Source organism: Perognathus longimembris, chromosome 18 (assembly GCF_023159225.1).
Source record: "Perognathus longimembris pacificus isolate PPM17 chromosome 18, ASM2315922v1, whole genome shotgun sequence".
Lineage (NCBI taxonomy): Eukaryota > Metazoa > Chordata > Mammalia > Rodentia > Heteromyidae > Perognathus > Perognathus longimembris.
In genome coordinates, this window is record NC_063178.1 from 28791508 (window position 1) to 28863596 (window position 72089).

Genomic DNA, 72089 nt, shown 5'->3' on the forward strand with positions numbered 1-72089 from the left:
TATATTTAAAACTGGTACCAATTTCAAAGACAAAATTAGTCAAGACAAAACAGGACATAGAAATAGAGACTTTATGCCTTGGATGGCACGGCCAGCATCCACAAGCTGCCAGCCAGAGTGATGGAAAGTCCACAGGGCCCTGAAAATTCTCAGGGGGATCCTCCCTGGTGGAGATTTCCATGCCCTGGCAATCAGTCTGCCAAGGCCGCCTGCCAGAGGACTTTTTCCCCAATATAGCAGTTCACACAAAACACAACTAATCAGACAAGCTCAAAGACATAGGAAACATATGTATAAAACATGTAGGGCCAGTGCAAATTAAAAGTGCAATTTCAGTAAAAATTCTATTGAGAGGTAAAAGAAAAATCACTAGTCCTTCCCCAATTCCAAGCTGGTGGACAGAAAGGGGGAGTGGTGGCTCCCCTGCCTAGTGCCTGGTTGTAAGGAAAAGATGTTGGGGAAGCCTCGTTCATTGGAATGGAGCCACGAGTCGGCCCCTTATTGCAGCTGTCCTAAGTTAAGTGAATCAGGTCAATATCTTCATAATGAGGGAGCTGAGCTACACCTCCTATTGGAGGGGGTTGAATGATAGGAAAAGTTTGATAGCAAGAGAGAGAAACAGAACCATAGGAATTAGAATAATAAAAGTAAAAGCGGGCCCTGGGGAAGCAATCTTTTGGTTTTCACTTTCACCTTCCTGAAGGCCCCTGGCAGATCTCAAGAGCATCTGTAGTGCTCCCACTGTGCTGCTGAGCTGCATAAGTTAGCATCATTCTCTGAAGGAGCATATGTACAGACCGAAGGCTTATTTTAGGTTAATTTTTCTTTAACAAAACTGACAGGAGATTGTTCAGGTCTAGCCATCTCTTTTAGCTCCTGCCCAATTTGAGTTTCTGCCTACTCTGGCAGGTTATAGGCCTTCATGGCTTTCTCCACGTCAACCTCGAGCAGAGCAGCTGATATCAGGAGACATCATACTCACAGCTGCACACGTTAATGCCCAAACAGACCAAAATGTAACTGGAACCTTGTCACCACACCGATATTCCTATTCCACGTTATTCTTTACTCGTTCCCAGACTTCTAAGTCTAAAGTACCTCCCTCCGGGAACCAAGGATTATACTCCACTACCATGTGCATGCACTCATCTCTTTGTGAACGGGAGACCATAGCTCCATTCTGTTTCAGTACATGGTAGATAAGATTAGAAAAAGGAATAGATTTCACTCAGGTTAGCTCAGGGGTTCTTAACCCCATAATATTTTATTAGGAGCTCACCACACAGTTCCCTTATCTCCTGTGAATCAAAATATCTCTCACCTCCACTCGAGAGCTCAAACGCAGTTCTGCAATCTCCTATGAATCGATTATCAGGTCCCTGGATCCAAACGCCAGTTGTTGGACCCGGGTAACTGCAACCATAGTCAGGACATGGGAATGCAGAGGTGTGTGGACCAATGCATACTTTATTTCTGGAGGGCTAGGGTTTATATAGGGTTAGAAATCAATTCACAACTTCGAGTAAAAATTTATACAGCATGGTATCCATATCAATACAAAAGTTGCTCTTGTCCTTACTGCCAGGCTACTACAAAGGGTGGCTACTACAAAGGGCTTTGCTATTACAAAGATTGTTGATACTAAAACAAAGGATTAAACCGGTCAAAGCAGAGCTCTATCACTTAGCTACTATTTCTTGGAGACTAATTATCTTTGACCATGACTTCTCTATTTACTGTGAAGAGACTTCCCTATTTACTGTGAAAAGCTTTTGCTAAAGCAGCTGGGCAAGTAAGTCTCCCCAGGGAGGCTCTGTACAGGGGAAGAGTCTCATGACAAGGTGGCTTCCTTTGGCCATCAAACACAGGAGATTTCTTTAATGGAGATTTTTCTCCATAGGCCTATTAGTTTGCTAATAAGGCATCAGAACTTCTGTACCTAGGCTAAGTTTCTACTCAGAGATGTTATTCTCCCACAAGGTCCCTTAAACCTTATATTGAATATTGGAGTTATAGTGCTGCCTAAGATGTCAGGCCTTGTCTAGGATATTCCCTCATACATCCCTACTGAAGTATTTTGTTATGTCACACTCTCTAGGGGAGAAGTTTTGCAAACATCAGTATATCTTGTGATTATATTATTGATTCTAAACAGTGTTTTAAACTGTTGCTCCAAGCAATTCAAACAGCTGGGGTGGGGGTGGGAAAATTTTTCTGAACACATCATCATCTTCAGAATGTACAGTAGATACATACAGATGTAATAAACCAATGTTCTGTTAATACAGTAAACATTTTAATAACACAATTTCATTGATTTCTAGGTTTCATATACAAATATGCATAATGATAATATGATGTAACATTCTTCATACACACAGACACACACATACACACATATACTGGTCTCATGTAGAACCTTATGTAACACCAACATAACTTGCATGAGCCGTATTACATATTTTTATAAAGAACTGACTGCATGAGTTTTTATATCAAGCAGGAAAATATGATGGATTGTTAGGAATATGAGGACTATAACACTGAGAATTGAACTCTTACTATGGTATCAAAAACAAATACAAATTTTCCAACCTGCAGAAGAATACACACCTTTGCGATATGGCTACGCAATGTGGGGTCTGGACAACCACTACAAAGGAGTTATCTCTCTTTTGTTTTTAATAGTTGTTTGGGTTTTTTTTGTCCAGAACTGAGGACTGAATTTGGGGCCTTGTGCTCGCCAGGCAGGCGCTCTTCTGCTGAGCTAAATCCCCAGCCTCAGAAGGAGTTATCTCTAAGACATATAATTAAGATTGCATTGAAAGCAATCAGATTATTGCTTGACACCTGAAAAATTTTGCAAAGCCAATGCATATAAATTATCACTAGAAGAACCAGACAAGAATTATAGGATTCTGCTGATGCTACATATGCAAGCATACATACATATATTATAATCAGAAATAGAAACATAGCAACCTCAAACACTAGATCAGTTATCACATGTCTGATGTACTAGACCAAATTTAATTTACATATAAAGTTACCCAACTGATGGAACCATAGCAGAAATAGAGAATTTAGAGAAATGGACAAATATATGGCTATAAGCAGTTTTTTAAGTTTTTTAAACTAAATATGTTCTCATAGTGGAAAACATTTTTTTTTGTACTGGGCAAAGAGCATCCCCAAATTGATCTGTTCTTTAACACCTGGTCCTCCTTCAGGCATGAGTAAAAGAATTAATAAAATTAAGAATTTTTAAAAATGAACAAATTGAAGACGTTCAAGATATTGAGTAAATGTATGTTTTAATTTAGCAGTTTCATTATGCAGGTGCAGATGACAGGGAGCACCCTTAGCTGAAATCTCTCATAAGTCAAAAAGCATCACCACCACAATCCAGGCAATATTGCTTGCCAGAAGCTAAAAAACTCTCCTTTGCTAGCTAGCTGTTCATAGAATCTTCATTGAGACTCTGGGGGGAGGGTTTCCTCCTCTATTATAGTGAAACCAAGTTCAAATAACACAGTTTTAAATTGTTCAAAGTAATCAGAACTATGTTTGCAGTAAGCTATTGGCTCCTAAGACAACAACCCTAATTTGCACGTACATTTTTCTGGACTTTTTTTTTATTTTAAGTCTTCTATATCATGGTAACATGCATATTGCTCAGAGCTGCTTGTTTCATTTTTTTCAAAAACAGATTGAGTAGGTTGATTGTCTCAATGAGTCACACAACCTGTTATTTATTAAAAGTGCATGTACAGGGCTGGGAATGTGGCTTAGTGGTAGAGTGCTTGCCTAGTGTGCATGAAGCCCTGGGTTTGATTCTTCAGCACCACATAAACAGAAAAAGCCAGAAGTGGTGCTGTGGCTTAAGTTGTAGAATGCAAACCTTGAACAAAAAGAAGCCAGGGATAGTTCTTAAGCACTGAATCTAAGCCCCAGTACTGGAAAAAAAAAAAGTGCATGAAAAAAAAAAAGTGCATGTACAATAAGTCTTCAATGATTACCTGGTGACCTGTAAAAGTTAATGTACCTCCTTTCTGATGGAACTCTTTCTATCTTAGAAGATTGTATTCAATTAACAAAATTAAAATACAAAATATTCATATTTGACTAGGTACAGTAAGGCTCAAGAACATGTTAAGACAGAGTTGTCCAGTGACTCATAGCAAGAGTTAACTGCCTCTTTTATCATCTTTGTATCTTTCACAGTGGAGTATGTTATGTTGAACCAGGACCAAGCCTGGAGACTAGCTGTCAAAAATATTCAAATAAGTAGGGTAAGATTGAGTTTAAACACCACACACAAAATAAACTTAAGAATGCCTAGTGATGGTTGCTTAAAACTCTGGATTTAATTCAAGATTTTCAGATGAGTGTTAAGTTCATCAGCAGGACAAAAATCCTTCTTGAATAATCAAGGCTCAGTTTTTGAAGGTATCTGTGTTACTTTGCGACGGCTTCCATAACACATTACTTTGGATTGGGTAAAATTAGTAACAGAAAGTTATTTTCTCTGGAGGTTTAAATTCCAAGATCAAGGGGTAGACACAGCTGGCTTCTTGTAGACAGCTTTTGGGCTTGAAGATGCCCACCTTCTCTCTGTGTTGACATAGCTTTTCTTTTGTACCAACTGGTCCACAATTGCTTTTATTAGGGCACCTGGTTAATATTGTATTAGCGTGTTCCCTAATAACCTCAATTTTCCTTATGCTTCTAGCATACAAGTGGGTGATAGAGATATGCTCTATAAAGGGCACACACTAACCTCTCTTACCAGGCTGATTGATACCTTTCATGGTATACCTGGCTCATTTTCTGTCACCTGAAAGAACTCAGCAAACTTTCCAGGTGACAGAATATGACCTGAACTCCTATTAACACTCATACCTGCAAAAGTTATTGCAGTGCTGCCAGCATAATTTTCTTGAGATCCAAGTTTTCAGATGTTTGCTTATTTCCTGGTTCTGAAAGACTGAGGAATGACTCACCTAGGAGAGTGTTGAGTATATGGAGGAGGGTCTCTGCCAAACCAAACCACTATTTGTTGCTGCTTCACACACAAAGACAGACACTTGTAGAATAGAGAGACACCAACTAATTTTAAAGGGCCTAACCTTAAAGGCCTAATCTTAAGCAAGTACTAGCCAATTTTTCTTTACATGGACACAGTGTAAGATTAAGAAACTTGACTCCTCTTTTCAGTTATTCTGTCCCTTTCAACTTTTTCTGCTATAAACCACAGGCCATGCTATCTTAAAAAATATTATAAAGGTGATGTACAGAGTAGTTATAGTTACATCAGCCAGTTAATGAGGTTTCTTTTTTTAACCAAACTGGATGGTGTGCCACCGCGAGCCGACTCCTGCAGAGCAGATCCAGGCCAAAGAGGGAGGGCCGGAGGCAGGGAAAGGCGTCTGGGTCTGATGAGCATGACACCTGCTAGAAGGCCAGCCCCCCTGGAGGGTGAGCTTCGCCAAGGGCCACAAGCTGATGCCGCTGCCCTCCAGCCAATCCCAAGCTGCAGGCCCAGACAGCAGCCAGGGCCGCACCATGGCCAATGCTCTGAACCAGCAGATCCATGACCAGGTGACCAGCATGGTGAGCAGCTCCTACAGGAATGAATTCAGAGCCTGGACAGATACCAAGCCTGTGAAACCAAACAAAACCAAGCCCCAATACAAACCTCCAGATGACAAGATATCCCATGAGACCAGCTATAGCTCCCAATTCAAAGGGGAGGCCAATAAGCCCACTGCAGCTTACAATAAGATCATGGATCGCAGAAGAATATGTAGCCTTTATAGCGAACTTTCAAGGAATCCCCAGAGGTGGAGAAACCCAGTGTTCAGAGTTCGAAACCACAAAAGACCTCAGTGAGCCATAAGCCCCAAGGAAAGCCAAAGACAAGCAGGTGGCTTCATCGGGCCAGGCCACCAAGAAAAAGCACAGCGGGAGCCTCTGCCGCCAAACCCAGAAGAAGGAGCAAAGTGAAGGGATGAGCAATAAACTGGCTGAGGCTAAAGAGTAAATGTCACCATACTTTCCTTTTATTCCCCTCTCTCTCCCTCTCCCTCTTTCCCACCCTGCCTCCCTCTCTCCTCAACAACAAAAAAAAGGCCACAAAATTAATTAGAGAATTGCCAGCTGCCTCCTGCCTGCGAGTCCTGGGGTAGTCCTGGGGCATTTGGGCTGGCTTCTAATGGGGAGGGTCACTGATTCTCCTGTGGGTGGCCCTGCGACCAGCACCAGGGCCCAGGCCACTGCAGCCTCTCTCCCTGGTGGAGCCCTGCCTGCTGAGCTGCAGAGGAAAGGGCTTCCTGCTAGAGCTCCGATGTGCTGCTCCCCCCTGGCCTCTCACCAATTCCACAGTCTGTGTCACTGCTGGATTCTGGACTTCAGATAAATGTTTGGGATTTTTATTCCCTGAGTTCCAAAGATGATCTGGAAAGATGGAAGCTCAGCTTAAGCTTCAGCAGTTGATAATATTTATGGAAATTCTAAAGACAAACAACAATAACCTTGGCCTTAATATCAGTGAAATGGACCTGTTTCTGTTAACTTTAAGTCATCTTCTAGAATTTTCAGTTAGGAGTTTGTGCCTGTGCTTCATTTCCTGTCGGTAGGCTTTGAACTATATACTGAGTAATAGCTAGGCCACTGGTGGCTGAGGCCAGGCCAGGAAGGGACTGAAAGAAGGTGCTGTTCATGCCTTAGGAAGGTCCCAGTGTGGGAGTCTGCTTTCTTGCAGCTGTACCTGCTCACAGTCAGCGTGGCTGAGCAACTGGCTATGGTAACCAGGGAGGAAGGCCAGGTGCAGTGGACTTATTGCGACTTTTTGCTCCTGAGACACCTAGGTAAAAAGTGTGACAGTTCTCCTTCCCTATGTCACTCTTGCTCTGCTCCATGAGAGCCAGCATGCTCAGCATTTCTGTGATGGAAATGTGGGATCTGTGTGTGCCCTGTGAAGGAATTAGCTAGCATCTTTGACTTCTTTGAGAATAAAAGCAATCCTTGATGTGCTCTGTATTGTGTGTGTGTGTGTGTGTGTGTGTGTGTGTGTGACCAAAGTCCCCAGAACAGGCAAGTACCACCTAGGCTGTGCTAGAGTTATAAGAATTATTTAGGGAGTTGTGTAATGTCACCTGTGCACCTCTCCCCCCGTGCTTGTGAGGGAACCCAAAATGTCTAGCAGAAATATTCTGTGAGCATGTGAATCACTCAACACACTGTATTTCCCTTTTCCTTGAAGCACTTCTCTTGTGCAGCATTCTGAGCTGTGGAGCTCATGAGTTATGGATGGTCCCATACCTCAAACATCCCTTCAGGGCCTTTTGGCTTGTAGAAGGCAGAGCTCCTCCTCCAAGTATCCAGCCAGTCAATTACTGTTTACGCTATTTTCTTCATTGTCACCCTGGGGCTGACTGAAAAATCTTTACAAATTATTAACTATGTGCATGGCAAGCCCTCACTTAATGATAGAGAAACTAGAAATGAAGTGTGTATGTGAAGGAGCAAAAGGAAATCTTGGTGAAAAATGATGCTTGGCTGGAGGTGAATAGAGTTGGTCTGCTTGGGACTGACTACCTGCTAGCCCATCATAGCACTGACCAGAGATGTCTGTCCAGAGAGTCTGCCTGTGTATTGTTTCTCTTCAAGCTGTGGTGTTAGTCACATGCGCTCACGTGAACCATACAGTGCCCAGGGTACTCTTTCCACATTCTCATTCTGAATGTATTGTGCCAGGCACAGTGCTAGAGTTGACTAATAGCATAAAGAACTCTGTCTGGGCAACACAGACAGACAGGCACACATGACGTCACCATGTAACAGTGTGTGTGACTGAACTGATAATGCATATTCTTAGTGGGGTGAGGTAGAATCTCAGTGTTGTTTTGATTTGCATTTCTTTTATGGCCAGTGATGCAGAGCACTTCTTCATGTGTCTCTTGGCCATTCTCATTTCCTCTTCAGAGAAGTCTCTTTTTAGGTCATTAGCCCATTTTTTGAGAGAGCTGTTGGTTCTTTGAAGATTTTTTTGGAGGAATTTAATTTTTTGAGTTCTGTGTATATTTTAGATATGAGGCCTTTGTTGTATGGCCGGTAAAGATCTTCTTCCAATCTGTGGGATAGACATTGCCAGAAGAGCACAACAGCTCAATAGCTATGCCCATATGAACATATAAGATAATGTTAAGTGAAATGAACTCCATTTTAATAAAATAAGTGGTATATCATTGCTATAGTTAATTTCAACACACCATGTGAAACTGTACCTTTTGTTCTCTTCTATTCCCTTCCTGTGGTTTTACTCCTGCTATTAGTGTAACTGATCTTAGTACCCCAGATACTGTATAGATATGTATTGGAACTAGAGAAGGGAAAGGGAATACCAAAAATGAAAGACAAAGGATAAAATGATAAACCATTGCAATAGGGATAGTTACAAAACCAATTGGTGTAAACCAATTGTACAACTCTTGGGGTGGGGAAACGGAACTGGGGAGGGTGGAGATGGGGGGAAATTAGGGAGGAGGTAACAAGTTGGATATGTAATGTACTTGCCTTACATATGAAACTGTAAACCCTTTGTACTTCACTATGATAATAAAGAAAAAACACTGAAAAAAGAAAGTAAAATGAACAAAATTTACTTTGTGAGAGTCAGCCTCTGTTGATAATCATCGTTGACAAAAAAGAAGGTGTAGTTAACAGAAATAAGGTAAATAAAGCAAATAATGTGTTGACTTTTTTTTTTTTTTTTTTGGTCTATCATGAGGCTTGAATTCTGGGCCTGGGTGATGTCCTGGACTTGAGCAACAGCACCATAGCCTTTTCTGATGATTAATTAGAGATAAGAGTCTCAAGGACTTTCCTTCCCAGGTTGACTTTGAAGTTGGTCTTCAGATCTTAGCCTCTTGAGTAGCTAGGATTACAGTTAGGAGCCACCAGAGCCCAGCATGTTGACTCTTTTATGAGGGTTTTTGTTGTTGTTGTTGTTGTTAGCCTTTTTTTTCCTTATTATTTTTTCCTTATTTCTTTTCCTTCTTTCATTCCATACTTCTTCCTTTCTTCTCTCTGTTTATATTCCTTCTTTGATTCTTCATTCTAAAGATCTTCTGGTTTTACTCCATGCCTCATAATTTTAAGTTATACAGAATCGATTGTTTAGTATTTACTGAAAAACTATTTCATGTACTAAGGAGACAGTGGAAAAAACTATACAATTCTGTTCTCATCAAGATGATTTTGTTATAGTTTCCCAATCTATAGGGCTTCACCCTGTGTTTTTCAGTACCAAAGTAAACCCATTTACATGAGCTAAATAATTCCAAAGAACCAATGTCCAGAATACCTTCCCATCCAAGTATGGGAAACCTTGACCTTAAGACCAGACATCAGATGAAATACCTCAAATTATTTCTAAATTTATTATTTCAATGAAAGGCATATGAAAGCTGTATATATATATATATAAAATACGTACACCTAGTATATTCTATATCTATTTATCTATCTATGTACTATTAAGGCAGTACTGGGATTTGAATTTGCGGTTTTGTATTTTGTAGATAGATACTCTGTCACTTGAACCTTTGTGTGCTGTGATATTTTATATGAAATCTTTTTGGCCTGGGCCAATCTGGACTGCAATACCCTTATTTTTGTTTTGTGCCATCACTGAGGTGACAAGGGTAAGCTAATTGACTGAGATGGGGTCTTGTGAAGTTTTGTCTCACACTGACCTTGAACTGTGATCTTCCTGATCTCAGCCTACTGAGTAGCTAGAATTATAGATGTTAGTCACCATTTCTTCTTTACTTTAAAAATTGCCTAGATGGATTGTACTGATTTACTATGTTTCTTGGAATCTTTATAGACAAAATTAAATTCAGTTATATTCATTTAAGTCCTGAACATTTGCATCCCATTTTCTCTAACAGTAGATGACAGCATGTCTTGCATTATGATCACACATAGTCTGTTTTGTTTTGTTTTTTCTTATGTGTGTTATACGTTTAAGTTCCTAAGCATGAACTGCCCATCTCAGCCCATATGCTGATAAATTAGGGAGCAGAACTCAAAATGCAAGGAAACAGAGTATTGTGAGTGAAATCCATTCACTAAATTCTAGCATTTGTGAATGGGGAACTGCCAGTCAAGTTTAAATCAATTCATTTGCAGTGATTCTTTGTGCCAGTGTATTTGTAATCTTTGGATATTATCATTCTGAAATATAGTTTGAGGAATTGTCTGATTTCACATTCATTTCAAAAAGTTTTTCCCTTCCTTCAAATCCTTGTTAGTAATAATACCTACCTTGAAGTTTTTGTTTAATCATCTCAACCACATAATGTCCCTGTGTCTTTTCAGTCTCTTGGTTTGAGAGACCTTAAGAACTTTTATCCTCTAGTCCTGAGCTATTTTACATTTCTCTTGACCAAGTCTGTCAAGAAGAAAAATAGACAAAAGTTGCAGAAATTGTCTTATATTCTATCACAGTAAAGCAGGAATGCTTCTCAGTGCTGTCTATGAGAAATTTTTATTTCACATTTATATATACTGCACATTGTTGCCATCACAAGACCATAGCCACACCAAGAACAGATTTACCTCACAGAAAGGAAAATGAAAACCAAAGAAACAGGATTTTACCTGAATGTTAGGTGATTTCCCTTTTGGTCAGATTTGTAAAGGTCTTGTTAGTTTATATTTTGAAAACCTTTTTGTTTTCCTGACTTTTGTATAATTCTTTCAGTGTCTAGTTAATTTATTTTTGCTCTAAAGCTTATTTCTACCAGTTGGTGATTTAGGTTCATGTATTTCTAAGAACTGGGCATATATAATTAGAGATTCTATTATGTTGTTGCAGGCCTTATAAATCTAAAATTTTCATTTAAGACTGGATTTATTGTGTCCCAAAGTTTCTGATATGTTGCGTTTCCCCTTTCCTTAGATTCTAGGAACTTTTGCATTTTCTCTTTTATTTCTTTGACAATCCATATTCATATTCAACAAAGTGTTTTTCATGCTTCATGAATCTGAATATTTTCTGTGTTTTTTTTCAACTAAGTTCTAATTTTATTACATTAGGTCTGAAAGTATAGTGAGTTTCTATATCTTTCTTTGTTTTTGCTGATACTTTCTTTATAACCTAGAATATGGTCTACTAAGGAGAATCTTCCCTTGCTGCTAGGAAGAATGAATATTAGGCAGCTACTGAATGAAAAATTTTGTACATATCTGTGAGATCCAAATGGTCTTTCAAGTCAGCCATATGGATATCCAGTTCTAACAATACAATTTGACAAAGAGAATTATTTTCCTCACATATCTCTTTTATCAGATATCAGATGGCCTTAGGCATGTGAATTTATTAACAGGTCTTCTAATCTATTCCATTTGACTTTACCTATTTTTTCTGCCAGCACCAAAGGAAAGTTTCAGTTCTGGAATTTAATACCTCTGGCTAACTTTTACTACCTCAGTAATAATAGTGTCAGTTCTGAAATCTGATACTGCTGGGTAAAGTTTACTACCTCAGTAATAAAATGTCAGTTCTGGAATCTGATACCGCTGGGTAAAGTTTACTACCTCAGTAATAGTGTAAGTTCTGGAATCGGATACCTCTGGGCATTGCCTAATATATCCAGATTTACTTCAGCTATTCTGTATCTCTTATGGTTTCATATAACTTTTTACATTGCTTTTTTTCTACCTCAGTGAGGAATGATAATGGGGTTTTGATGGATGTTGGATTGAATTTGTAGATTTTGTTTGGCAATATGTCCATTTTTTGCAATAGTCTGCAAATCCAGAAATGCAAAATTGTTCCTTCATTTCATCAGTGTTTTAGTTGTAGTGGTCTTTCACTTCCTTTTGTTTGTTTGTTTCATGTTTTGTCAAATGTTGAGACTTTTGTAAACAAAATCGATTTCTTCATTTTCTTTGTCTACTGATTGTTTGGTATACAGAAACACTATCCTTGGATTTTTGTTTGTTCATTTGTTTTGCAGGTCCTGGGGCTTGAACTCTCTAATATTGATCATATTTATCAAATTTAAAAGTTTGGAGGTGGAGTGTGTAGAGTCCTTTAGATTAGATATAAGACTATATTATCTGCACATTAGAATAGCTTCTTTACTTTCTTTCTTTCATATTTGGATCCCATTTATGTCATTCTTTTGCCTTATTGCTATCTAGGAATTTTAGTACTATATTGAAAAGTAATGATGAAAGTGGATGGCTATGTCTTGTTCTTAATTTCAGAGGAAATACCTTTTGATTTTCACCATTTAATACAAGGTTGCCTCTAGGTTTGTCATAGAAAGCCTTTTTAAACTCCAGTATGTTCCTTCTATTCTAGTTTCTTCAGAACTTTTGTCATAAAAGAATGTTGTACTTTGTCAGAGGCTTTTTCTTCATCTATTGATACTGTTGTGGGTTTCTTGTTCTTGGTTCTGTTTATTAATTTATGTCCATTAAACCAGCCTTTCCATCTTGCTGATGAAATTAATTTGTTCGTATTGAAAGAAGGTTTTGATTGCTTGTTGAATTTTGTTTACAGATAATTATTAAGAGAATTTATGTCTAAGATCATAAAAGAGATTTGTCTCTAGTAGTTTGTTTGTTTGGGCTCCCTGTAGTTTTGAGATAAGTATAATGCTGTCCTCATAGAATGAGTTTGGTAATGCTCCTTCTCTTTCTAATTTATAGAATTTTTTTACAGGTCTTATACAATCAGTTGTGAAGCCCTCAAGACCTGTTCTCTGTGGTTGGAAAACTTTCTAGTCCTTCTTCAATCTCACTCATTTTTATTGGTCTGTTTATGTGGTTCATATCAGCTTGCATGCCTTGTGAAATTCATCCATTTCTTCTAGAATTTCAACCTACCGGAGTGTAGGTGTTTTAAATAATCCTTCATAACCTTTAATATATTTCTTATAATGTTTCCTTTTTCAACTTTTGTTTTGTTTATTTGGGTTTTTTCCTCTACTTTTTGTCAAATTGAATACAGTTGGGTCAATCAATCTTTCTTTTTCAAAGAACCAGCATTTTGTTTCATTGATTCCTTGTGTTTCTTTTTTAATGAATGTCTTCCTGCTGTTATTTGGTGTGTGTGTGTGTGTGTGTGTGTGTGTGTGTGTGTGTGTGTGTGTGTTTGTGTGTACCACTGTAATTATTTCTCCATGAAGCATTCCATTTATTGTATTGACAGATCTCTTCTTACTGAATTGGCCTGTAAGCAATTTTTATCTTAGTGAAATGTGTCACTTGGAAACAGCAAATAGTATGGAGAAAAGAATGCATATGCCTGTGTCAGGGATGCCTATACCTTTAAGTCCTGGGATTGCTTGACTGTTAGCCACCCTTACCTTCTCCCGGGTCTGGAACCTCCCCCAGCCTCCTTCTATAAGCACATGTTTTGTAATGGCACCGGCCTGAGCCCAGAGGACCGGTCCTGGGGGGACTGTAATCTCTGCCTCTGCGGGAAGTTCTGTGACATCACCGTGATGGACAGTTCATTAGCCAATCATTAATACCCAGGTAGTCCCTCCTCTTCCTGCCGCCATTACTGTTATATAAACCCCTCCCCTGAATAAAACTTTGGGAAGCTACTGAAGCTGACTCCGAGATGTCCATGCGTACCTGGCCTCCTTGGCGAGTATGGGGGTGGGGAGGGCATTCTCGCGGCCACACCCAGTCTGGAGCTTATCCGTGGCCCTCGCTCCCACATTACTTCCTACTGGCCAGAGGATATGCATAAGAGTAAAAGGGGAACACACGGAGGGGGCAAATAGGCCCAGGATCTCCCTGGAAGGGGGTTTAAAGCTAGCCCAGCATGCATGCACATGAGTTTGAGTCATGCAATAAAGATGTTTCCCCAAAATGTGTCTGATGTGGGTGATGGAACAGCTGCCTACAGCCCCTTATTAATGTTGCTAAAAGGTGGTTATTCACCTTCTCCCTTGATTTCTCAGCATTTTCCACAGTAGGATACAGAGCAAAGACCCTTGAGTTTGTGCTCTCAGAATAGGAAGGCTAAGTGTGTTTTTCAGCCTGAGTTGGATCCTGCAGATGCTGGCCAGTCTTCCATGAGCCACTTAACCTTAAGGGAAAGTGTCCTGATCACAGGACACTGTGTACATTTTCCTGAGCTCCCACAGAAATGTTTCCAAGATGGAGATTCTCAGCCTCTTCAAAAGGGAGTCAAGAAGGCAGAGGACAACTTGTTTCCTTCCCAATGTCTTATCTGAATCTTCCAGGATACTAGACCTTCCTCCCCCATTCCAGGCTATGTAATAAGCTAATGCATCATTTTCTTTTTCCTTTTTTCCTTGTGCTGGTCCCAAGGCTTGAACTCAGTATCTTGTAGTATCTATGAGCTTTTTGTGCAAGATTAGCCTTCTACTGCCTGAGCTACTTCTGACTTTTGCTAGTTAATTGGAGATAAGAATCTCAGCACCTTTCCTGACCAGGCTGGCTTTGATTTATGATCCTCAGGTTTTAGCTTTCTTAGTAGCTGGGATGACAGGCATGAGCCACCAGTGCTCAGATATATGGGATAGTTTGTGTATGTGTTTTCCTGATACTGATTCGGAGGACCATTGGGTGGGATAAACTGATTTTACCTGCTTGCATTTCAGTCACCCTTCTTGGATGGGAGAGCCTTTCATACCAGATGCTACTTTCATCATGATTCCTGAGGTTTCTTCCTTCTTGATTGCTTTTATGAGGCTTCTTGGATTTGATCTTAATCCTTGTAGGTTTCAATATCTCCCCTTCTTCACCTAATCAATCTGGTGCTGAGTTATGGGCCAATGAGTTCTTTTTATTCATGGAGAAAATAATACTGGCTATTTTTAATTTGTCACCATGCTGCACCTTTCAACCCATTAATATTGACTGTTAGAACTAAGATATGTGCACATTGAATATATTTATTTGTCCTTTAGTTATGAATGAAATCTTGGCTGGGTATCATATTCGTAGCTTGAAATACATCAGTCCAACCCTACTTGCTATTTTGATTTCTGTTGAGAAATCTGCCTTTGTACTAACTAGATTTCCCATGTAAATGATACACCTTTCCTCATATATAGCTTTTAATTCTTTATTTTTCTGATCCTGAAGATTTAACAGTAATGTGGAGTGAAGAGGTTATTTTATAATCTGGCTTTCTGGATGTTTCAGAAGTTTCTTACTCCAAATAGACTTTAGTTTTGAAGGTTTGAAAATGTTTTTTGAGTCTGTTCCCTTAATGTATTTTCTGTCTTTACCTATCTGCTCTTCTCCTATCTCACCTGATGTAAATTTGGTCTTTGAATTGAATCCTGAAGCTCTTGCAACCTCTTTCCATAACTCTTGGATTATTGTGTGCATACTACTTTCTCTTCTCTATTGTATCTGTTCTGTCTTCTGTGAGGAGCAGAGGTTATATCAGGCCATAGATGTAAGTATGAAGGAGGAGAGTTCTAAGACAAAGGTACAGTGAGATGAAGTAGGCTACCAAACAGGTCTGGGGAGACACAAAAAAGGACAAAGAAAAAAGGAATAGAAAAAAAAAAAGGATAAGAATAAATATCTAGTGATTGACTCATATAAAAACAAAATTAAAAAAATAACCCTTATCTCTCCCCCATTATCAATAACTCAAAGTACATCAAACCAAAGCACTGCTATATTTGGGCACGCATGCATGCACGTGCACACACACACACACACACACACACACACACACACACCCCAAAGAGAAGGGAGAATGTAACAGTGAATATAAAATGTTCCCCTTGTGTTCATAGACTAATAGAATCTGGTGGTGCTATTGTTCCCAGAAATTCTGTCCCCTTAATTCTATGCCAGTTTACTGATAATGAGATCAGGGTGTTGGAGAAATATAAATTAAAGTTTTTAAATTGTTCCAGAAAAATGGAGACTGCATGGGCTGTTTCCTCAGAAACTTTCATGGGTTCTAGGGGTAGGGTTAAAGAGATTTTTTAAGTGGAAAAGTCTAGCAGCATGAGTTTCTTTGTATACATGTTATACCGTGAGTCTTCATGGCTACATGGTAAAATTGGGCCTGTTTGTCTCTCTCTTTCCCTTCCTTCCTTCCTTCCTTCCTTCCTTCCTTCCTTCCTTCCTTCCTTCCTTCCATATCTATGACTTGAAATATTTTAGTAAAAAATAATTACACACATTTAGCAGAGATGTTTCAAAATATCTCCACTTTAACGAAACTTTTATTACTTTATCTATTTTAATCTCCAAATGGGTATAAAATGTATTTAAACTTTGAATTGTCCACTATCTATCAGTGAACCTAGACCATAATCCCCTTTATTTTAAAATGTGTAGTCATTTTTCTCCATTTTTGATATTGGAAGGAATTATAAGAAGCCCCACAAAAAGTTAGCATAACTGTCATATACAAAGCAGCATACCAAGTGTTTAATTCAGATACGATCACATATAAGAGCAAGGTAGATATACTATAACCTGAAGTATAAAGGTAGAGGGCATAACATTCACCTAGACCAAGGGCACTCAGGAAGGGAGTAGATGACACAAGAGAAATTCTAAGATGTCAACAACTAGAAAGTTACAATTAAAAAGATCCATGGGCTAAAATCACATCTTAGGAAATTTTAAGTAAACATACATTTCACAGAAATGATAACAGATGGGAAATTGTAAAGTAAGCTGGCATGAGATAAAAAGGCAATAGAGAGATATGAAGGATGGAAAGCTTCAATGATGAAATTTAAGTTGACTTGAATAAAATTATCAGAACTCCTAGAGATAATATAATAAATATATTCAATATATAATAGGTTGTATAGTAAATTGAATACATAGTTAAATATAACATAAGTTGAATACAGTTACCAGAACACAAACACACCCTATGGGATGTGCATGGAATTGTCACTTAATTTATAATCTATAGCCACAGAATGTGTGGAAATACTTAGTTTATTAAAATTTGAATTACTTAGTACCTGCATAACTTTTCCACTGAAAGTGCTTCAGGCATGTTTCTTGGTTTCTAAGAAAAATTAAAAGAAAGCTCATACTTCTATTGAAATACACCAATTTCAGTTAATAAGCATAATAACCAAAAAGTTGATGTGTTACTTTACAACATGTTTGTCAAAACAGGACAAAACAATTATCTGCCTACAGAATATTTTGGCACTGGATGGAAATTCCCATTTGACAATAGGACACGAGGAAGAATTATAACAATGAAACCTAATAATTTCAGTCCAAATAACTAGAATAAGAAATGAAAATCATTGCTACTGAAATCCAGTGCTATGGTTTTTTTTTTCTTCAAGTTTATCTCTTTATTCACTTATTTAGTTTTATGCAAGTACCTGGCTGCTATTCCTAGCATTTTCCTTGATGCTAGTGCTCTGCCACTTGAACCACACCTCCATTTCTGGCATTTGGGTTTCATGGAGATAAGGGTCTGACACAGATGTTTCTTCCTGGCCTGGGTTTGAACCTGACTCCTCAGATTCTCCTGAGTAGCTAGGATATGCTAATGGTACTGGGAAACTGAGGTCATAGTAATTGATAACACTCTTACTGCCCATTTTCCCAAGCACTTGGTATAGTTTCTTTCCTATTTCAATAATTCTAAGCTGTAAATTGAAATTGTCCTGCTCTCAAGCAGTAGAAATATAGCAAATGTTAATAAATTTATTTTGTACATGTCATTTATAAAGCTCCCCTTCCACTTCACTACTTAATTTTTTTTTTCTAAGTCGAGTCCCAGGAAAAGAATAGGCCTAGACTCAGTGAAGGATTTATGAAGAGGATGGCCACTTGGATTTTAAGTCACCAGAGAAAGAAAGATGAGAAAGGCTTAAATTTTAAATGGAGATATGTGAATTCAAAAAGCAAAGGGCTTGGGCTGGGAATATGGCCTAGTGGCAAGAGTGCTTGCCTCGTATACATGAGGCCCTGGGTTTGATTCCTCAGCACCACATATACAGAAAATGGCCAGAAGTGGCGCTGTGGCTCAAGTGGCAGACTGTTAGCCTTGAGCAAGAAAGAAGCCAGGGACAGTGCTCAGGCCCTGAGTTCACGGCCCAGGACTGGCCAAAAAAAAAAAAAAAAGCAAAGGGCTTAATTGGGTGGTAAAACCTGGAGTAAGCTATTCTAGGATCATGTGCTGTTCAATTTCTGAAAAAGCTAAGTCTAAATGTAAGAGTTCAATCAACTAACATTAATCATTTGGGATTTAGTACCTCAAACAAGCACATTCAGTTCCGTGTGGTCTGAAATGGATCTTTTGAAGTTGCAAATCTGGCATGCTCTGGTGCTTTGAGAACTGAGGATGGATGGGGAGGTATAAGCACTGGTTGAAGCTTTTAAGATCTTATAATGATCAAGAAATACATTTCTAAATCTATCTTTCAGAATTTGTCTATCTCTCCATCCATCCATCCATCCCTCCATCTATATCTATCTACTCATCTATATCTATCTATCCATCCATCCATCTACCTACCTGTCATCTCTAGATTATCATGGTGATGCCTAAATGTCATTCTATTATTTATCATATATTCAAACCTGTGAGTTATTTTATGTTTTTTTCTGTTTCAAAGTTATAAATTAACCTGATATAATAAATTAGCCTGATATAATTTTAATTGCTTCTATTTTTATTGTTTTGCTCTAATGTATGAAACACAAAGGTTAAGGGGTATTTATATGTTTAGTCATTTTTTTCCCTATCAGTCCTGATGTTTGAAATCAGGGCCTGGGCACTGTCCCTGAGCATTTTTGTTCAAGATTAGCACTCTATGCCTTGAGCCACAATGCCATTTCCTGATTTTTCTGTTTATGTGGTACTGAAGAATTGAATCCAGGGCTTCATGAATGCTAGCAAGCATTTTATCATTAAGCCACATTCCCAGTCCCTACTTTTAGTCATTTTTGTACATATTTTCAGTAGACCTTGTAGAAAATGTTGATAATTTATACACTCTCAAATATATACTTACTTGTTTATAGCTTGACTAAAAGCTTGGTTTTATAGATTTAAATATATTTGTGAAATTGGAATTACTTAAAAGTTAGTGTAGGGGAGGACACAGAAATGGAGGGACAAATGGTGAATAAGTGCAGCAATGGTACTCACTAGACACAATGTTGAATATGAACATATGCAACTTGTGGGTGGGCATGGGAGGGAAAAACTGGAAGAAAGTGAGGGAAGGGGTGACATTGTGTAAAAAGAAATGCACTCATTAACTGTCTTGTGTAAGTGTAACATCTCTGTACATCATGTTTATAATAATAAAAAGTAATAATTCTTCATTTATTTTATGGATGTTTGAACCATTTTTAAATAATTGTCATTATTTTTTAAACTTTTTCCATTTGGATGACTTTGTTCTTTTCTGCTTTTCTTTCCCTTCCTTTCCCTCCCTCCCTCCCTCCCTCTGTCCCTTCCTTCTCTTCCTTCTCATTTTCTTCTTTTCTTTGTGTATGTATTAATACTGGGGTGTGAACTCAGGACTTGTTGTGCTGTCACTTAGAATTTTTTTTTTCCTCAAGCCAAGAACTCTATCGTTTGAGCCACAGCTACATTTCTTTTGTGATTGCTTGGAAATGAGTTTCCTGACAGGCTGTCTTCAAATCAATGGGTTTTGAAAACTTTTTTGAATACAGGGTATTTAAAAAAAAAAAAACAACAGAAAAAAAACCTTAAGTCATTCATATTTGTTAGTCTTCATTTGCAACAAATGGAGAATAATTCATAAATAACCATGACCAAAGCACCTGTTTTCAAGCTTGCAAAATCATCTCTTTACAACTAATCAAACTGAATTGGAAGACCGACATCAGCTGCTTTATTTCTTCCAGGAAGGTCAGCAAGACAATTGCATCCAAGGGGCATCTCTGTGTAGAATTTGCCAAGTTCTGAGTTCAGAATTTTCAGAATATAAAAGCACCTATATCAGGGAAATGCTCCTCCTGTGTGATAAGGTTCCTCGCATGGTCCAGCAGGCCGGCTAGGCCTTGCAGCGGCCGCCCCGGGACCGGAGCCCACTGGGCCCCAGGGCATGTCACTCCGCCATCTTTGCTCCTTCTCAGCTCCTGAATACAGGGTATTAACTGTCAAATGTTTTCACATTAATTTTTATACCTATCTCAAATATGATATAAACCTTTTGTTAGTGATAACTCCCAACATAATACTGTGTGCCAGATTAACCAATCTTTTATTTCCTTGTTTCTGAGCTTTGTGTTATGCTTTTAAGCTTCTCACTGCCTCACTTCCCTAGTTAGAAAACTTGATATCCATTTTCTCCAGATATTTTCAAATCATTTAAATCACATTCGAATTTACTTAGATGTAGATTTATGAAATACTGATTTAACTATGTTACCTTCATAATTTTCTCAGTGAGAAATTGGTTGTTTTGTTTGATATTTTGTCCTTGAACTCAAAAGCTCAGTTTCAAGTATTTTTTTTTCATTGAAGGCTGGAGCTCTATCATTTAAGCTTCACCTTTATTTCTGGATGTTGCTAGTTAATGGGATATCAGTCATAGATTTTTCTTCCCAGGTTGTCTTTAAACTGCAGCAGTTTAAAGGATTTTAAGATTAAAGATGTGAGCCAGTAGCCCTGGGTAGCAGCTAGGTATTGGCATAGTCATCATTTTCTATTGAAATCTCATGTTTGTCAAACAGTAGATGTGTGATTCTGGTCTTGGTATTATTTCATTTTTGGCAATGATATTGTGCTGAATATTTTTCTATCCTTACTCAGTATGGCTAAAGCAAAGTGTTCTGAGTGTTCTGGGAGTGGGAGATACAGGTATGGGGGGGGGGGGTGGCTGGGGTGGGGGTGTCCCTGAGGCCACATCTACAATCTGCTATGAATTTGTGAAGTTTTTGTTGGCCAAGCTAAAGTTTTGAGCTTTTCCACAAACACATGGAGCCTCTTTGCTCATGTCTATTTAGGACTTTATATAACCATTCAAGTATCTGCTTATTAAGAGTTAATTCTGGAATGGGTAAGGGATAGTGAAAAAATCTGCAAATAGGAGTATTAATTCTGAGATTAGAACAACAGTGTGTATAGAAGGGGCTAACCTGACAGGTGCCTGAAGCATAGAATTAATGCCAAATTGTGATTGTGTGGCTGGGTGCATGTGTAAAGGTGTAAGAAAAATCAGAAAATTGGATGAACGTCAATGAGAAGAGACACAATAAGCATTCAAGTTTGGGAACACTAATTCCTGCAAATCTTAAAAGTATGAGCATTAATGTAGTTCCTTGAGAAAATAAAAAATGCTATTGATAGTATATAAAAGGATTTTACATGTATTATCTTATTTAACTTTCACCACAGTCATCAAAAGTTGCTTTCACCATCATTTGGTAAGGGAGAGAACAAGCATAGAGTTGGGGAGTATACTCCCCTGGCAGGAGTATTTTTCTTGGTTATATTGTAGAGAATTTCATATGTTAAGGTATATATCATAATGTTCAAATGTGCATTTTGTGCTTATTTACATATACCTGGGTATGACATTTAATATAATTATTAAACACAGGCACAGATGATATCAAATCTTACTTTACAAGGTGGTGCTTACTTTCCAGGGAAATTTTTAGGTTCAATTAGTGTATCACTACCACAGTAGTTTTCCTTTTTGTTATTCTGACCACATTCTAAGCATCCTTCTAATTGTATAAGCCAAGTTACCCAATCATCCCACTCACCTGTGGCATTAAAATGTTACTATTGATTCTTGGATTATAAGTCTTTCTTTTTTTTTTTTTGGCCAGTCCTGGGCCTTGGACTCAGGGCCTGAGCACTGTCCCTGGCTTCTTCCCGCTCAAGGCTAGCACTGTGCCTCTTGAGCCACAGAGCCGCTTCTGGTCGTTTTTTCTGTATATGTGGTATGGGGAATCGAACCTAGGGCCTCGTGTATCCGAGGCAGGCACTCTTGCCACTAGGCTATATCCCCAGCCCGATTATAAGTCTTTCTTAATCAAACCTTGTCTGCAGTTCTTTGTTCAATAAAAATCTTTTAGTTTGCCTTTGCCTGCAGATGTCAGGGTTAATTTACTGATTTCCACCATTAAAAGTGGAAATGGAGTGATGATCACATGAAAATAGACTTTAAATTTCCCATTTCTGCTCTTTTGGAACTCTGGCCTAACAGTGATAAGCGAGGGTAAAGCTAATTTCTGGCCTTACCTGGTCTTCCAAAGAGCTACTGTATTCAAGTATCTCATGATAATTTTCTGGAGTGAATTAAACAGCAAAGGTGTTTCTCTGGTTAATAATTAAAGTGTCTCCTGTTTAAAGGGGAGATAGTTACTGATCACCACTGTTGGATGACTTGAACATGAGTGACTCTGTGTGTGTGTGTGTGTGTGTGTGTGTGTGTGTGTGTGTGTGTGTGTGTGCTAGAACAGGGGCTTGAATTCAGAGCTTCAAGATCTCGCTTAGCTTTTTCCATTTTCAGATCCAGCCTTTTGCTGGTTAATTGGAGATAAAAGACTTATTCTTTGTCCTTGAGGCTTTGAACCTCAATCCATCCTCAAATCTCTGCCTCTGAAGTAGCTAGGATTGTGTTAACCATCTGTACCTGTCTTTTCAGACACACACATTAGTATTTTCTAAATATTCCTACATGATTACCAGGTTAATTTCTGGATTGTTAGCATCCAAAGGGTTATTTGTTTCAGCCTGATAGTGTGTCATTTCTTAAAAAAAAAAAGTAAGGGTTGGAAAAGGTCAAGCTCTTTGTCAGTGTTAGTGTCAGAACTAACTTTCTACAAGAATACATTCAGCTAAACTAGATCTGGGTCCTAGGATTTTTACTAAACAGGCCCCCTAATCTCTATTTAAATGCTGTCTTTTTCTAGGGACTCTGGAAGTTTCTAGATAATTATAACTTGATGGTGATGGACCTCAATATAGCATTGGCACCAAATTCTGCTTTTGTCACAACTGTTAGAAAGGAAGAAATCTGTTTTACACATATTTCATCTCCTACCTAAATTCCCTGCCTTCTCCGTATTGTTAGATGTTAGCTTTAGCAGCTGTTTGCTTTTAGTTAGAGATATGATAGTTAATTGTTCTAAATTGATGCTTCTGTCACACTCAAGGAGGGCGTGGGGAGGTCATATTGTGTTTGCTCACCATGAGAAGTTGCCAAGTATCAGGGATTGCAGCTGCCGGATGGGAACTACTGGAATATTAATGCAGCTGAGATTTGATGAGTCTGACTGGAGTAGACTAATGTGTTTGGATAGCTCTGAGACAAGACTATTAAGTGTTTAGATGTTGAAGTAAGCATTGTGTTACCAAGCTTGTAGATGATGAATAGTACTTCCTGCTGATTTATCTGTAATAATAAATTCCACATTAGACTTGAGGTGGGATTATTTTGTTAAATGCTATACTATGGGAAAAACTTAAAATGTTTGCATTTTGTCCTTAACATTAATTGACATAAAAATAAGCAGTTAAAAGAGACAATTGAACTAGTTGGAGGTCAAATAAATGCTTCTCAACTACAAAGAAAATAACCTTTCAAAAAACCACTAGAGGGCCAGTGACTGGTTTGAAGCCAACTGTGGGAGAAGACGTAAGCAGGGAAAAGCTAGAACTGGAAGTGTGGCTTAAATTAACCTTGAATGAAAAAATAAGAGCACAAGGGCCTGAGCACAAGCCCTGCACTGGCAAAAAAAAAAAAAAAAAAAAAAGAAAAAGAAAAAGTAAAAGAAAAGAAATAGAGGGGAGGACAAGGGATTTCTAAGAACGTAATGAACAGCTGTACTTATTGCAATATTTTTTGTTTAAATTTTTTATTCCCTCTACACATATCATTTCTTTAAAATAGTTTATTTTGTGCCATTTCTTATTGTAATATTAGTAATGCCACTATTTTTTGTGAGCATCCTTTCTTCTACTAGAACAAAAAATTTGCATTATTTAGTAAAATTAGAAATAGCCTTTTTGATTTTAAGTTATATGAAATAACTGAACAAGTTGTAGAAAAACTGTAAACTGTCAGCACCGGCTCCTTTTCTTCTTTTGCTCTCAGTAGCACTTTTTTTTTTAACTCTTGTGTTCCTTCAACCAAAATCTGAGTTAGGTGAAGACTATATCATGACTTTGCCCAAATTGCTTGTGTAATCTGGTGATTTTACTCATTCAAAAGCCTCTTTTCTAGTCAAAAACATGCCAGTTAGCCTTGGGGAGTGATTTTACTCTCACTCAGTAGTCTATAAATCATAGCCTTCTTCATTTGTGTGCATGTAATACTATGCTAGCCAGTCTAGTCAACAAACTGACCAACATCCATTGACCCATGTTGGTGAAGCCAGTAGTGGTAACATACAAAGAAAACTGGTTATTCTGAGGTGTACTGCCAATGCTAGGCTGTATTTTAATTCCATAGTTATATACATAGAGATTTGGGGACCATATCATTGCTGAGATAACTTTTGCAAACTTATGCAGATTAAAACTGTTAAAAAGATAGTCATGAGAAAAATAAGCAAGGTTATAAGGGAAGAAGAGAGGAATGGAGGGATGAAGAGGTTAAAAACAGTTCTTCATTTTTTAGTGATCATATCTTTGAATTTTCCTTTTTTTCTCTTTCTATTTAAATGAAGCACTCCAAGAATTCAAAACCAGATCTCACAGACTGACATTGTTCTCTGATGCCTAAGCATTGCACTGAAGAATGTTATCTCAGCTATTAGAAAACACAGGAAAATCACAGCAACACATTAGGAGCACATGTGTACTCTTTTGGTTGTTGTTGGGAGTCCTGTGATTTAAACTAGAGCTGGGCACCGTGCCTGAGCTTTTTTATTTTTATTTTTTATTTTTTATTTTTATTATTATTTTTGTTGAGGGATAGTGCTCAACCTTTGGTGTTTTTGGTGGTTAATTGGAGATTACAGTCTCATAGACTTTCCTGCCCAAACTGGTTTTGAACTGCCACCCTCAGGTCCTAGCCTCCTGAGTAGCTAATCTTACAGGCATGAGCCACTGGTTACATCTGTGCTCTTAAGTACTTTTATTCTGCTTGTCACAAGCTAAATAACATAAGGTAGAATTTCAGATAGTATTACCTTTCAGAAGGCCAAATTTAATTGAGATGTAATGTGCACAAATGTCCAAATATCCAAGAGGACAACTTAAGAAAGGAAAAGTTTATTTTCAGAGTCTTAGTCTCAGAGGGCTCAGTCCATGGTTTTGGCCTCAAGTGCTTGAACTGAACATCTTGGCAGTAAGATCATGTAGCACAGAATCTTCTGTACTTCATAGCCAACAGGAATAAGATAGAGGGGGAGCAGAGGCAAGGAATCACGGAAATATATAACTCTTAATGCTATATCTCCAATTCCTACTTCCTTCAATTAGGCCCTGTCTATCAATAATCTTAAGCACCTTTCAATACAACTACTATACTACCAATCCATTGACTAATTCATTTATTTCATGATCTAATTATCTCTAGAAATATCTTCACAGACACCCCTAGTGGTGCATTATACTAATCTCCTTGGCATTTTTTCAGTCCAATCAAAATGATAGTTCAGGTGATGTGAGTTTCAAATTCAAACAAGCAACAGATTTAGCTGTATCATCACTTTATTTCACTCTTGAATATCATGTTCTAATGGATCTATCTTTAACCACTTAATGTTGATGTCATTTATGTTACTTTCATGAAGTTCTCTTTATGGTAAAAATTCTGGCTAAAGCATTATTTTCCAGTGTCCTATACTCTTAGCAAATGGAAATTTCTCATCCCCAATCACTGATTTCATTTATCAATAAATAACACTACTAAAATAAGTTAGTTAAAAGAATGATTTTATCATGTGAAGGTTTGTCAGTGAATATTATATGGAAGCACATTAAAATCAGTTCTCAGGAAAGCCTTTTATCATTAATGGCAAGATTAGAGGAGCAAATGCTATGGTTTGAATGAATGTCTTCCAAACATTCCTATGTTAAAGTTTGGTCCATAGAGTGGTGGTACTGGGAGGTGTTGTGCACCTTTAAAAGGTGGGACATACTAAAACATCCTTAGGTCTCTCAGAATGTAGCAGGCTCTCTCTGGGTTCTGTGGGACCCTGATCCTATTTTCTTTATTATTTGTCTCAATATGTGACTAATTTCTTTTATATGCTTTTGTCACTGTCATTCATTCATCTTCACCACAGGTCCAAAACAATGTAACCATCAATTTTAAATCTACAAAGCTATGAGCTAACTATATCTAATGTTGTTAATTAACTTGTCTTCATGGTGAGTAGTACAGCAAATATTCCCATTATTGGATGTTTCCTACTAAGGATGCTGTAGTATCTTACATATTTGTGCATTTTAGGAAAGGAAATGTTACTTTAAAGTTCTTCTACCTATGAGATTATACAAAGTGAGTGGTTATATTGGCACTATTAATAATAGTTCTATACTTTATTATTAATAAGCATTTTGTCAGCATCTACTATATGTTATACAAAATGATAGGCATTTTACATGCAAGTTTCATTCTCATTATTTGTAAATATTACCCTTCCCTTTGTGGTTTAGAGACTTATCATACTTTTATTTTTTGAATGTGTATTGTTTTAGTCCATAGAGAAGATAACAGCCTCATTCTTAAAATAGAAAGTAGTGAAATAATCCTTAGAGTTGTGCAAATATAGAAAGGTAGCACAAATTCAGTGAACACACCATGATGACAACTTTTTCAGAAAAGTTCTAGAATGTTTTTTTCTTGAGTTAAATTTCTCATGTGGTATACACATTGGAATGGTTATTGTAGAACTGTAAGAAGAAAAGAAACATTTAATCATCCTCTCTTTTTTCACTGGAATTATGACTAATATGTTGCTTTCTTGAACATCATTTATTTCAGTATTTTGCACGAGGGTGTGGAGTTTAGCTGTACGTGTATTATAACAAATCATTCTTTTTTTCTTGAAATTATTTTACTTCAGATTGGAAATTGAACAGTGTCCACACTGTTCATTGCAAGGTACACAGTATTCATGAATACAATGCTGGACATCCAGGAAACGTATACACACCTCAAGCTCTTCATGCTTTTTCTTTTAGAAAGATACTGTTTACCAAAAAGAAGCTTCCTCAGTACAGGAAAAACTATTTTCCCAATAAATTCACAAAATCCTAAGATTCCCAATGGAATCCAGATGACCTTTTCACTACCACCACCTCAATATGCTTATTGGAACACTAATATTTGTACCCTGAGGACATTTACTTTCAACAATGAGGATGAGTCTTTAAAAACAAACTTCAATGTGGTAAATGTAACATGGGTCTTTGTGAGTATTAAGTGCCTGAAATAGGCAGTTAAAACTGGATTTACTATTTAATTGTTTGCTTAACAGTAAACCTAAATCTACACATTCACAATTGTCCTATAAAATAAGTACTGTGATTACACACAATATTTTATGACAAACTAGTTTCAAAATGCCAAAAGCTTTAAATAAAAATTTTGATCAGAATAAAATGTGACTCTAAAACATTATCAAAATGAAATTACATATAAAATATCCTATAGTTTACACAATTACTATGAGTTTCCAGTTGTGGAATACATTTTTCTCATTGTGAATTAAAATATGAACTTATTGGAAATGGTTAATTTCAGTGATGATACTGTTTTTGGCCTTTTAGCATTATTCTTATTATAAAAGGTTGCACTGAGGGCTGGGAATATGGCCTAGTGGTAGAGTACTTGCCTCGTATACATGAATCCCTGGGTTTGATTCCTCAGCACCACATTTATAGAAAAAGCCAGAAGTGGAAGTGGAGCTATGGCTCAAGTGGTAGAGTGCTAGCCTTGAGCAAAAAGAAGGCAGGGACAGTGCTCAGGTCCTGAGTTCAAACCACAGGACTGGCAAAAAAAAGGAAAGGTTGCCCTGAGTATCTGTTAATAGTCTAATTGGTGTTCAGTATTTCATAAATAACAAATCATTCTTTTACAATTACTGTATTAATTCACTTCAGTCAATTACTCATCATAATTTGTTATCCCATACATCTATGATAATGTTAATACAATTAGTATAGTATCACCATGTTTATTTTTTGTTGTTTGGTTTGGTTTTTTTTGGCCAGTCCTGGGGCTTGGATTCAGGGCCTGAGCACTATCCCTGGCTTCTTTGTGCTCAAGGCTAGTACTCTGCCACTTGAGCCACAGCGCCACTTCTGGCCATTTTCTGTATATGTGGTGCTGGGGAATTGAACCCAGGGCCTCATGTATGCAAGGCAAGCACTCTTGCCACTAGGCCATATCCCCAGCCCACTATCACTATGTTTTACCCTCAGCATTCTGGTAAGATGCTTATGGCTTGACATGAAAGTAGTATTTGTTTTATAAATGCTTGTGTAATACTTTTTGGCCACTCATTAAAATGGCTGAGGGGTAACATACTGGGATTCTAAATGTTATATGGTCTTCATCAGCTGGTGTTTTGCTAGTAGCTTTCTACAGAACCATATCATTATAGCTATTTGCCAGCAGTCATTAGTACATTTATCTTCTGTTGGGTTTTAATATAGTTGCAACTTGGGGAATCTGGAGTCAATAAAGCTTTAGAGAAGATGTACCAATTGTAGGATGAAGTAATTTAGAAGCACAGATATTCATAACATTTGCTAAATCATTCTTATTTGAGTAATGTGAGAATTCAAAACTCTGCTTCTCACACATGTAAACAAGAATTGGGGCCCTCAAATGGCAAATAGTTTATTGGGAATACCAGTAGAAATACCTCTTTTTTCAATCCATAGATTAATATTCATGGGATTCTATTTGAGAATCAGATGTGTGTCCTGAAATTTGAAGGAAAATGTTCATCCTTCTCTCCACACATGTATCTTGAAATGCTCGTGGTAAAAGAGACTTAGTGGCCAACTGGCCTCACCACCTAAATTTGTTGATAATGAAATTAAGTGACTGACTGAAAAGATGAATTACTTAATCACCCTACCATGAACAATGTCTACCATTCAAAATTCTTTCTTCCATCTTAAAATTCCATCAGAACCTCAGAATCTGTTAGAGTAATGTAAAAGACCCCAAAGACATGGCCATAGGTAGCATAATAATAAAGCAATATAATGAGACTTTTTTCTCATCTTGTCACGATCTCAATATCTTGGAACAGTGATTTTTAACATCCCCCAGCTTCAACATTCTCAAAAGTGTAAGATAATATTAATATTTCAAGGGTTTAAAACAGCTTACATTTACAAAGGATTTAAGACATTATTGTGGTCCTAAGTCTATCTTTTCCAATTGTCAACAATTATATCTAAGTTATCTAATTAGGGCTGTTACTGTATTGGGAGTCAGTAAGTACTAGTTAATATCTCTTTTTTAATGGGATGCTTCACCAATTTGCATGTCTTTCTTGCATGGGGGCCATGCTACTTTTCTCTGTATCGTTCCTTTTTTGTGTGTGTATATGTGGTGCTGAAACAAGCACTTATTACCTTTTTTATATCATTATTTTGACATTTCTACATTTACCTAAACCATCAGTTGGGATTTTGAAAATAAAAATCTAGAGGAAACTTAAGCTAACACATAATTTCATTATCACATATTTCTCCCTTAAGTAACTTCAAGAGAAGCCCAAAAAACATTTAAGACTACATTTATTCAGTCCCTCAGTCTGAAAGATTTCAACTGTTTCTTCATGATTACACTTTCAGGTTAGAATAAGAGTAAAAAGTTGTTATTATTACTGTTGTTATTGTTTCCAACTGGGTGTGTAGGGACTGAGGAGTTAACAAAGGAATTTACATGATAATCTCTTAAAATACCTTTAAAGACGATGAAAAACAAGTTTTTGGATTAACAGGGATGTGTCAGTTTAAATGCAAAAAAAAGTATTAAAATCATGTGATTAGCTGTATTTTTAAAAATTACACATTTGAAGTCCTGATTATAACCTAGGGATTTATTTGCTTATGAAAAGTCAAACTATGAATTACAACATTGCAGAATAATTTCTACTTTATCAGGATAGTTTTACTGCTCTTTCCACAAATGACTTGTAAAACTTTACAATACCTAAAAATCTTTGTTTACCACATTACAAAAAGTTACTTAAATTTAGATGAGAAAGACAGATGCTTTTCTTTTGATATTGAAACTTAAGATGGAATTGTTTTATTTAAAACAAATCCCTGTCCTCCCTCCCGATATAATAAGTAAATAGCAATGTGAAGAAAAGTGTCCTTTAAATCTGATATTCAGTTCAAATGCATGGTAGGGAAAAGTCTATTCTGCATATAAAATATAACAACAAAGAGAGAATTATGAATAGAAAATTAAAACATGTAGAGGAGACAAATATTCTGCATACATAGCTTTAAAATCCCAACAGGGAATCCTTATCTGAAGGAGAGGTTACACATTCAATCATTAACTTAAATGCAAATTCCCGAAGACAAAAATTCCAACATGCTAATTTGCAACCTAACTAAAACAGTTTACCAGTCTAATAGTATGTAATAACAATTTATTTTTACCATCTAGCAGTTTAACTGAAATTGAATGAAGATTTTAACATAAATATATTAGTAACATAGACTTCCCTAGATTGCAATAAGTAATGAAACACCTTGTCAATATCAACTTTTCACCCAGTAACAGGGTCTTACGTGGGAAAGGGTTTTCATTTCCTACTTAAATCGTAGGAAGAGAATTGGCTAATGAAAACAGCTTTGTAAAAAGCCAGTTAAAATTTGAATCTGCAGCTGGGTAAGTTCCCTCTCTTTGTTCCTGTAATACAGTAAAAATATAGCAGAGATGTTTAATGTTCAGAAATCTGGTCTCTTCACTTTGTATAGGCTCAAGGTAGAAGAAGGAAAAGAAAGGTATTTTTTTGGCTGTAGCTTTGATAAACAACAAATGAAGAAAAATGTTGTTTTCGAGACATCTGATAACTGAGAATCTAGACCTTATCTTATAGATATTTTCTACATTCCTCCAAAAAGCTTGGCAAATGAATAACTGAGGCCTATTTTGGTGGAAGGAGAGAAGGATATACTAGTTCCAGCATAAGAACAAAATTGTGAAAACCGCAAAGTAACACAAAACAGTTATTTTCTCCTGAATAATAATGATGTCATGTTTGCATATAGAACAGCATTTGTATTATTGCTCTATGGTATAATATATTAAACAATATATTAAGGAACTCATAATGGACTGCACATTACAAACTTAAGGTTCTTTGGTGAGGCATAAAAGAAAACATAATTTCAGCTTTAAAGAAAACTATCTTAGCCATTTTTTTTTTCTTTTATCCATTGATCTGCTGGGGTCCGCTCACAAAGTAGAAAGAGGTATTGTGTGAGTTTCACCATGGCAACAATTGCAATGCCCCCATCCATCATACATGTTGGCCAGAAAAGTGAATGGAACAGCACACTGGAACTGTAGAGTTTGGCTAGAATGACGATTTTCTGGTTTCCTTCTGGATCAGAGTAGCAGGCGAAGTGTTGATACTTCCTGAAGTTTTCCATGAAAATATTCACCGGAGACATGGATTCTTCAAAGTTTTTCCACACTTAGGTATATAGGAGCATTGTGGAGAATGAAACAAACTGTTATCAGAAGATGTGATTCTTAAGTGTGAATGTGTGTGTGTGTGTGACACTAGGAAGGAATAGTGTATGGTGGTCACCTCAGTTTTATCTGTGAAATAACCATGATAGTTCTTCTTTTTTGTATTCAAGCCAATTCTTCCAGAAACCCTAAGAAATTATATAGTAATTAAAATAATTTTGGGGATTATGTGACCAAGACCTGTATATCATTTGTTAATTTAAGTCAAGTTACGTATGAGTTAATCAACTTGAATTAATAGTTGTGTATTGCATACACAAAAAGTAAATTGTTGGGGCTTCTGAGGACCCCTTCCACCCTATCTCCCAGGGAAATGCCTGAACCTCAAATCTATGGAAGAAGCTCCACCCTACCCCTCATACCGGCAGAAGGAGTAAGGCCTGTTCTTACCGGACTGCTCTAAGCTGAAGTGGGATGCCGAAATCCCTTCCTCGGCCCCCCCATAATGTGTCAGGAGCTGCAGAACAAAGATGTCGGGGAGACGGTTGGATGTTTGAATGGGTCTCAAAGGATCTAATTGGGAGGGGGTTTATATAGCGGTAATGGCGGGAAAGGAGGGGGACTGGCCAAAGGGCCACTCATAGGCTCAAGATCGTGTCCATCAGATGATGTCATGAAACTTCCTTTGTGGCTGGACAACCCTCATCATGGTGGCATGCATGTGTCTGCCTCCCTCAGGGGCGGGGTATTCTCTTCTGGTTGAGGCTGGAAGGTGGGAGTGGCTAGCCCCAACACTGTCCCAGCGCTGGGGGAAGGGCAGCATCTCGGAAGCTCTTGTCGCCCTTCCCCCACCAAGGCCAAAACTGAGTCCCCAACAGTAAATGACTTCCAATATATTCTTCTTGCAATGACTATGTGAGGTGGGTTTTAATTATTCCTTATTGAATATATTTATGGCATAAGAATGTAAATATTTAGAATTTTTCCACATAATATTAAATGCTCCCATATCATAACAAAGTCAAAAGTAGCTTATTTATATTTTTGGTATGGCTTTATTGTCTTCTCCTTGGTTATTTTGTTACTGTCATCAAGGAAGCATCTATCTTCTAGTGAATTTATCGAAAGAAATCTTAAGAGCAAGAATAATTAGCCATATGGCAGTGCTCACAGCTTTAATCCTAGCTATTCAGGAGACCTAGATCTGAGGACTGTGGTTCAAAGCCAGCCCAGACAGGGAAGTCCATGGAACTCTTATCTCCAATTAATAAGCAAAAGGCCAAAAGTGGAGGTATACAGCTCAAGTGTTATAGTTGCCAGCCTTGAGTGAAAAAGTCAAAGGACAGTGCCCAGGCCCTGATTTCAAGCTCAGGTCCTGGCACCCCCAACCTCTTATAAAGGCCTGTGATGGTTGCAGAATACTCACCTAGCATGCCATAGGAGTTTTTTCAATGTGTCAAGGAAAAGTAAAGCATTGGAGGATGAAGATAGTGATATTGTGATAAATCATGCTTCAGGAGATATTATGTAGCAAGGCACAATTGAGTTAAGGTTATACGATGGCACAGTAATATGTGTCCAATGCATTAAAGACTATACCATCAGAGAGTAATTATAATTACTCAAATATTCACCATTACTCAGAACTTCCCAGTCCACAATATCCAGGTGTCAAACAAGTAAACTTACTCATGTGAAACCTACATGTTCTTGGTCCCAAGAGCAGACTGAACATTTTCAAGCATCCCAAAGAGTGACTATAGCTACATAGTTATTAAGCATATTCAAAAGGCCAGACTTTGTGTTTTGTGTTAGAAAATAAAATGTAATATCCATGCTCAAAGAATGTACAGATCAACGGTGGGTTAATGTGAATACATGTATACTCTGAATTTATGATATTCTTTAGTGATGGGTAATAATTGGAAAAGTAAATTGGGACTTTTTTTACCACTTTAAAATGGTAAATACTGTAAAATTTAATTAAGCTTTGTTTTGTTTCCATTATTATTTACTTAATTTGTGTAAGCAAAGTCTTAAAGAAGTGTTTGATTGAGAAAAGGAAAGCAAGTTATAATCTATGTATGAACATTACTTTCAGTATTGTGATGAAGTTCTTTTAAGGGAGAGGTTGCTGTTTCTATATTTGTTCAAAACTCTTATATCTCTTGTGCCATATCTTCCTGAAAAGAAGCTAAAATGACCTGGGGGGGGGGGCTCCACTAACAAGACAGAAACTATGTAGAACTCTTGGTGTTAGTCTAAACCTTGCATTCATTTGATAACATTTTAAAATCTTTTTGTTTTGCCTTTTGCCAGTCCTGGGGTGTGAGCACTGTCCCTGGCTTCTTTTTTTGCTCAAGTGTAGCACTCTACCACTTAAGCCACAACATCACTTCTGGCTTTTACTGTTTATGTGGTGCTGAGGAATCAAACCCAGGGCTGTATCCATACTAGGCAAGCACTCTACCACTAAGGCACATTCCAAGCCCTCTTTCTGTTTTTTTCTAAGATGGCTTCAATGTGTAGTTTCAGTTGGCCTTGAATTCACAATCCTCCCGCCAAAATGTGGTTTCATTAAAATTTGAAATTTGTTTCACTGAACAATATTGTTCCAAGAGAGTAAAATATAAACACATAATTCAAAGAAATATTTGCCTTATATGTAATGGCAGGGGAAAGGAAACTCCCACACTATTCAAGGGAAGAGGGTTTATTGGGCAAGGGAGAGAGCAAACCTCCAGCTGGACAAGATGCTGTCAGGTGGATCAAGAGTGATGATATAGGGGAGGGGAAGTGGAGACCTCAGAGGATGAGGAAATCAAAGCCTGAGGGACTTCCCACTGTCCCCAAGTATGCCAGTTGCCTGGGATACAGGTAATCTCCACTGGGTGGGATTTCTAGGGTGCTTGAGGAGAGAGCCAAGGGAAAGGGCCATTTGTCCTGAGCAGGCCTAACAATATGTAACCAACTGGTTTAATTACAAATGTATCCACATGCTGGAGAAGATTCATGGCAATAAGTACTCACAGGGTTGGTAGGGAAGTAACTGGTATAGCAACTTTGGAAAAATATTTGGAAGTATTTTTAAAGGTTAATATTGGCATGCCTTATGATTCAGATAGTTCATTTTCAGGTTTATGCCTGACAGAACTGTGTATACTTAAGGTACCAAGAGAAATACACAAGAATATCTGTGGCAAAATTATTTGTAGTAGCTCCAAAGTAGAGATGATGCAAAATACTTACAATAGGGCCAGACAATAGAATGGGCATAAGTAATGGGCACAAGTCAACTACAACCAAATGGATGAGGTTTGATCAAATGTTGCCAGATAAGGAAAAGTATCCTGTATTTCCATTTATATCTTTTTATAATGAGGCAAAACTAAAATGTATTGTTTAAAGTTGTATGTTTAAGAGGTTGGGCGCTGGTGACTAGAGATTGTAATCCTAGCTACTCAGGAAGCTGCGATTTTAGGACTGATGTTCAAAGCCAGCCTTGTGCAAGAACGTCTATGAGACTCTTATCTCAAGCACCCAAAATTTGGAAGTATATCTGTGGCTCAAGTGTTAGAACACAAACCTTAAGTGAAAAAGCTAAATAATAGTACTTAGGCCCCAAGCTAAAGTCCTAATACTGGGGAAAAAAAAAAAAGCAAAGGGCTGGGGATATGGCCTAGTGGCAAGAGTGCTTGCCTCATATACATGAGGCCCTGGGTTCAATTCCCCAGCACCACATATACAGAAAACGGCCAGAAGTGGCGCTGTGGCTCAAGTGGCAGAGTGCTAACCTTGAGCACAAAGAAGCCAGGAACAGTGCTCAGGCCCTGAGTCCAAGCCCCAGGACTGGCAAAAAAAAAAAAACAAAGATATGTGTATAAGTGATAAAAGGAAAATGAGAAAATATTGCCATAGTAATCAGGAGAGTAAAGATCTTTGGTAAGGAGCATAGCCTATATTTTCTAGAAGTGGGCATGATGGCCCTTTTACTTGTATAAAATGTTTTCTTTTGTCGTGGCTACATGGGAAATTGTCTTTATAATACATGCTTGAGCTGAACGTTTTCATTGTGTGTATATTCCTATACATGTTATAGGTTACATTTGCAATGGGTCAAAATCATATAGTAACCTAGGACAAGACACTTGTCCTAAACATTTAACTTGGTATATATAATGATAGTTTTTAACTATATGTTTATAGCTTAAATAATACCTTCACAGGGCTATGGTGATTAAATATCAAAAAAGGAAATGGAAATATTTCTTTTGAAGGCATACTCAACTGTAGTAACTTTTCAGTTCCTTGGATATTTGATAGTTTATAAGGCATTCATCCTTACAAGAAAGGTTTGACTTAAAATTCTTGAAGGAGCCTTGATTTATAAGTATGCATCACAGAGTTAGGACAGTGTTTGTGCCTATAGAATTAGAAAAAAATTGAACAAGTTTTTTCAAAAAACACTTTCTAAAATATTCTCTAAGGCAAGTTGGCAGAGATGTATGTAAGAATTCTTTCAAGTTATTGCAATGAATGTGAAAGATGGGTTTCTTTCCTTGGTATCAGTATAACAGAAACAAATCTTTTTTTTTCTTATTGATTGTCAAAGTGATGTACAGAGAGGTTATAGTTTCATACGTTAGGCCTTGGGTACATTTCTTGTACTGTTTGTTACTTCCTCCCTCATTCAGCCCTCCTCCCTCCCCTTTTCCCTCTCCTCTTGAGTTGTTCAGTTGGTTTACACCGAATGGTTTTGCAAGTATTGATTTTGGAGTCATTTGTTCTTTTATCATTTGTTGCTCGATTTTGATATTCCCTTTCACTTCCCTAGTTCTAATAACAGTATATACAGTATCCAGTGTACTCAGATGAGATACAGAGATACTATGGCTACAACCACAGGAAGGGGATACAAGAGGGTCATCAACAATAGAAGCTATGGTTTCACATGGCAGGTTGAAAGTGATTACAACATTGATATAACAGTTGCTTCCATAACATGGAGTTCATTTCACTTAGCATCATCTTATGTGTTCATAGGGGCATAGCTATTAGGCTCTTGTGATCCTCTGCTGTGACTTGCCTAAACCTGTGCTAATTATTCCCTATGAGGGAAACCATAGATTCCATGTATCTTTGGGTCTGGCTCACTTCACTCAGTATAATTTTTTCCAAGTCATTCCATTTTTTTATGAATGGGGCAATGTCATTCTTTCTGATAGAGGCATAAAATTCCATTGTGTATATGTACCACATTTTCCTGATCTACTCATTTACTGATGGGCATCTGGGTTGTTTCCATATTTTAGCTATGACAAATTGTTCTGGATGAACATTGTTGTGCTGGTGGCTTTAGTGTGTTCTTGTTTGTGGTCTTTTGGGTAGGTGTCCAAAAGTGGGGCTGCTGGGTCCTAGGGGCGCTCTATGTTTAGTCTTCTGAGGAATCTCCATACCACTTTCCAGAGTGGCTGAACCAGTTTATATTCCCACCAACAATGAAAGTAGGGTTCCCTTTTGGCTACATCCCCTCCAAAATTTATTATTGTTAGTTTTTCCCCAGAGGAAGTTAGGTTCACATACATTTGGAGACAGGGGTACTGAGACAGTTCCCAACAGTCTGGACCACAGTTGAAGGAGCAATTAAAGGTTTCTGTAATGGACACATTTAGCAAGGTGCATTGAGACTCTTCAGTTCACACACTATAGAGAAAAGAGGAGAGTAAGCAGAAATCTAAGGGCTATGTGCAAGGAAGGAGTGGTTGGGAGGAAAGGTGGCGGGGGGATCATTGTTCATTTCCAGGACCAGAGAAATCCTTCCCAAGGCTATGGTACACCTGTGGACTTATAGAGTTTAGATCTTAGAGAAGAGCAGGTTTAGGTAAACTACAACATACCAAAGACAAACATGGGCTTCTGAGAATTTTCTCAGTGACATCATTAGATTGTGATATTATCTAGTGCTTGATTAATTTTTTTACTTATAGAATTCACTGAAAAGCATAAGGCAAGTTTTAAAATAACAACTTGTCCTTAAACTGTATTTATGCAACACATAAATTCTTACCATGGCCTAGTCCTTTTCTCTGTTAGGTTTTACTTTGCAATTTCTTTTACAAATCCTGACTAAGTCCAATTTGTATGCAGAGAGTATAAGAGACAAGAGGTAAGATGACAATAGGGTGAAGCTTGACAAATAGAGTAACACTGATGTAGTATCTTAAGTTCCTTCTAATAAGGGAAATAATATCTCAACACTTTGATTATATCAATAGCAGTAATTATGTCTGTTTTCCCTCTCATTGGTGTTTTACCTAAGTTGCCTTTAGTCTTTGTGACAACTGCATAAGTTGGATGTTCATTCTTTACAAAGATAAGTGAATTGAGAATGAGAGATATCAGGTAAAATACAAAAACATATTTATGGTCATATTGTGATTTCTGTAAGGCCTTGAGGCATTCTACTATGCAGTGCTGACTCCTCAGGAATGCAAGTGAAAAGAAAGTCTCTTGGTAGACAAATGAGTCACTATTCTCCTAGGGCCTCTCTACTGGAAGATCCCTGCTGCTCACTGTTGAAGGAACATTGTAAAATGCCTTCATTTTATGATGAAGGTGAACATTTTAAATTAACAAGTTTCACAGGTATCAATTTTTTGTTTCTGGATATAAGCTAATTACCAGTGTGTCGGGGTCTCAGCTCTCATCGCTCTCCCGGCCTGCGGGAGAGATGGGGAAGCTCACCCCAACTGAGGTGGGCCAAGAAAGGATGAGGTTCGATGGACAGCCCACACCCAGCCCTCCCTCGCTGGAGGACAATCAGACGGAGTCCAAGAGAGATGTCAGCACATGCCTTGGTTTATTGAATGAGCTCCTCTCTTAAATAGGTCAGAAAGCGGCAGGAAAGGGAGGGATGTATGTGCACCTATCTAGGGACTGTGAAGGGAGGCCTGAGCTGTCCCTTAAAGGTGGAGGGCCGAGGGTCCAATCCTAAGAGGCGGCCTAATTCTCACAGGACTGCCTCCGGGTTCATCACCAGGCACCATCTTAGCCACACATGGTCCCAAGGCTGGGAGACGGTGCCAGCTACACCTGCCTTTCCCGGTTCTGGTGTAATAGCCACAGGTGGCCCCAGGGCCGGAAGAGAGGTGGGGCCAACTAGGACCACCTTTCCTGGTTGTGGAGCTGGCTGGGACCTCCTCTTCTGACACTAGGCATCCGGGAATGCCCCACAACAGAGAATTGAAAACAAGAGGATTTTGTGCAGATTAATATCCTCTCTTTTTGCTGAACATGTATCAATGGCTGTTATATGTGTGAGGTTCCACGCCAGAGGTAGGCCATCCTGGACTCAACTCACTTTGTTGTGGCAAATTGTATTTTTCTGTAACATATACGGTCATATTTTGCTAATATTATGAGGAGAATGTGTTATTTGTTTCTAAGCAGACATGGGAATCTGAAAGAGGTTTTGGAGTCAGCTAAACTGGAGGGTCTAAGGCTTCAGTACTCATTAGAAACAGTACAGCCCAAGGCCACTGGAGAATCAGCAGAGCAGCCAGGAATGTGAAAAGATGAGGTATTCATTTTAGCAAATATATTTCACCTAGATTTTGCTTCTAAAAAGGAAAGTATTAATTTGATAGTGAAATGAATGCCCTGTAAACTGGTTTTCTTTTGGATTGAAACTTCAGCTTTTTGTATGAAAGGATCTTGTTTCCTTAAGGTGAGAAACTGTCAGACTTAATTTCAGAAATGGCAGGCTCATTTGTGCTCCAAGGATTTCATTTATGAACATTAGAGAGCTAGAGATGCTGCTTAGCACTTATGTACTTAATTCGGAAGGAAGCATACTTGTCTCCCTAATTATTTACCTCCCTATATATTCAGCAAATATAGGGCAAATACTCAAATAAAAAGGGTTCCAGAATTTGTTACTTTAAAAGTTTGATGCCTAACAGTGCTTTCCCCTTGAGAGTATATTAGAATCGTTTGGAGAACTCTACAAGCTACTTCTGACTCATCTGACCATCTTGAGTAACAGTGTAGACTTAGGTGTTAGCATTTTCAAAGTTTCTGAAGACATTAGAATGATAAGTTTAGAAGTTTTGATGTAAAGGGTGATGAAGGGGAGAGTTGAGGTGAATGAGGGTAGAAAACAGACAAAGATATGACATGCCACAAATAATAACTGTACTCTTGTGGAATATGGGTTTGAATCTTAGGTATGTCTGCCACTTGAAAGAGCTGTGTGACATCAAGCAACTTATCTCTCCTTTTGAGCCTTTTGTCACAAATATATTAATACTTAAAAACTTTAGGGAGTACCTGTGAGAATAAAACAAATAATCGATGAAAAATCTCTGGCACATTGTAGGCAATTTAAACATAAGGCATCCTTAGCAGTATTATTAGACAACATCAAGTAAATATACAACAGAAACTTTTGGAAAGAAGGAAAGAGGTGAGAAAGATGACCTTGGCATTGATGGAACAAAGGAAGAGGAGAGAGGAGAGAGGCATCCCTCTCTCAGTCATCCAGCGACCTTACCTCTGCATGTATGAGCATAGGAGTGTGATTTCCAGAAGAATGTACATCATGATGGAACAAACCAGCATGGCTAGTCCCAAGAGAATGGCCCGGTCTTCTCCAGCTTTACGTGCTGTGACTGTTTTCCTTTTGTCCAGGAGTTCATGGTCCCTGATTTTTTTGGTAGATATTTCTGAAGTTGAAAACAATAGAGACTTATATGAAGTTTTGTTAATCAGTGTGGGGACTGCTTTCTCTGCTTCGGCTCAAATTCTTATTTTCTCTCTTATTATCCTCGCATCGCCTTCTCCCCCAACCCTCGGCCTGCAGGTTTGTCGGGGTGAGACGTGGGGATGTCTCCGTCCTGGCGGGCGCACGACCCGCGTGGCAATGTGACCGCTATCCTACTCCCGGACATAGACCACGGAGTCAGCTTCTGAGAGCGAACTAACTTTATTGAGAGAGGGGCAAGGGTAGATGATCGGGGGGAAGGGGGTTGGCCAGGATTCCCATAGGCCACGAGCTGTCAGGTGACCTCCAAGGGGCTGGTCACTTGACCTCCAAGGGGCTACGTCACTCTGAGCGCGCCAAACCAGGGCGGGCTGGTAGGCGCCAGGCTGGCTGCCAGCTAAGTCGGGGGTCTCTTATCGGACCGGTTTCTCCAGATTCCAATGTAGAGAGGATGGAAGGGCTGCATTCCCCAGCTGGGGGAGGTGCCTCAGGCCCCTTCCATCTAGGGGGGAAGATGGACCCCAACATCTGCCTCTTTTATATTTTTTTTTCGAACAGCAGGAGGCGCCCTACTCGAGAGCGCGCCATGTCTTAGGTTTCCCCCCCCCCCAAGGGGAGTCTTACCCGTCTTGGACTAACGCCCTAGCTCTTCAGGCTGACCTTCCTGCCGGGCTGGCGGGCCCGATGAGAGGCCTTGGGGAGAGTGGGATTGGCACTCGAAAGAGAGCCTGATAATTTTTTCCGGTGCCGGCGGACCTTACTGAGCAGCCGGTCCTAGGGTTTGAGTGACGAGCCTCTTGGGGTGCTTATATGGCTAAAAGGCCAAAGGCCACTTGGTATCTAGACAGCTCTGGCCCATCGCTTAGAACAAGAGACTCAATGTAAACATAAGGTAAATGGGAGCATAAAGCAGACATGAGCATAAGCAATCGTAATACAAGGCAAATGCAAACATGAGCAACTGTAACACATGAGCAATTACAACAAGGCACAAGGCGATGGAGGGTCTCTTATCGGGGTCAGTCCACGGGAAACAGGAATTCTGGTCCAGTCTGGTGTCGCTCAAGGCAGCACAGATGGCTCTTCCTTCCCTCGATGGTGAGGTAGAGGGGCAGGATCAGGTCCTGGTGATGTGGCAGCCAGGATGCTGGTAACTTAACAACTGAGGTTAGTAAAACACTTCACAGTAAACATTGCAGCAAGGTGCCAATACCTTACTTATTATAAACATTTATAATAAAACATTAAAGTGTCCAAGTCCTTTAGCTCCTATTTCCCTCCAATGGGGACCCCCGAGATAAGCAGCAAAGGGGGGAGCAAAAGAGAGGGACAACCGTGCAAAATTTCCCTTTGGTCCTTGTGCAAGGCTGTGGGCCACGCTGCCACAGCAAACGTTACTCCAAAGGGCGTCAGGCAGGGTCCAGGGAAGAAACAGGGCCGACACTGGGTCCAGGTCCATCGCTGGTGCAGGCAGGCTTTCCCGTTTCTCCTTAGAAAATTCCACCTCGGTCTTTGCTTTCCTGAGAGGAAACAAGGGGAGACATCCCTCAAGGGCAGGTGCCCTTGGGTGGTCATTCTGTTGGACAATATTTTACATCTCTAGCTGGTATCCAGATTGGATTCGGTTCCCCAGTAGGGAAGACGCAGGCGAATCCCCTGCCTGCGCTGATAATTGGGTCGGGTCCACGCCACGCCCCTGTCAGAGAATCCTTCCACCGGGCCTCCACTTTTAAGTAGGGTGTTTGGCTTGACCAGTGTCTCTGGAAAGCCGACAGAGGTTGGTCCTTAGAGAAATTTAAAATATTCAATGTAAACATCGCTGTCCTCAGCTGGTCCTGGGGGCTTCCCCCCCCTTTTTGTTTTAATAATTGATCCTTCAGGGTCCTATTATGCCTCTCAATTATGGCTTGACCCTTTGGGTTATAAGGTATTCCAGTGGTATGTTTAATATTCCACATTTGGAAAAATTCCTGTAAAGGCTTACTGGTGAAACAAGGTCCATTATCTGTTTTAACCTGTAAAGGCAGTCCTAGGATAGCAAAACATTGTAAGAAGTGGCTTTCAGCATGCCGTGCTCTTTCACCGGTATGCAGAGAGGCCCAACATGCACCAGAGCAGGTGTCAATGGACATAAATATATATTTTAGCCTTCCAAAGGGGGTGTAATGGGTCACATCAGTCTGCCAAATTAAATTGGGTCTTAAACCTCTTGAATTTACACCTGGAGATTGCAAGGGAGGGACTTGCACGAAAGGCATACATGATTTGCAAGTCCTTATAATCTTTTTTAGGTCTTTTATAGGAATTGAAGGAAATCTCTGATGTAACCCTCTCCAATTTAAGTGAGTACGCTCATGAAGCCCTTTGGCCATTTGGAGGTTTTGAGGTTGTACAATGGCTAGAGCTATGATGGTTCCATCAGTGGCCAGCTGGTCAGCCATACGATTACCTTGTGCCAGGTCCCCAGGCAGTCCTTGATGTCCACGAAGGTGCTGTAAAAAGATAGGCTCACTCCGCTCTTTTAACAGAGACCTGACTTGGATCATCAGAGGAGTGATTGGGTTTCCATCCAACTTGATATGTGAACATACCAGGTTGGGTAGCAAGTTAACCACATATAGACTATCAGAGAACAAGTTCATTGGCTGTTTAACATGGGTCAGCGCCAAGGCGACTGCGTACAGCTCTTTAAACTGTGCAGAGCCAGTGACGGCTTCAAAGTAATGGGTGTTATCTTTCCCACCGGCAGGGGGCGAGGCGGAGCGCACCACTACGGCAGAGCCGGCTCGCCCACCATCTGTAAAGACATTGGCAGCCTTGACAAGAGGCTTGGTAGAGAAAAGCACAGGGGGTGTCCATTGTAGCCTGGAAAATGAGGTCACCCATCTTGAAGTGCCATAGTGGCAATCTATCTTACCCATAAAGCCCTCCAGGGCACTAGACACACGTGAATTATTTCTCCTGACCCATTCAAAATCTGACAACCGGTAGGGAATAGTTAGCACGTCAGGATCTCTTCCATAATGTCTCAGGGAAGTATCCCTGCCCTTAATTACCAAGTCAGCTAGCTGGTCCATCTGGGAATAAACTCTGGGAGCTCCTCCCACTGATGCGTGCACCCACTGAAGGGGCTCGCCTGATTGCGTAATTGCAGCTGAAGAGAGTTCGGATCCGGGGAGGATCCAAAGGCAAGGTGGGCACTTAGGCTTGTAGCGTGCCAGCTGTGCCTTATTTAAGGCCAATTGGATTTTCTGGAAGGCTGTTTGGAGTGATGGAGTTATTGTAATAACATCAGTGGGCGCTTTGCCCTTTAAAGAGTCATGGAGCGGTAACAGCTCCTCTGTAGGCAGTTGAAGCCAGGATCTTAGCCAATTAATTTCACCTAACAGTCTTTGCATCTCCACCAGAGTATAAGTTGCCTGGAAGGATAACTGGGGCTTGAGTGGGCATACAGAGTCTAGTTTAAGCTCTGCCCCCAAGATCTTGAAGGGGTATGCTTTCTGAACCTTGTCACTGGCTATACGCAGCCCTCCTCTTTAAAGGAGTGTTTGGGCCTTGCTATAGGCCAAATCTAGCACATGGGCATCTGCTGATCCAATAATAATGTTGTCCAATTAAATGCATATAGTCCGATCTGCTCCTGTATTAATTAAGAATCGGAACTTTTTTCCAAATATATTACTGTCTCTGGCAATAGGGACTGCCCAGCAAGGGGCTTTAGGCTGTTTATTGCCTTGGTTGGTGGGAAATCTGAAAGTCAGGCCGTAAAGTTAATATTTTGCCCAGGGCGCATTTACCCGCCTCTCTCAAGAACCATCCTCCTGGACTCATGAAAATCTGTAGCTTCAAGGCCTCTGAATTTAAAAGTGGCCAGGCCGTAAAGCAGATGTTTTGTCCAGGACGCGTTCGGCCTGCCTCTCTCAAGAGCCGTCCTCCTGCACTCATGAAAATCTGTAGCTTCAAGGCCTCTGAATTTAAAAGTGGCCAGGCCAGTTTTTTTTTTTTTTTTGCTGCGGGGCGCTGCAGGCGCAGCAGAAAAGCGGCTCAGGGTTGCCGAAATCTGCATATGTATAGAGTCAAGCTGAGTTTCACCTGGGGGAGGGGTAGCAAGCCTGCGGCTGCTCTGCTCATCTCCGGCCAGCCGCGGCTTTGGATTCCTGGGTACCGAACGAGCTTTCGTCCCAGGGCTTCTCGAGGAGTAGGGCATGGGGCCCGCTCCAGATCAAAATTACCTCCGGCTTCCTTCTCCTGAATCCAGGGGTTCCCCGCCCGGGTCCCAAGAGAGGCAAGCCTTGAGAGTCTTAATGGCTCGCAGTGGGGGTTCTCCTCCACGTTTTGTTGTTTGTAATTCCCGCTCTAGTCGGTCCCAAATTTCCCATGAGAGTGGGTTGGCTCCAGTTAGCCATGGGACCCTGTGGGGCAATTCCTCCCAAATTTGTATGGCGCAGGGCTCTGAGATATTAATCCCTGCGTTTTGGGGGGTGAACTTTAGGATCTTAGGGGGCGAATTGTTTCGCCGACTCTGGACTTGTCCCATCCTCTTACCTGGGGTGGGAGGATCGCGCGTCTCAGGATTTCCAACCTGTTTCCGTCAGGGCCGGTCGGGAGCCGGGCTTTCTTGCGTGGATTCGTGCAAACCACGTGGGGCGCCACTCTGTGGGGAGTGCTTTCTCTGCTCCGGCTCAAGTGCTCATTTCTTTCTCTCTTATTATCCTCGCATCGCCTTCTACCCCAACCCTCGGCCTGCAGGTTTGTCGGGGTGAGACGTGGGGATGTCTCCGTCCTGGCGGGCGCACGACCCGCGTGGCAATGTGACCGCTATCCTACTCCCGGACATAGACCACGGAGTCAGCTTCTGAGAGCGAACTAACTTTATTGAGAGAGGGGCAAGGGTAGATGATCGGGGGGAAGGGGGTTGGCCAGGATTCCCATAGGCCACGAGCTGTCAGGTGACCTCCAAGGGGCTGGTCACTTGACCTCCAAGGGGCTACGTCACTCTGAGCGCGCCAAACCAGGGCGGGCTGGTAGGCGCCAGGCTGGCTGCCAGCTAAGTCGGGGGTCTCTTATCGGACCGGTTTCTCCAGATTCCAATGTAGAGAGGATGGAAGGGCTGCATTCCCCAGCTGGGGGAGGTGCCTCAGGCCCCTTCCATCTAGGGGGGAAGATGGACCCCAACAAATCAGCATACTCTTTCCTTACAGGAAAGTGTCTGTTATTTCATTTCTAGGGCTGAGACAAGTAAAGGCACTCTCCAAACTGGCCTGAGTATGATCCCAGTGAGTGGCATCTGCTTCCCAAAACACATGTACACCTAAATGTACACCTGCATACATGTATACATTCACAAGTACACGCACATAAACACACACACACACACTCATACACACCAACTGAATGGGGACTTAGTATTCTGTCTTTACCTTAGGACTCATAGCTAATAGTCCATTAGTTTTATTCCTTTCCAATTCTAGAGAAAGCAATGCCTTACACTCTGAAAATAATGCTTTGGGTTTATTGACTTTACCATCAATCAGGGTGATTATGATGGATAGATTTTAGAATTTTTGAGTATCTACTTAAGCATTAATTCAAATAAATGGCAATGTATATTAGGAATCTATTAACTGAATCCCTATGTTCCCTCAGTAGAAATAGAATTATTTATGCTTAACATTTATCTCAATATTATGATACCTTAGGGTTCTATTGAGTTGAGATTTATAACCAGGCTTCTGTTTTTATTTTTTTGTTTTGGAGCAGTGTCATAAGATGAATAAATGAGGTTGGAGTCAAATGTCCCTTGAGTTGAAATCCCGATTTCACTGTCTACTGGCTGTGTGTCAATAGCAAGTTCCTTAATATTTCTGATACCTAGTTTTCTACAAAGGAGAAATAATGTTTCAATGAGGTATGGCTACATTAGGCAACAAAAGTCAATCATCTGAGAATAACTTACATGTGAGTATTTAATAAATAGTTCCATTCAAAAATAGAATGGAGAACAATGGATAGATATACATTTTACAACATAAAACTACTGTCATATCCCTCCCCACCCCCAATTTCTAAAAGACAAGATGGTAAGAAATGGAATATCACTTAAATCACTTAATGCTTAGTAATGAGGGATTGGATTGGAAGAGATGGTAAAAAAATGAAAAATTCTGGGGTGTTGTCTTGGTTGTTCAGAGTAATGTACACAAGTGTGGGTTTGGAAGTCAATGCTCAGGAATTCTACAAGATGGATCATAAAGTTAAAAGCTTACTTTCTCTTTTTTATGCTTGAACTTAGAGCCTGTGCTGTCCCCTTAGCTTTCTTGCTCAAAGCTGACATTCTACCACGTGAGCCAAAATCTTCTGGCCTCTTGGTGGTTAATTGGAGATATGAACTCTCCTGCATGGGCTGACTTCTAACCATGATTCTCATATCTCAGTCTCCCAAATGGGCAGTAGCCACCGGTACCTGGTAAGTGCCCTCTCTTGATTTCTCCTTAGATAAGGGTGTGTTGGATCCCAGGTAGAGGAAATGTTTCTGGCCTTGTGTGTGAGAAACAGGAGAAAAATGGAATGCTCCAAAAATGGAGATGGAAGCTCTTAGTTATAGTTTTCAGCTTTAAACAAAAAGCTAAGAATGGCTCCAAAGTTTTCTTTGAGGTTCTTATTACTAATTACTCATGTTTTATGGAGGACCAAATGAGTAGAATCGGACGTTCAACTTTGCAGGAGATGAACAAGGGGTCCATTGTTTGCGCACCTGTTTATAAGTAGCTTTTTGCTCCAACCTGCACTTTATTGTGCTTATGGCCCCTTACACACTGTTCTGATTGGCTTGTAAAATATGGGATGGTTGCTAAATGGATATATGTGATTGGATCTATATTTATTTACAGAAAGTTCTGGGGGAAATTTCGATCAATCTCATTCCTAGTGTACAAACTTAGCTGATTAGCTTATTGTTACTGTTTAAAGTTTATTTATGAGGTAGCTTATATGCATCTTACTCTTTCTTCAGTGAGTGGAAAGAGGCCCATTGCAGGTGGAGAATGACAGCTAAACTATCTTTCTTCTTTTTTGGTGCCAATAATGGAGTTGAACTGAAGGCCTTACATTTTCACTCAAAGCTGGCACCTGAGCTACAACTTCATTTACAGCTTTTTACTAGTTAATTGGAGATAAGAGTCTGGCTGACCTTTCTGCCCAAGACAGTCTCCTGAGTAGCTAGCATTACAGATGTGAGCCACCAATACATATGTGAATTACGTTTTTATGGCCAAAGATATTTGAGTATTTTCCCACCCACCCACATTCACAATTGGCCACTTGTTGGCATTTTGGGAGGACTACAAGAAAAGTAGCTCCCAAGAAAAGTGTTTTTGGATTAGCTTTTACTTTCCACAGATTGACAATCACCTTCTAAGTTTCTGCAATGTTTTGAAAATTTCTTTGGAAATTATAGGATTTATATCAAAGCTCTTTAAACTAGATCCTTTACAAAGCTGACAATAAATTGGTCCCATTAGAAGATAAGGACAGTAGGCAGGAAATCTTCTGAAGCAAGAAAAGATGAGTCTAGGGCTGAGTAGCTTCAAATACCTTCTGTGACCAGTCTAGGCAGGAAAGTCTATAAGACTTAAAAAAATATTCAGGTAGTTGTCAAAAGGAGTTCACATTTAACAACACAGTTTATGATTGTCTCCAATTAACCACTAAAAAGCCAGAATGGAACTGTGGCTCAAGCGGTAGAGTACTACCCTGAGCATAAGAGCTCAAGGACAGTGCTCAGGCCTTGAGTTCAAGTTCTAGGACACACGGACACACACTCACACACACACACACACACACACATACACGCTATTGCAACTGAGAATAGTTAACCAATAGTTTTCATATACTCTAAAGAAAGGGAGAAAATGATTGATTTCTGTATAGCCATAGGAATTTGGGAAATCGAGATATTAGTCAGTAAAATGTAAGTGGTGAGCAGGTGGCCTATACTTATGGAGTGATTCCTGAATAGATTAGTAAATAAAGGGACTAATGAATGATCTGGAAGAAGCATTCTGGTAAACTTTTAAGATTGAGGTTGTGGTCCCTTCCCAAATTTTTAAAAAGGTAGAAAAATAAATATTAGTGTGCTGATGCCTTACGTTTATAATCTTAGCTACTCAGGATGCCGAGTATGCGACCATCCTAAGTAGAAATGTTTGTGAAACTCGATCTCCAATTAACAAGAAAAAAGCCAGAAGTGTAAATGTGGTTCAACTGGTAGAGTACCAACCATAAACAAAAAGCTCCAGTGCCTGCACCAGAAAACATTAAAGGAAAAAATATCAGTGAAAGGTGGGAAATTAAATTAAGGAATCCTGAGATCACAGGAGGGAAGCTTTGTTTCCAGCTTGTATTTACTGGTCAGAGGAAGAATTGAGGTTAGAGAAAGCTTCCTAGATGAATATTCTCTTAAATAGAAATCTTCAACATTGATTCAGAATTAACAAATGAGATAAAGAATTGAGGGTAATTCCAATAGGAAGAGCCACATGAATATGGAGACTTGAAAATGTATGGTATCAGAAATTACAATTATGGTAATGATATTGGGTAGAGTTTGTTATGGAGGAAAAGATGTTTGGAAAAGGTTGAAGAGTTTTGTAAGTCATTCTATAGAATGTGTCCTTTATCCTGTAGTTAATGGGTAGTGCTGAGGAGTGACAAGATCACAAGTGAGTTACCGAGTGATCACTGTAATTGCTGTGCAGATATTAGATTAAAAACGGAAGAAAGCTTATATCAGAGAGAAGAATATGGAGATTGATGCTGTTTTAGGAGAGGATAGTGAGGGCTAGATATGACGTCAAGGTAGAGGAGTTAGAAAAAGGATACACATTGAAATCATTAGGAGATCAATTTTATGATTATAGTTTAGATTTATGTCTCAGTGCTTATCTTGGATGTTGAAAGAAATGATTGAGAGTGACAAAGTGGAATTAGCATTTCCTCTCCCTTTCAAATTTGAGAGGACTTTTGGTGATTTTTGTAGGTAAGAAGAGGAGACAGTAATACATTCATGACTTGCTTCCTGCAAACTTAGTGCACTGTGTTCAGGTGGGAGAGAAACTAATTTGATGGTAAGATAGAACAAAGCCAGAAAAGTCATAGGGTGAAAAACATCTTTTGGGTGAATTTTTATGTTTTATGTTACATTTAATGTGACACACTTTAAAAACTTGCCCTTTTATAGTTGCCTTTGGTGAGATTTGGTGTGCCTTAAACTTCCCATGTCGTCCTAAAATGCTGTGGGAAAGAGCGTATACAGTCTGCATGCGAGTTTCTTAATCAAGTCGTCTCTTCCCTTCTACCCCCAGTTGTCTTCAATGGTAGGTAGAAAAGGCAAGACGCTATTATTTGTGCTCAGTCTTAAGCATAAGCCTTCGTAATAGAAATATTTGTACCTTGGGTCTTACCCAGAGCTTGTATTTCATTTTTTCTTTGGTTATGTTTTTAAATGAAGCTACTGAAAAAGGGTGAGGGATAGGGTATATGGTGGGATAAATGGGGGAACAAAGGCCAGTACAATGAATGCATGTTTAGACACACATCACACACACACAGAACATTCTCTTCAAAACTTTTTGTAAAATCCTTTCAAAATCCTTTTGGTGTGATACTAAGTTTATAGGATAAGTCCAAGAATAAAGTTTCTGTAATAATTTTCCTGAAAACAAACATTTTCAATTTTTATTAAAGTTTCGTTTTTGCTCCAAGCAAGTCAACACAGCACAATGTTATTGAGCCCAATATTAGAAATTTTTCTTTAAATCTGATATTAGGACTCAGCTAAATTTTTTACAAGAATGTGTATATTAAAATGTACATAAAGTGTTTTTAAGTGCAAGAAAGATTTTTCTCTTTAGCTTTCCATGGTATATATCCATCAAGGAGAAAAGACTTCAGGTTAAGGGAGGTAATTACCACTTATGAGTTCATTCTGTAAAAATTTGGAACTTATTTAAAGTTATTTTTAAGAGGGTTTTGGGACGTAGCCTGGTTGTCCTTGCACTCACAATCCTCCTGCCTTAGCCTTCATCATCCTAGGATACAAAACATGCACCACTTCACCTAGATGTCATAATTAAGTCTTCTTCTTTTTTTTTTTTTTTTTGGCCAGTCCTGGGACTTGCACTGAGCACTGTCCCTGGCTTCTTCCTGCTCAAGGCTTAGCACTCTGCCACCTGAACCACAGCGCCCCTTCTGGCCGTTTTCCGTATACATGGTGCTGGGGAATCGAACCTAGGGCTTCATGTATGGGAGGCAAGCTCTCTTGCCACTAGGCCATATCCCCAGCCCCGTAATTAAGTCTTCATGATAAGAACATCATGTTCTGATTCTGACAGAGTCAATCAAACGTGATGTCTTAAAAATGTAGAGTGAGTGAATGTCATTCTCTCCACGCAAGGCAATGAGGCGATGTCTACAGCCTTTGGTTTGATTCTTTCTAAAGCTAAGTTTCATAGTGACAGTCTTCTGCTCATAGATACATCTTTCTTGAATATGTAAGTAAATATATTCTTCTCATAGATACTAACATCATATCTTTTAAGAGTCATTTTATACTTTTTCAAGTCCTCTTTTTTAATTTTTTTTTCAAATTTTTATATCAAACTGATGTACAGAGAGGTTACAGTTTCATACATTAGGCATTGGATACATTTCTTGTACTGTTTGGAACTGAACTCTCTTGATAGAGCCCAAGCAGCCAAGAACAAAGGCAATAAGTATTTTAAAGCAGGAAAATATGACCAAGCTATTCAATGCTATACTGAGGCTATTAGTTTATGCCCTACGGAGAAGAATGTCGACTTTACACATTTTATCAAAACAGAGCTGCTGCCTTTGAACAGTTGCAAAAATGGAAAGAGGTGGCACAGGATTGTACAAAGGCTGTTGAACTGAATCCCAAATATGTGAAAGCTCTCTTTAGACATGCAAAAGCCCATGAGAAGCTAGACAATAAGAAGGAATGTTTAGAAGATGTCACTGCTGTGTGTATATCAAAAGGTTCCAAAATCAGCAAAGTATGCTATTAGCTGATAAAGTACTTAAACTTCTTGGAAAAGAGAAAGCCAAAGAAAAATATAAGAACCGTGAACCTCTGATGCCATCTCCACAGTTTATCAAATCTTACTTCAGTTCTTTCATGGATGATGTAATTTCTCAGCCCATGCTTAAAGGAGAGAAGTCTGATGAAGATAAAAATAAGGAGAGGGAAGCTTTAGAAGTAAAAGAAAATTCTGGATATGTAAAAGCCAAACAGTACATGGAAGAAGAAAACTATGATACAATCATAAGTGAATGCTCAAAAGAAATAGATACACAAGGCAAATACATGGCAGAAGCATTGTTGCTATGAGCCACCTTCTACCTGCTTATTGGCAATGCTAATGCAGCCAAACCTGACTTAAATAAGGTCATCAGTTTGAAAGAAGCTAATGTGAAGCTTTGAGCAAATGACCTCATCAAAAGAGGCAGCATGTACATGCAACAGCAGCAGCCTTTGCTGTCTACTCAGGACTTTAATATGGCTGCTGACATTGATCCTCAGAATGCAGAGGTGTATCATCACCGAGGACAGCTGAAAATACTGCTTGATCAAGTCTACTCAAGTCCTCTTTAGAGACATTGGTTGTTTTGCTAACATTTTGGCATCATTGAAATTCATTTTTGAATTGCACATTATGACCAATTTGACAATTTTTTTCAATTAAGATTTGTTTCTCTTATCTATTCACAGTGGTTATAGTAATTGGTTTTGAATAAAAATTCTTAACAGCTCTTTCAAAATCCAGTGAGGTTTTTACTTGACCAGTTTTTATTTTGCCATATGACAATGTTTACCAAAAGCTTAATTTGTCTCTTCTCTGGTCCTGTTACTGCAATAGAATGGCTCTGGGTTAGAATGTTTAAATGTTCACCTGGAAAATACTGAAGAGAGCAATACACAGACCAAGAGAGCACTTAGGGAACAGAGAAGAATAAACAGGTAGAGAAAGAGGACATGTTAAGGAAAGGACTAAGAGAGGACCAGGGGACGTAGAGAAGAGGACACTGGATATAGAGTGTCCTGGACAGAGAGGAAAAAGTAGAGAAATGGGTAGAGACAATGTTATCATGACTGGGAAGAACAAGAGGGAAGGAGTTGAGAATGTCCAATTTTGAGCCATCCTGGACATACAGGCCAACTTAATATGTATTGAGATAGGTTTGTAATAGTCATAGAATGATTTCAGTACATAGACAAGTTTAAGAAGGCCACCAACATGATTGGCAAATGAGTTCTTTGGTAAAGTGCTTTCAGGAAAATTGGATATCACTATATTGTACATCCATTGATATGAATATTTATTGCATCAATGGCAGATATAGTGTTCCAGGCCTTTGACTTGTAAGCACAGGGTGGTATTGAAGCCTGCAATTTGGGGATGTTATTTGATGTAAGTATGGATGGCTAAGTGTCTATGGTAGGTTGGATACTGCAAGATCAGCATATTTTGGGTCCTGACATTGGCAGAGATAAGAGTACTTGTGGGTATAGGAAAGAGAAGGTGGGAAGATACAAATTAGATGTGAAGATTATGTGTATCTAAAATCACTTGGCATTCTGACTATTTGTGTTTATGTGAACATTGAGTTGCCCAAGAATTCGAGCCACCACATTCATCTTTGTAGGCCTAGGCTCTTGTACCTATTATGTTCATAAAGCATATTTTCCTCTGGGCTGAAAATAGCAGTAATAAGCACAGATGTGAGCTGTGCATATGGAGGCTCAATGGTCAATTAAAATCATATAAATTAGGAACCATGGTTTGAACAAGCTCTTGGCTTTTCTATTCCAATTAGTATCCATTGTATTGCATCACCAGTGAATTTATTCCAGAGGGAATAAAAATCAAACCTTTCAGGCACTGAGAACCTCACATGAAAGTTCTCTTCTGTTAGATCTGCTGAGAGTGAACTTTGGGAAGTGGATTAGTGAATGCCTTCACAGCTGATGGGATGGAAGATACAATACATTTTTGAACCTGTCATCTCATATGGCAGTGCTGCATTGAGGGAAGAATTTAATTCTTCCTTCTGTACACTAAACCCTTTCACATTTTTGACCCATGTCATGTGTATTTTCATCTTCTTCCAGATTTCATGAATTTTTCTTGAACTATTAGTACTTATATATTTTAAGATCCAGTTCAGATTAGCTTTTCAATCTTTTCAATCTTTTCACATTGCCTTAGAAACAAAGTGTTTTTTAGTTTGATAACAAATGACATTATCTATAGCATGGTTATTAACACAGGGCTTATGCCCATGAACATAATAGCATTATTATCAACATTTCCATGGACTTTCCAGAGCCATGTTTTATGGATAAGTACAGCCAACTAAAGAATTGGTAAAAAGATGAACAGAGTGTACAGAGAAAAAGAACAAGAATGGAATTAAACAAGAGGAGTAATGAATGAAATAGAAGATAATAGTACTAAAAGTTCTATGATTTCAGAAGGGTTTATGTTAGCTAGGCAGATGCTCTTCCATTGTCAATACTCCCAGAATTTTTGAGATTTAGGATAGGATCTTCTGTTTTTATCCATGTTCCACAGTCCTTTCATGTCTGCCTCATACTTAGCTAAGATTATGACATGCCACCAAGTGCCTTCTCTGATATGGCATCTTTCTTTTTGCCCAGGTTAGCCTGTAATCACAGTTCTACTCATTTCTGCTTCCTGAATCACTCAGATTACAAATATATACCAGCCTGTGGACAGTTAAATTTTTGGAAAAAACTAAAGAAATACTTTTACAAATCATGCCAGAGTATAAAATGAAAAACAATGCTATTTAACCTCTTCATGAAGCTATCAAATTTTGATGAAAAAGTTGAGTCAGAGCAAAATGTAATATGGAATTATAAGCCAACCTCATTTGTAAACATAAATGCAAATTTTTGAAAAGTTAGTTCATTATACCTAATGGTATATACAAGTGAAATAAATTATAATGAAATTAAGGCTCTCATCCTAGAAATCTAATGACTGTTAGTCATTGCTTAATTTTATTTATGTAACATTTATACAATTATTCAAATTTGTACTCACATGATAATAAATCAAAAGAAATATATTTGATAAAATGTAACATTTATTCCTGATAACAGCTTTTATCAATTTGTACATAGGTATAGACATTGTTAAAGTAATACAGAATGTAGAGGAACTGCCAATATTAAACTTTAATACTTAGTGGTGAAATGTTGACTGAATCTGCTTTAGAGACAGATATAAAGCAAAGATATCCACTCTCATTTGTTGTAACAATGATTTCTGAATTACTGGCTGGTATATTAATGAGGAAAACAAAATAATATTACATTTACTAACAGAGATTTTGTTTTACTCTTTATCAAAGATACTCATGTCCCCAGCCTCTGGATGGCAATATTATGCTTGTGCTTTCATTGATGCTTTTTCTCATTTAATTCATGCTATTCCATTGAATGGAGAAGCAGCAAAATATTTCACATTTTACTTGTTAGACAGTTTTTGTCACATAGGGGTACCATAACCATTAAAAACTAATAATGGCCAGGCTCTAAGGGCTCATGCTTATAATCCTCTCTATATGGGGGCTGAAATCAGAGAATAACAGTTCAAAGCCAGTCTAGGTTGGAAAGAACACAAATCCTTATCTTGGATTAACCAGAAATAACAACACAGAAGTGGAGCTGTGGCTCAAGTGGTAGAGTTGCTAGCCTTGAGAAAAAAAGTTTAGTAATACTGCCAAAGCCCTGAGTTCAAGTTCCAGGACCAGCAAATGTGTGTGTGTGCACAAGCGCACACACGGGTACACATGCACACACATACACACACAGTCCTGATAATGGAATGTGTTATACCTCTCATAGTTTTCAGCTATTTTTACAGCAATGGAAAATTCAGCATCACTGTAGTATTCCTTATAATCACCAAGTTCAAGCAATTGGATAACATGTTCATCATAGTCTAAGATAATATCTAACAAAAAAGGGGAGATAAGAATATATCCCCTAGACATTTCTAGCTAAAATTTCATTTCCCCTAAAAATTTTATACTGTTTTGCAGCAGCTGAAACACATTTATTTTGTTGCCAGTCCTGGGCTTGAACTTGGGCCTGAGTGACACTCAAGGCTAGCACTCTTGAGCTACAGCACCAGTTCTGAATTTTTCTATATGTAGTGCTGAGGAATTGAACCCAGGGCTTCATGTATGTGAAGCATGCACTCTACCACTAGGCCATAGTCCCAGCCCACAAAACACCTTTTTTAAATAACTTAAACCCAAGGTTCTGGCAAAGGACCGTCAAGGGGGTGGGTTCTGGAAAGACCATGTAGGATTATTACATATCATTATATGCTTATTCTCTTTTCTACAGGACTACAGTGGCTGCCTGCTAGCTGTGCCAAGCTGCACCAAGAGCTGGAAAAAACAGCCCTTCAACTCTAGCTATCAATAGAAAGATGACCTGGCAAGACCCCAGCAAGTCCAGCTCCCTGAATTCCTGAAAATCAGTTTTTATCTTATTTGTCTAGTATCGATAGTAACTCAGGGATCTTACTTCCTGAGTTAAGACAAACTCATATAGGCCAAATAATTCTGAAAAGTCTGGATATCTTAGAATAAGGCATTGAATGACAGCAGGCTCTATTTGAGAGACAGCAACCCCAATATGATCTTGGTTTTGAAAAATGATGTGTAAATCCTTTACCTTATAATTCCTTCCAACATGATTGGAAACTAGTAAGAAAACATCACCATGGTGCTTTTTCTTATTCCTTCCACCAGGAAATGGAAAAGATACATTCCTAATTACATCAAGTAAACTATGCTTATCAAATCAGTATTCAAGGAACTGTAAAACCATGTCAATTGTCTTAACGTTAAAACTTAGTTCTCTGGACTCATATGTGGATTATTTGCTATGGGAATAATTGTTCTTGTTATTTCAGTCTTTCAAGTAATACATGAAGCTATCTCCTGATCAGAACCAACTAGAACAAAGATGGTCATGCTGCTTTCTTCACAACAACAAATGGCTGTTTTATAAATGAAGATGGGAGAGGTGTGGAATCCTCTGTCCCAGTGGGTGCTATGACTGGGATTGGGAAGTATGAGTGGAAAGTGCATGGAGAATCCCTAATGCTGGCAGAAAACCACTGGTTGTGTGTTTATCTGGTGTCCAGGAAAAAAACCCAAGATCCAGTTGTTCATTTGACTTTCTGCAGTAATCCTGCGAAAGGACAGGATGAATGCCCAAATGTACTTATCTTACTCATGCTGATATCCTGTTAACAGTCCCTTGGAACATGCCCTTGATCTGTAACCAAGACCCTCCCCAAGGGAGTGTTTTAACCCCTAAAACTTGGAAGATGGAAAAGACTCCAGTTTAAACATGTCTGCCTATTAAACTTGTTTCTGGCTCTTATGGGCAATATATTGTTTCATGAGTAATTCTTCATCCTTCATCACAGCATCTTCTAGACAGAACCAGCAATCCGGTAGAAAAGTGGGACATGTGTTTAAATAGTCCCATCTCAAGAAAGGACAAAGGAAATAAAATCAATTTTACCTGAGAATTTCAAAGTCATTGCACCTGTTGAGCTGAGGAAAATAAACAATATATACTCCAGAAAAGGCTTTCCAGCAATGCGAGTCACAGTATGCTGATTTGGAACAGCAATGGCATTGACTAATAAAATTGAAATTGTGCATACTTTGGAATCAACCATTTCAATGTTAGGTCCATATTCCTAATCAGTATACAAGAAGACATGAGCAATGTGGCTGCATTACTCATTAGGATAAAAGAAGCAGTAGGATTGATGAATAAATGATAGTATATTTAGACAATGGAATACTACAGAGCAAAGAAAATAATCTCTAGCTATTGAGATCACTGTTGGTAAATCAGTGATACAATGTTTAGTGATAAAATAATTTGTAGAAAAGCATATCTTGTTTCCTTCTGTTTATATAAACACCTCAAAGTCATGGAAAAAAAGCAAGGGAATGACAATTCAGGATAGTATTTCTGGATGGGGTTGGGTGCTGTTTGGGTTAGGATATTAGAAGCATATCCTCAAATGTTATAAACAGACTGGCATAAAATCACAGTCCTCAGATCACTGTCTCCTCAGTAGCTAGAATTACTGGTATGAGCCACCAGTGGCCAGCTCATCTGGTCATTTGATAGTCCATTATTCCACCTGCCAGGCTGTGCTTTCAAGAACTTTGATAGGCTGATGAATTTGTCCCTCAGCATTTCTGCTTTGCTTCTGTGCCACTCTCACAGTCTTTTGGGGTGAAAAGGATAATGGGTCATGAATATCACTAGTCAGAGCCAGGATTTCTGATAGAGTGTCACTGTTGCTAATTTGTGTTGTTTCACTGAGCATGTAAATTAAAAGGGGTACAAAGATGTCAAACTATTCTTTCCATGCTTTTCACAACATAAGGCTCCTACATTAGGATCACTTGCTTTTGTTCTATCACCATCTTCTCTGAATTTTCAAACTATTGTGTGTGTGTGTGTGTGAGAGAGAGAGAGAGACAGAGAGAGAGACAGAGAGAGAGAGATGCAAGGATTTAAACTGTATCTCTCACATGCTAGGCAGATGGTGTCCTGCCTCCAACACTTGTCTCCATCCTGTCTGGATAATCAGTAACATCTCCTAGAGTTCTAGGCATTTATCATTTCTCATCATGTGGGTAAGAATAAGAGGTCCAGCCACTGGTCCATATGAACATCTTAGAGGAAGATAATCCAGGGGCTCCTTTCCTTACTGTGGAAGTCCTGGAGGAATGGCAGAATGACTTACAAGATGAAACAAAGTTAAATCTGCTTCAAGTTTTGGAACTCTGTATTATCAACAACCAGCAGCTTTCAGAGTATTGACTCTCTTCAGGTTTTGCTATCACGAGAGCCCTAGCTCTCCATCCTGGCAGCACAATAAAAACCACGAATCATCTAAAAACCACTGGTTTTCTTCCCCAGAAACGTCTTTTTTATTAATAAAATTTTTGACAAGATGTTGTGCAAAGGGGGTATAGTTACATATTAAGGTGTTGAGTACATTTCTTGTGATATCTGTTACACCCTCATTTTTCTTTCCCTTCCCTAGTTCAGGTAGGCATATACACAATATCCTGTGTACCAAAATCATATACACTAACTACGTAGGGTATGCCAAAGGAAATTCAGCTAGAATATTAAACGTAATATCAACAATAGAATCCTCCTGTCCTTGCGGTTGTTTTGCTTATCCTTATCTTATAGAATCATGTGTACATAGGTGTTGAACTATTGTAATCCACTGATATGTCTATTCTAGACCTTTTTATGTTTGTTTAGTAGTTGTTTGGTTTTAGATACATAATTTAAAGTCGCTGACCCAAACGTGGAAATAACATTTGAAAAGAAGTTTGTTTTTTTGCAGACCTGGTCTCTACTGCTCTGCCCCCAATAGTCATATATCAAGGAGACCATGCCCCTTTGGTATCTGTGCTCTAGGCTTCTCTCACTGAACAATATTTGTTCGAGCTGTGACCATTTCCCTGCAAATACCAGTATTTTCTCATTTCTAATCGCTATGTAGCATTCCATTGTGTACAGGTACCACATTTTTTGATCCATTTATCTGTAGAGGGGCATCTGGATTGTTTCCAAATTTAGGCTATTTTTAATTGTGCAGCAACAAACATGTATGTGCAGATGTCTTTTTGATATCCTGAGACCTGTTGTTGAGGATAGATGCCTAGGAGTGGTATGGCTATGTCATAGGGTATGTCTATGTTGAGCTTTTAGAGCAACCTCCATACTGTTCTTCAAAGTGGTGGTACCAATTTGCACTCCCACCAACAGTGGAGAAGGGTTCCTCTTTCTCTGCATCCCCTCCAGCATTTGTTGTTGCCTGAGTTCAGAGTATAAGCCATTCTAAATGGAGTGAGTTGGTATTTCAGGGTTGTTTTTATTTGCATTTCCTTTACTGCCAGGGATGTTGAACATTTCCTCATATGCTTCTTTGCCATTTTTATTTCTTCTCTTGTGAAGTCTCTTTGTAGCTCCTTTGCCCACTTAATAATTGGTTTCCTGGGTTTGGAGGGGATTAGTGTTTTTTGTTTTTTTTTTTTTAGTTCTCTGTAGATGACAGATATTAGGCCTTTGTCTGTTGCTGTGCTGGTGAAGATCCTTTCCTATGTGGTTGGCTGTCTTCCTAGTTTGGTAGCTATGTCTTTAGCTGTGCAGAAACTTATTTTGTAGTAGTCCCATTTGTCGAGCCTCTCCCCTATCTGTTGTGCCCCTGGAACTCTGATCAGAAAGTTTCTACCTGTGCCTATAAGTTCTAGTATCTCTCCTACTCTGTCCTTCAGAAGTTTCAAGGTTTCAGGTCTGATGTTGAGGTCCTTAATCCATTTTGAGTTCATCTTGGTGCATGGTGATAGGCTAGGGTCCACTTTGAGTTTTCTACATGTGGCCACCCAGTGTTCCCAATACCAATAGTTGAAGAGGCTATGTTTTTTCCATTGTATGTCTTTAACTCCTTTGTCAAATATCATCTGACTGTAAGAATGCAGCTATTCCATTGGCCTTCAGGTCTGTTTTTATGCCAGTACCAGGCTGTTTTTCATATGATGGCTCTATAATAGAGCTTGAAGTCTGGTATTGTGATTGCTCCTGTGCTGCTTTTGACTAGGATTGCTTTGGCTATTCTATGACTTTTGCTGTTCCATATGAATCTGTGTGTTTTCTCTATTTCAGTGAAGAATGTAGATGGGACCTTGATGGGGATTGCATTGAATTTGTATAACATTTTGGGCAATATGGCCATTTTCGCTATATTGATTCTGCCTACCCATGAGCATGGGAGGTCTTTTCATCTCGTGGTGTCCTCTTTGATTTCCCTTTTTAGATTTTTATAGTTCTCATTAAATAGGTCATTCACATCTTTAGTTAAGTTAATCCGTAGGTAATTTTTTTTTTTTTAGCTATTGCAAATGGTATTATTTCCACAGTTTCCTTTTCTGCTTGTACATTGCTGGTGTACAGAAAAGCTGCTGATTTTTCTGGGTTGATTTTGTATCCTGTTACTTTGCCAAAATGGTTTAGTACTTCTAGGAGTTTGGGGACTGAGGTTTTTGGGTCCTTCAGATATAAGATCATGTCATCTGTGAATAGGAATAGTTTGATTTCTTCTTTACCAATGTGGATCCCTTTGATGTCCTCCTCTTGCCTTACTGCTATGGCTAGGGATTCCAGCACTATGTTGAATAGAAGCAGGAGAGTAGGCAACCTTAACTTGTTCCTGAGTTTAGGGGGAATGGTATTAGTTTCTCCCCGTTTAATATATTAGCAGTTTGTCTGTTGTATATGGATTTTATTGTTTTAAAGAATGTTCCTTCTATTCCTGTCCTCTCCAGAGCTTTAAACATGTATGGGTGTTGTATTTTGTCAAAAGCTTTTTGGGCACCGGCTGAGATGATGATGTGGTTCTTGGTCTTAGTTCTGTTGATGTGGTGAATTACGTTTATTGATTTGTGGATGTTGAACCAGCCTTGCATCTGTGGGCTGAAGCCTACTTGATCATGATGTATAATTTTCTTGATCAGTTTCTGGATCTTGTTAGTTAATATTTTATTGAGGAGCTTTGCATCTATGTTCATCAATGATATTAGTCTGTAATTCTCCTTTTGTTGGGTCTTTGCCTGGTTTGGAGATGAGCATGATATTAGCTTCATAGAATGAGTTTGGGATTTCTCCCTGTTTCTATTTTGCGAAAGAGTTTGAGGAGTATTGGTATTAGCTCCTCACTGAAGGTTTTATAGAACTCATTGGTGAATTCATCCAAGCATGGGCTTTTCTTTGTTGGAAGGCTCTTGATTACATCCTGTATCTCGCTGTAGATTATTGGTTTATTAAGTTGATTTATTTCTTCTTGATTCAGTTTGAGCAGTTTATACTTCTCTAAGAATTGATCCCTTGCTGTAAAATTTTCATTCTTTAGTGACTAAAGGAAATAGTTCCTTATAATTGTTTTGAATTGTTATAATTATTTGAATATTTTGTGTATTTGTTGTAATTTTTCTGGTGGAGTCCCTGATCTTACAGATATGAGTCTCTTCTTTTTTTTTTTTTTTTTGGATAAGTTTTGCTAGGGCTCTGTCAATTTTATTTATTTTTCTCAAAGAACTAGCTTTTACTTTTATTTATTTGTTGAATGGTCTTCCTATTCTCAGTCAGATTTATCTCTTCTTTAATCTTTGTGATCTCTCTCCTCCTAGTCGTTTTAGATTCAATTTTTTCTTGTTTCTCCAGTCGTTTTAACTGCATCATGAGGTTATTAACCTGTTCTGTTTCGATTCTTTTAATGTATGCGCTGAGAGCAATGATCTTGCCCCTCAGCACTTCCTTTGCTGTATCCCATAGGTTTCTTTTTTATGTATTTTCACTGTCATTGTAGCTTATGAACTCGTTAATTTCATCCTTAATTTGCTCTGTGACCCAAATGTTAGATAACAGTGAGGAGTTTAGTCTCCAAGAGTTTGTGTAGTTCCTGTAGTATCCTTTGTTATTGAGGGATACCTTGATTGCACACTGTGATCAGATAGAATACAGGGGATACTGTCAATACTCTTCTATTTTCTGAGATTCTTTGTGTGGACTATGGAGTATGTATGTCTATTTTGGAGTCTGTTCCATGGGCTGCTGAGAGGAATGTGTATTTAATCTCTGTAGTGTGAAAAACTGCACAGATCTGTTAGATCCATGTTTGATATGGTGTTACTTAAGTCTTCGGCTCCCTTGCTAATCCTCTGTGTGTTGGATCTGTCTCTTGGAGAGAGTGGAGTATTAAAATCTCCCACTATGACTGTATTTGGGTCTATCTTATTCTGTAATTCTGAAAGAATTTGTTTGACATATTTAGGGCCTCTTTTGCTTGGTGAGTATAAATTTATCACGGTGATATCTTGTTCCTGGGTTTTACCCTGTATTAATTTGTAGTGTCCTTCTTTATCTTTTTGAACTAATTTTAATGGGAAGTCTAGCTTGTCTGAAATCAGGATGGCTACCCCTGCCTCTTTGGTAGATGCAGTTGCTTGCAAGATCTTGCTCCATCCTTTCATTTGGAGCCTGTTTTTGTCTTTGCTGTAAGATGGTGTCTTGAAGACAACAGATGACTCTGTTTTGTCTGTGAATCTACTCTGCCGATCTTTTCCTTTTTATCAGAGAGTTCAGCCCGTTTACATTTATAGAGATCATGAATAGGTGTAGTTTTTTTTTTTTCCCCTTCCATTTTCCTGTTAGGCTGCGTTTTGCTTCTTTCCTTTCCTTCCTTTCTTGTGTTTCTTGAGCTGCTTTTCCTATTGGGTTCTGGCTATTGTAATTTCTATCTGTTTCTGTTTGGAGGTCCTGTACATTTTCTGTTGGGTGGGTTTCTCCTCTTAGAATTCTCTGTAAGGATGTTTTCTTGTTCACATATTCCTTTAGTTTCTCTTTGCTATGGAAAGATTTGTTTTTTCCCTCAAAAGTAAATTCTAATTTTGCTGGGTATTTAAGTCTGGGTTAGCAGTTGTTGGCCTGCAGGACTTGGATATTGTTCTTCCAGGCTCTTCATGCATTGTAAGTTTGTGTGGAGAGGTCTACCCATGATTCTGATCTTTTTTCCATTTAGTATTCCTCTTTCTTTGTTTTGACTGCATTCAGAATATACTCCTTGTTGTTGAAATTTGAGGCCTTCACTATGAGGTATCTGGGGGTTTTTCTTCTAGGGTCCTGTCTGCTAGGTGTTCTATATGCTTCTGTTTTGGGTGAGGGTGGGGTGAGGTTTTCCCTTTTGTGACTGGGAAAATTCTCTGCAATAATTTTATTGAATATGTGTTGTATACCCCTGCTGATACTCCTCTCCTTCCTCTACTCTGATTATACGCAGATTATATCTCTTCTCCCTGTCCTCTATCTCCTGGGTTAGTCTGCCCTCGAGTTTGACAGTTTCTTGAAGTACGATAATCTTCTGGTCCTTATCAGCTGTATCATCATCCAAAAGAGAGACACAAGATTCAAAATGATCAAATGGCTTTGATTGTGGTTTGCATTGAGGCAAGTGAGCTGTTTATGGTTGCCTGATCAGCTCTCAGTGTGGTAATTTCTTTTAATGAGTTGTATTTTGCTTCCATTTTTTCATGCATTTTGTTTCTCAGGATGTTAAGGTCTTTAGATGAGGAGTAGACTGTACCAATTTTTGCTTCCATTTCTTTCTTGACTTCCTTGAAGATCCTTCAAAACTTCCGTTCTAAATTCCTGGAATTGTTTTTGAATTTTTTCTTGAGGATTTCAAACATTTCTGCTGTGTTAGCCTCAGGTGATTTTTTATTCTCCATCTCCTCTTCGGTCGTACTGTTTTTTGGAGCTGGCGAGTTGGCTTGACCTTTCATAAAATTTGTAATATTTCTTTGTGATTTATGCATCTGGCTTGAAGGAGTTAGGGATTCTTGATTTCCATTTGCACTTACTTTCAGGGGCCTTTAGGTGGCGGCCTTGGCTTGGCTTTGTGCTGGTTCCTGCTGGTCTGCCAGTGGGGACTTGTTTGTATTCTGAGTTCTGCTGTTGAACCGTCCTGCCCTATGGGTGAGGGTGACCATCTCGATAGTTGCCAACACAGTTACCCTAGCCACAGTTAGGGGTGGGTAGGTTCTGTGGCTTTCTCTGCAGATCCGTGCTAAGCTGCCATGTTGTCCTGACGCTTGTGAGCCACTGTTGGGTGTTTGCAGGTCACTGATTTAGCGTGACATGGAAACGTTTCTCTTTTTTGTTTCTTTCCCTGCTAGTTGCTGTGGATCAGGAGTGCTGGCCTCTCAGAGTGAGTGTTGCTGCTGCTGGATGGCATGCCCACCTGTGTGGAGTGTGCCTATCAGAGCAGGTGTTGCCACTGATGGGCGGCTTGTCCACCTGTGCACTCCTGCGGGAGGGTGGGTTCAGGGACCTACTGCTGGAGGGCTAGCATGCTGACCCACACTGGCCTTCTGGGGGTGCATGTGTGTAAGTTCTCCTGCTTCTTTTGGGGGTGTGCTGTCCCAGATTGTTGGAGAGTACTTTTGCTCTCTCTTGATTCTGCTGTGGGGCAGTATGCATGGCCCCAAGCAGGTTCAAGTGTCTGGGTGGGGGTTGGTGCCTACGATCTATCCGCCTCTGCCCTGAGGGGTGCGTGTTTGGGCCGAGGTGACCCTGGTATTACACACGAGCATGAGTGCATCTGTTGTTCAAAAAGTCTGTGCAAACGGGAAAGCCTCAAGCAGAGGACAAATGACCACCAGTCCCTGGGTCCCTGCTGTGGGGGGGGTGTATACAGAGTCAGGCACCCCAGCTGGGGCTTTGGGGGTTGCTAACCTATTGTGTCTCCCCAGCAACTTTGTTGGGAGTTGCTCTGCCCACTGGTAGCTCCTGTGTTCTTCCAGGAGATGTAGGGACCTAGAACCACTAGATATGGGGCTCTTGTGTTCCCTCAGGGCGGGAGGGGAGGGAGGGAGCTCTAGATTCTTTGTCCCCTGGCAATGAGGTCCATGTCAAGTTTTGGGTCTCTGCCAGAGCTCATCTCCTGTAGGGTTGGGGGGGATGGGGAACTTACTGGTCCTGGAGTGTGTGTATGTCCTGCAAGGCTGTGAGATTTTCCAGGGTGAGGTGTGGCAAAGCTGTGCCCTGGCTCTCCCCATCCACAGTGCTGGCCTCCCTCACTGTTGTCTGGTCCTGTTCCTTTCGGTCCTACATCGCCTTCTGGCTCAGCCCAGTCTGTGCATGGTCTGGGTCCCATAGAGCTCCTGCTGTCTGGTCTCTGCACTTGTGGCCGGACTTTTCTGCTGTTGCTTCCGTGCTTGCTGAAGATCTGCAGTCCCGTCGCCAGTGCAGGGGCCACTTTCCAGGCCTGGCCCTCTTCGGGCCGGGATGGAGGGGGTGTACCCCAGAGATTTTCCAGTTTTGTGCAGATTGTAGGCTTTTCTTTGTTTGTTCTTTTTTTGTTTCTTGTGTTTCTCAGTTTGTTTCTGAGTTTGCTGGAATATTGATGGGACGTTGGGTGTTGGAGTTCCCATCTCACTATTTGGTTGGAGTGTTCGGGGGTGCCTCCCTATTGTGTTGGTGCTATCTTCTGTCTCTCCCCCAGAAACTTTCATTCCTTTTCTTTTGTGTGTGTGTGTGTTTGGGTCATGCGGCTCAAACTCTGGGTTTGGGTGCTGACCCTGAGCTCCTCAGCTCAAAGCTAGTGCTCTACCACTTGAGCCACAGCACCACTTCCGGTTTTCTGGTGATTAAGTGGAGATGAGTCTCACAGACTTTCCTATCCAGGCTGGCTTTGAATGTGATCCTCAGATCTCAGCCTCCTGAGTAGCTACACACACACACACACACACACACACACACACACACACACACTTCTTTATTTATTTTTTTTGGTCGGCCTTGAGGCATGAACTCAGGGCCTAGGCACTGACCCTGAGCTCTTCAGCTCAAGACTAGCACTCTACTACTTGAGCCACAGTACCACACTTGCTTTTCTGGTGATTACCTGGAGATAAGAGTCTCATAGACTTTCCTGCCAGGGCTAGCTTTGAATCCTGACCCTCAGATCTCAGCCTCCTCAGCAGCTAGAATAACAGGCATGAGCAACTGATATTTTTTTTTTTTGGCCAGTCTTGGGCTTAAACTCAAGGCCTGAGCACTGTCCCTGGTTTCTTTTTGCTCAAGGTAGCACTTTGTCACTTGAGTTACAGTGCTACTTCTGGCTGTTTTCTATATATGGGGTGCTGATGAATCGAACCTAGGGCTTAATGTAAATGAGGCAAGCCCTCTTGCCACTAGGCCATATTCCCAGCCCCACAGGATACTTTTTAAACTCACTTTGAATGTTCTGTGAAAATCCTTTGACCCAGGCATACATTTTAATAAATTTAATATAGGTGAGAACTTCATTCATCTTCGGGACACAGTTATCTGTGGCAGTCACACATTTTCTCCTGAAGCCATGACAGAAATATCTGAAAGGAAAAGCAAGATCATATCTCATTCAAAATGGACTGCCTGACCTGCTGGAAATCACTCTGTGAGCATATAATTCTGTTTTCTGGGACAGGCTGGCTCTTATGTAGTTGTATTCTTTTTTCTTTAATAAAAGGGACTTCATTATAATCAAGAATTATTTAATTCTTGTCTCTGGTAAGGCAGTGACTACAAAGTACTCTTTATTCTCACTATGATTGAAGATTTTGAGGGCTACCAAAGCAGGGGCAGGAGGACTGAAAATACCAACTGGAGGTGACATAACTCAGACACTACTATGTTATCCAGGCAACATTCACCTGCTGGCTTTCTCCTTCCCTCAGACTCCTCTTTTGTAATGTTACTAGAAGCCAATGCCACTTGCTTTTTGCAAGAGGTAACTTCTTCCCCACAAGTGATTACCTACCCACATGGGACTATACTGCCTAGTTCTGGACTTCTCCAAACCAAGGAGCTGATTTGGGGAAATTTCCAATCAGAGGATGAGATCTACTATAATTCCCTTGAAGGTATTAGTTTCCCAAGGAGGAATTGCTGTCCTAATATGGCTAGAAGGCTTGCTCACCATTGCTGGATAAAAGAGGATGAAAACAGCCGAGCTTAGTAAGATCGTTGGTCCTAGAATGATCACATTGTAAACCATGCCCAAGATGGCAACAACAGGTCCTCCTGCCAACAGCAGCTGCCTCAAACATCCTCTGCCCATTGTTGGAGCCAATATTTATGAGCTAAAGATACAAAGAGCAGTGAGGAGACCTTTTGAGGACACAGGCTACTGCCACTTGTCTCAGGAGGATCTCAGCAAAAAGTGACCCCAGGGGAAAGGAGTCCTCACTAAGAGGGCTTTGTGTAGGACATACTCACCTCATCCAGGGACTTCTCTTTAATGTTCTTTAGCTTAAGGATCTTCTTTAATGCCATGGTTAGGATAGCCCCCTGTACACAGACACCAGTTCGGTAATTCCATGCCCAAGTCAGTGCAAGTGACCAAGAGCGCACAACTTCTGTCAGAAGGAGGCCTAGTACCAACAGCAATCTATACTGCAGATAAGACTCTGCTGCCTGGGTATACTCCAAGAGGTATTTCACCACAAAGGCCAATAGGGAGAAATATACATAGCTGTCAACATCCCCACAGCAACCATACCCAATGTCACAGTGCTATGTTAGGATAGAAAGAGTAGTCTGCTTCACACCACAGTCATCAGGGTTCAAGCAATGAAAAAAATCTTTCCTGGAAGACCAAATGTTACAGATACCCAGCCCACTATAACTGACCCAGGATATTGTACAGGCAAGATTAGAAACTTTTTCCTTAAGGACACCATCATGACCATTACTCTTTCTAATGTAACATAGACCTGTCTATGAGCTGAAATTCATTCTAAATACATGTTTATTCAAAAGTATATATTTGACCTAATTCCAGTATCTCCACACATGGATACATTTCTTTAAATAAAATTAAGACCCTTCTTTTTATCCTTTCAAACATACTTATTTGATAAAAAGGAACAGTGTGCCTACAGTAAGTAGTACTATAGTAGTAAATACCACATGCCTTGATATGTAAAATATCCTTCCACTTGATCTCTACTCCTGAAGTTGTAAACTGATGTCTTATGATCCTATTTCTGAAATGGTATAAAAACCTTGGCCTTCCTAAAATAAAATATGCATTTGGTTCATTCACCTGGCGTCCTCCGTGTCCTGACTTTCAGCTGCAGTAACCCAGGTCCAACAGTATCCTATCAAACATGTTTATTTGATAAAATACCCTTTTTGCACAACACCTTGTCAAAAATATGTGTTCAATTAATAAATTAAATTTCAAAAAAAAGAAGAGCGAGAAGTGCATTTGCAAAACATTCCTGAAAATAAACATCAGCAGTTTAATAGTACAGAAGCGGTAATCAAAGCAGACCAAAACAACTCTAGAGACCCTCCCTCAGGCCCTCCCTACAACCACTCCCTCCCAAGAACAAAAACATGTTACATCAGGTAGCATATGTCTAACACCACCTGCAGGGAGGGAACCACCAGCCCCCAAGAACCACTAAGGACCACCTCCAGCTCTGAGGTCCTGCAATGCTGGGGCACACACTCACACAGGCACATTCAACAACAGTATTAAATACCAAGAGGTGGAGATAATGTGTTTTTATTGAAAATGAAAGAAAAAATATATAAAGATACCATCTTCAAAGACCATCTCACAAACACTGTACGACAGCAAGAGCATACAGAGTTCAGTTACAGAGGGCTAGCATCTAACAGGTCATCTGGTCTCTGGCTATTGTCATAACTACACACATTGGAAATACAAAACAGAAGCAATATGTTTCCAGAGTCCAAAGCAGTCCGTCAGGAAGATGCCACTCAGGTCCTGAAGCTGTAGTGATTCTCCACCGGAGTAGAAGCTCTAGGAATAAAGACGTTGCTGCTAAGGAAAGAGAATTAAAACACAAAATATCCTAAAAAGTCCCTAAAGAGGCACTCTGTTTATAATTACTGGTGCTGTTGATACATGAAGCTATGTGGAAGCTATGTCTGTTCATGATGGAATATAAAATTCTAGGCCTTGAAGAAAAAGGGCTGGCATTCTTTGGAGTCTTTTCAAGTCCTTGTAGCTAATACTAAGGTTGAGGTTGGCAAAAATGAAGCAAAACATACCACAGCAAAAGAAAGCCAAACCAATCCCCCAACCTAAGGAAGAAAAAGAGTAAACTCAAAGCCCACCCACCCATCTACCTTGTTTTCTTACAGCAAAGGTTAACACAGGTATAAGCCAGCACTGAACCACAGACAGAAACAGAGGTACAATTATCTTCAAGTATCTAATGCTGATCTTCAGAAGCCAGACTCTGAGCTAATTTGTATTTTTCTGTTTTCCCAAAAGTAGCTTAATATCACATGTCTCCTAGGCCCTAGGATATTCTCATTAATGAGACTTATGTCATACTCTATAACTCGATCTATAGAGGAGTTCTGATTCTGAGAACTACTATATTCTCTCTGCCCTCCCTCCAATTTTTATTTTTAGGTTTAAATGCAATGATTGGTTCCCCATTGCACACATGCATGGGTTGCTGGTTTACTACCAAGAAGATTAGCTTCTTTTCCAGTATGCATCCAAAATATGGACCTGAGTCACAGAGCCCTTCCTCCTCCCCTGAAGCACTCAGGAGATGGCACCAGATGAAGCCCTTTCTCACACACCAAGGAACTGTGGACCAGTCTCCAGGAAAGGCTTGCAAGGACAGCAGGCTGTTGTTTGGGCTTCTTCCTTCCCATCCCTTTACAGTGCCCCTTTCAGCACTGAGTAAGAGCACCAGCCTCTCCCAGAGGGGAGGGGCAGGGAAGGCAAAGGACAGAACCAATATTAACACTATGTAAAACTTTAAAGGGAGGGAAAGAGGAAACAGTAGATTAAAGAACTTCCAACTCAGGGTTTTAACAAAAGTAATGACAGTGGATATGACTTTGTATGGGAGAAGAAAAACAGGTTTTTATTGAAATATCCAAACAGAATTCAGTTTAAAAAAAGTTACACATTTATCACTTAAGTCTAAACAAACTGGGAGAAAACTCCAGGTTATCAGCATAGCTGTCTGGCTGTGGAAAGCGATTCCCAGTGAATAAACATTATCATACCTGAACTCTTGGTGAGAGATTCTGCCCAGCTTGACTCTCTCATTCTGAGCACAGAATACAGCCATCCTGAAAATTCTCAAGAACAGCTTCTGTCACTGGTTCCACTACAGAGGCTCCCCCTGACAGCACCAAGCAAGCTGCAGATGGAGAGAAGGATGGAGGGTGAGAACTTACCTACTCAAACGTTTTTTCACTGTCTTTAGCCCCAGGGCCTTGGGGCAGTTCACATTCACCAAGAGACAGTGCTGCTGGAGGCAGCTTTCTCTTGTGGCTGGATCTAAGGCAGATGCCAACTGTACAGAGACATCTAGGAAAGGCCTGGATTTTTCAGAACTATCTGAGTCTAAAAGGACCCCAAAATGTCTCTGTTAGTTTTATAAGTTTTGACTCTTCATCTCTAACTGGACAGATTCTGGTACTCTGTTCACTGTGATTATGTAAACTGTACATGGGTCACTGACTCCCTGGCATTGCCCGACCCTTGGATCATCCCACCATCAGATGGCCAGTGAATTTAAACACACACACACACATACACACACACACACACACACACACACACACACACACAAGCACAGGCTTGGTTGTGCTTTATTTGGTCTGTTTGGCTAACAGGTCACAAGGACACCTACGAGGAAACAAGAAATAACTTGGAAAGCTTGTAATCTGGGGAAGGTGTTCTTATGTAAGAACAGGGCAAGCCAGTTTGAAATCATGCCAGCTTAGAAAATCTGCAAAAATTTAAAATGAATGTTCCTAAAAGGATCCAAGTTTGCTCACAGGAAATTTGCTCACTGTTGGTACTAATCTCAAACTGGCCTAATTCTTTTATTTCCAGTCAAAAAGAAAAGAGGTCTCAAAAAGACAGCTGCAGCAATAATTTTTGAATTATTATTATAATAGATGTGTGCATTGCTTTTCCAGTTGTTTCATGATTGAACCGCTGAGGCTCAAGGGAGTGACCTTAAAAGCCACCAAGCTGAACATGCATAAGTAGCATTTTTTTCAAGGAAAAAAATTAACAATCCCAAAAACCTATGGAATTTTTTTTGAGGAGAGTGGAATCAAGAAAGCCTGTCTCCATGCCATGCTATCCAGATGAAAGAATTTGATTACAGATCAGAGCAGCCACCAGCTCTGTAATGAAACAAGGACAGAAGCTCTTCTTGGAAAAGATGGCTCTAAGAAAATGTTTGACATTTTTATCAGTAATAACATAAAATAGTATCTCAGTTACAAGGTTTCATTTACATAAAAATTATACAAAATTGTGTTAGTTGGTCAATTAATATAAAACCCCAGAAATATCAGAAAAATAGTGTTCTCTGCCTCAGCAAAAGAGATCAAAACTTTTTAAAAGGCATCAAACGTTGGGGAGGGAGGGAAACATAAAAGAAAGAAAAGAAAAATCAAAACTATAAATTAGTTCTACCTAGTCACCATGCATCTTAAACATATACTTACTCAAACCATGAGCCTCCAGCTTACCCACACATGGAAAATGCACAGCATAATCAGTACTACTGCTCTGATACCTCAAGGCAAATATGTAGAGAATAGATTTAATAAAAAAAAACTCAATGTAAGGCAACACAGAAGGTGTAAAAAACAGATGCCCAGATCAACTCAAAATGGATCATGGACCTCAACATCAGACCTGAATCTTTGAAACTACTGAAGGACAGAGTAGGAAAGAAGCTAGAACGTATAGTCATAGGAAGGAACTTCCTGAATATAGACCCAGGGGCACAACAGATAGGGGAGAGACTCAACAAATGGGACTACCACAAAATAAAAAGTTTCTGCACAGCTAAAGACATAGCCACCAAACTAGAAAGACAGCCAAACATATGGGAAAGGATCTTCACCAGCACAGCAACAGACAAAGCCCTAATATTTGTCA

The 72089-nt window shown here is 39.4% G+C and overlaps 1 non-coding gene and 3 pseudogenes across 1 annotated transcript; 1 reads left to right on the forward strand and 3 right to left on the reverse strand.

Moving 5' to 3' along the window:
- Window positions 1–19818: 19818 nt before the first annotated feature.
- Window positions 19819–49681, reverse strand: LOC125366888 (annotated as a pseudogene).
- On the reverse strand, window positions 29439–29545 carry LOC125367372. The gene has a single exon (XR_007214066.1). It is a non-coding gene; the product is annotated as a U6 spliceosomal RNA (small nuclear RNA).
- Window positions 49682–51123: 1442 nt separating the features above from the next.
- Window positions 51124–52075, forward strand: LOC125366889 (annotated as a pseudogene).
- Window positions 52076–69071: 16996 nt separating this feature from the next.
- Window positions 69072–72089, reverse strand: part of LOC125366890 — a 6262-nt pseudogene continuing 3244 nt past the window's right edge.